Source organism: Pimephales promelas, chromosome 4 (assembly GCF_988280905.1).
Source record: "Pimephales promelas chromosome 4, fPimPro1.hap1.1, whole genome shotgun sequence".
NCBI classification, from domain to species: Eukaryota; Metazoa; Chordata; class Actinopteri; order Cypriniformes; family Leuciscidae; genus Pimephales; species Pimephales promelas.
Window position 1 is genome coordinate 29,462,847 of NC_142772.1, and position 52,252 is coordinate 29,515,098.

The 52,252-nt window shown below is 38.0% G+C and overlaps 4 protein-coding genes across 11 annotated transcripts; all 4 read right to left on the reverse strand.

The window, feature by feature from the left end:
- Positions 1 to 2,794: 2,794 nt before the first annotated feature.
- hnrnpl (heterogeneous nuclear ribonucleoprotein L) lies at positions 2,795 to 14,572 on the reverse strand. 2 transcript variants are annotated; one of them, XM_089130243.1, is made up of 14 exons: positions 14,416 to 14,572; positions 13,612 to 13,730; positions 11,701 to 11,938; positions 11,472 to 11,559; positions 11,223 to 11,317; positions 10,605 to 10,677; positions 6,772 to 6,807; positions 6,452 to 6,520; positions 6,005 to 6,276; positions 5,290 to 5,411; positions 4,651 to 4,852; positions 4,334 to 4,391; positions 4,096 to 4,191; positions 2,795 to 3,106 (listed from the first exon to the last, which is right to left on the reverse strand). In XM_089130243.1, exons 1-14 carry the CDS (start codon positions 14,497 to 14,499, stop codon positions 3,048 to 3,050), a joined length of 1,611 nt encoding a protein of 536 aa, XP_088986369.1. In that variant the 5' UTR covers positions 14,500 to 14,572; the 3' UTR covers positions 2,795 to 3,047. The 2 variants fall into 2 exon arrangements, with proteins under 2 accessions (XP_088986369.1, XP_088986367.1); XM_089130241.1 differs by having other exon boundaries at positions 4,096 to 4,200; positions 4,331 to 4,391.
- A 2,122-nt stretch (positions 14,573 to 16,694) lies between these two features.
- Positions 16,695 to 22,322, reverse strand: srsf7a (serine and arginine rich splicing factor 7a). Of its 2 annotated transcripts, XM_039650137.2 has the most exons (9): positions 22,213 to 22,322; positions 22,015 to 22,098; positions 20,605 to 20,829; positions 20,061 to 20,240; positions 19,919 to 19,987; positions 19,794 to 19,832; positions 17,481 to 17,600; positions 17,272 to 17,364; positions 16,695 to 17,184 (listed from the first exon to the last, which is right to left on the reverse strand). In XM_039650137.2, the coding sequence occupies exons 3-9, from the start codon at positions 20,820 to 20,822 to the stop codon at positions 17,133 to 17,135; spliced, it is 771 nt and encodes a 256-aa protein (XP_039506071.1). In that variant the 5' UTR covers positions 20,823 to 20,829; positions 22,015 to 22,098; positions 22,213 to 22,322; the 3' UTR covers positions 16,695 to 17,132. The 2 variants fall into 2 exon arrangements, with proteins under 2 accessions (XP_039506071.1, XP_039506072.1); XM_039650138.2 differs by lacking the exons at positions 22,015 to 22,098; positions 22,213 to 22,322 and adding an exon at positions 21,879 to 22,012.
- A 633-nt stretch (positions 22,323 to 22,955) lies between these two features.
- slc8a2a (solute carrier family 8 member 2a) lies at positions 22,956 to 42,887 on the reverse strand. 5 transcript variants are annotated; one of them, XM_089130245.1, is made up of 15 exons: positions 42,743 to 42,887; positions 38,728 to 38,887; positions 33,763 to 34,096; positions 33,083 to 33,220; positions 32,423 to 32,650; positions 32,035 to 32,286; positions 30,943 to 31,386; positions 30,103 to 30,452; positions 27,807 to 27,910; positions 27,255 to 27,272; positions 27,003 to 27,115; positions 26,877 to 26,915; positions 25,521 to 25,620; positions 25,114 to 25,383; positions 22,956 to 24,041 (listed from the first exon to the last, which is right to left on the reverse strand). In XM_089130245.1, exons 3-15 carry the CDS (start codon positions 34,066 to 34,068, stop codon positions 23,665 to 23,667), a joined length of 2,739 nt encoding a protein of 912 aa, XP_088986371.1. In that variant the 5' UTR covers positions 34,069 to 34,096; positions 38,728 to 38,887; positions 42,743 to 42,887; the 3' UTR covers positions 22,956 to 23,664. The 5 variants fall into 5 exon arrangements, with proteins under 5 accessions (XP_088986371.1, XP_039506048.2, XP_088986370.1 ...); XM_039650114.2 differs by having other exon boundaries at positions 26,850 to 26,915; XM_089130244.1 differs by lacking the exon at positions 27,255 to 27,272 and having other exon boundaries at positions 26,850 to 26,915.
- A 982-nt stretch (positions 42,888 to 43,869) lies between these two features.
- Positions 43,870 to 49,328, reverse strand: nccrp1 (P1, F-box associated domain containing). 2 transcript variants are annotated; one of them, XM_089130248.1, is made up of 7 exons: positions 49,299 to 49,320; positions 49,041 to 49,217; positions 48,189 to 48,275; positions 47,957 to 48,053; positions 45,031 to 45,126; positions 44,283 to 44,421; positions 43,870 to 44,198 (listed from the first exon to the last, which is right to left on the reverse strand). In XM_089130248.1, the coding sequence occupies exons 2-7, from the start codon at positions 49,183 to 49,185 to the stop codon at positions 44,049 to 44,051; spliced, it is 714 nt and encodes a 237-aa protein (XP_088986374.1). In that variant the 5' UTR covers positions 49,186 to 49,217; positions 49,299 to 49,320; the 3' UTR covers positions 43,870 to 44,048. The 2 variants fall into 2 exon arrangements, with proteins under 2 accessions (XP_088986374.1, XP_039506052.1); XM_039650118.2 differs by having other exon boundaries at positions 49,041 to 49,328.
- Between the last annotated feature and the right edge of the window lie 2,924 nt (positions 49,329 to 52,252).

The following is a 52,252-nucleotide window of genomic DNA, read 5'->3' on the forward strand; positions in this document are numbered from 1 at the left end:
GACTTACGTTTTTTGTTTTTTTTTGGGTGAAAAATTAAGTATCCCCAATCTTCTCAAAACTCTGGATTCTGATAGAGGGCCATGAGACTTAGACCTGAGTGCAACAATGGAGGCTCTAGACCCTTCCAGAGCTGAGATATCGAAAATCAAAATTTAGACCAGAAAAAAAAACGACAGTGTTACCCCTTACGTTTTTTTTTTTTTTTTGCGAAAAATTAAGTATCCCCAATCTTCTCAAAACTCTGGATGCTGATAGAGGGCCATGAGACTTAGATCTGAGTGCAACAATGGAGGCTCTAGACCCTTCCAGAGCTGAGATATCGAAAATCAAAATTTCGACCAGAAAAAAAAACGACAGTGTTACCCCTTACGTTTTTTTTTGGGGGGGCGAAAAATTAAGTATCCCCAATCTTCTCAAAACTCTGGATTCTGATAGAGGGCCATGAGACTTAGACCTGAGTGCAACAATGGAGGCTCTAGACCCTTCCAGAGCTGAGATATCGAAAATCAAAATTTCGACCAGAAAAAAAAAAAAACGACAGTGTTACCCCTTACGTTTTTTTTTTGGGTGAAAAATTAAGTTTCCCCAATCTTCTCAAAACTCTGGATTCTGATAGAGGGCCATGAGACTTAGACCTGAGTGCAACAATGGAGGCTCTAGACCCTTCCAGAGCTGAGATATCGAAAATCAAAATTTAGACCAGAAAAAAAAAAACGACAGTGTTACCCCTCACGTTTTTTTTTTTTTTTTTGGGTGAAAAATTAAGTTTCCCCAATCTTCTCAAAACTCTGGATTCTGATACAGGGCCATGAGACTTAGACCTGAGTGCAACAATGGAGGCTCTAGACCCTTCCAGAGCTGAGATATCGAAACTCAAAATTTCGACCAGAAAAAAAAACGACAGTGTTACCCCTTACGTTTTTTTTTTTTTTTGGCGAAAAATTAAGTATCCCCAATCTTCTCAAAACTCTGGATGCTGATAGAGGGCCATGAGACTTAGATCTGAGTGCAACAATGGAGGCTCTAGACCCTTCCAGAGCTGAGATATCGAAAATCAAAATTTCGACCAGAAAAAAAAACGACAGTGTTACCCCTTACGTTTTTTTTTTTTTTTGGCGAAAAATTAAGTTTCCCCAATCTTCTCAAAACTCTGGATTCTGATAAGAGGGCCACGAGACTTAGACCTGAGTGCAACAATGGAGGCTCTAGACCCTTCCAGAGCTGAGATATCGAAAATCAAAATTTCGACCAGAAAAAAAAAACGACAGTGTTACCCCTTACGTTTTTTTTTTTGGGTGAAAAATTAAGTTTCCCCAATCTTCTCAAAACTCTGGATTCTGATAGAGGGCCATGAGACTTAGACCTGAGTGCAACAATGGAGGCTCTAGGCCCTTCCAGAGCTGAGATATCGAAAATCAAAATTTCGACCAGAAAAAAAAACGACAGTGTTACCCCTTACGGTTTTTTTTTTTTTGGGTGAAAAATTAAGTTTCCCCAATCTTCTCAAAACTCTGGATTCTGATAGAGGGCCATGAGACTTAGACCTGAGTGCAACAATGGAGGCTCTAGGCCCTTCCAGAGCTGAGATATCGAAAATCAAAATTTCGACCAGAAAAAAAAACGACAGTGTTACCCCTTACGGTTTTTTTTTTTTTGGGTGAAAAATTAAGTTTCCCCAATCTTCTCAAAACTCTGGATTCTGATAGAGGGCCATGGGACTTAGACCTGAGTGCAAAAATAGAGGCTCTAGACCCTTCCAGAGCTGAGATATTGAGATTTTTATAATGGCATAAATGCTACTTGGTATCTCAATATCTCAGCTCTGGAAGGGTCTAGAGCCTCCATTTTTGCACTCGGGTCTAAGTCCCAACTTAGCCAGGAATGCCAGTCTGCCGCTGCATATAGGCCTGCAATATGCATTATTCTGTGTATCGAATCATGCTATCTTATTCCCCACCCCAGCCCCTGATGTTTTTGAAACCTAGAAACGCCCCTGCGGCTTACAATGATCGCGCACCGCTCGCGCTTGTGAATCCTAGGTGACCGATAAATGTACGCAGCAATAATTATAATGAATGTTCCTGGGAGACCCGTATATACAGACAGATAGATTAATAGATTCTGTAGACATCAATAATATATAATTTGTATATAGACAGATTAATAGAAAGAACAGCAGAGAAATTAATATTTTGAATAAAAATCTATAAGAAAGTGAGACATTGTGGCTTGATTTGTTTTATTAATATTGATTTTTTTCATGACCAAAATAACATTATGCAATGTGAAGAGACTACAGGTTACAAGCTTCATATATTAGAAAAATACAATAATAAAAAAAAACTAATTTTTTAATAGCTCGTTGTAAAGGTTGTTTCAGATCAATACCTCCAATTTATCACTAGGTGTCGCCATGGAGACGGGTGTCGGATTGATTCGTAGCCTCGAAACAATATGGCACATTTGCTTCTACTGTTTAATTGCTTCACGAAGCCTCGATCTGCCCATCACTAACTGGGGCTGGTTATACAAGTTTTTTGTGCTCATCAAGGCTGCATTTAAGTGATCGAAACCATAATAAACAGTAATTTTGTGAAACAACTTAAAATAACTTTCATTTTAAAAAGTATTTATTCCTTCGCCAATCTTCAGTGACACATTTACCACAAATGTGTATTGATCTCCGTTCTGTTTGGCTAAGTAAAGTTGGTATTCATTTTGCTTGGCTGGCGGTTTCCATAGCACACAAGCAATCCCACTATTTTGAGCCAAACCACACACACAAGACACAAATTGATTCACAATGATGTCTTTACTGATTTAATACATTTTCACACAAATTTACTGTTGTACAAGACTGGTCAAAAAAACAAAGTATATTAATATCAATTAAAAAAATGTATTAAAAAAAAAAAGAACAATAATACAAAACATTGAGTCCAGTCTTATTCTGGAAATAACAGTCCAATTTCTTTCCCTCCAGGTCAAGAATTAAGACATGCTATGGTGCTGGGATTACCAGGAAGGTTAGTGGGCATTATGAGTTTCAGTTGGCATGCTGTGCAGTTGAAAAACACAGTTTAAGAGTATATGGGTAAGGCCCACCTGAGGAAAAAACAAACAAACAGAAAGATAGATGAGATTTAAGGAACATTATGATTTACTGTGTTACAGCTTATAACTATAGTCACATTGAGGGCCGGCTTTGCCGACAGGCGACACAGGCGGCCGCCTGGGGCGCCATCTGCTGGACGGGGCGCAAATTGCAAAATTGAAAAAAAAAAGTTAATTAAATGCATGTATCGTATTATGAAAGCTGCACACACGCTGTACACTTTTACTGTGCATTGTCCACACACTGCTTGTATTTGTCCATTTCTTTTACAAGATTATACAATCCTAAAAACGACTGAGTGACTCGAGGCAGCTGTCAAACTCACGCGCGTTGCTCCGGGAGTGGCGCGAAAACATCTGACAGCTGGTTTTAGCGCTTCCTTGGTGTGATACGCACGGTTCCGTGCCTTCGGCTCAAAATAGTCCTCGTCGGCTTTGTTTCGACATGTTGACAAGGGGATGCCCGCGTATATTCAAAATGGTTGGCACACGCTGCTTTGTTTACGTACGTTATGTGTATCTGCAGCCGGCCGACAGCGTCGGTTTTCCTTTTTGAATGACGAATATAGACTAATATATCTGCAGAAATAGACAGTTGGCTCATTGCACGCAGGCGCAGAATGCACATTATAGCTGACAGTCGCCTGTAGTTCTCTCGGTGTGTTCAAGTCATGGTGCAAGTGCAGCTTTTTAACCCCGACGAGAGAGGACGAGAGGCGACAACACAGTCGGCTTTCATCAGCACTAGTTCGTCGGCGTTATATTAACCTTCAAATGGTCTTCGTTTCCTGTTTACACTTCTGGGCTTCGGGGTCTACGACCCCAACAATTGATTGAGTAATTCTACAAAAAATATAAATTTGTAAAAATTTAAAAAATTGAGGGCACTCTCGCCTTGGGCACCAAATAACCTAGAGCCGGCCCTGGTCACATTGCAGTAGTGTTAAAGTGTGGTGGCTGGATGTAAGCTGAGTACTTACTAGGGTTCTTCATCTGGAAGTGGTTTATCATCGCAAGAGCCTCCATAGCATCATTTACTGACTCCCATTCCAACAGACCAGATGAACTTCTCTCACCTGCAGTTCCACCAACACAAGAGCACACACACAAAAGTGTATTTATATAGAACCAAACATACACCACCTATACACACTTTCCAACATAATTCACACAATAAATTGACTATTTACAAACATATTAAACCAATTAGTAACTCACTCTTGCCAGTGAACAGTTTGACACTGGTTGGGCTCTTGATTCCCAACTCCTCACAAATCTGTAGATGAAGATACAGAAAAGACTGTTAAACTGAGGCCACACACAGACAGACCTTTAAAGCATAAAAATCTTTGCTCCAATTACTATTATGGCTTAAATTCGAGTAAAATGGAAAACAAATGAGAGAGTGGGGAAAAAAGTCAGAAGTTGTAGCGAGTTAGTTGTTAAAAGATTAAAAGTGCAATGTAAAAAAAAAAAAAAAAAAAAAAGAAAGCACAGATAATCACTCCAACCTTAAATGACATAAGATTTCTGACCTGACTGAAAACTTCAACCGTACTGTCTGGTTGACTGTTGAAAAAGTGCAGTACGTTGCTGGGCTGCTGGATGCGGTTCTTGGCTGCCTGTTCAGCAGTGGTGAAACGGTTGTTTCTGTTGCCATGAAAATCCTTAAAACTACAACTGCCATCTTCCAGCTGGTACGACTGACCCGGCATTATGGCCTGCTGTTTGGATACACTGCAGACCAATAGACAAAAGAAAAAAATAAATAAATAGTAGTACACAGACTAAAAACTAGATTTGTTTTATCGGTATCTGCTCAGACAGATATACACACAAATCAGATTAAAATAAGTAATAAAAATAAATACAACAACAACTAGATTAAATGATCATAATTCAAAAACTAAATATGCATTTATCAATTTCACTTGAATGTAAAACCAGTTTCAAAAGAACAATATGTATTGATTAACTGAATGAAAATTAAGCAGCCGGGTTCTAGATGTGTTTTATCTTTGCCTGTGAGGCCAAAATAAATGTTCTTCAATTAAATTACATCAGACATAATGCAAGAATCCGGACAAGAATGGACAAATAAGCTAAGAAAAATGCATTAAAGTAATTCTAATTCTATTGTAATTCTGAATCTGAAGACATTCTATTGTACACACCAGACATTGAGTTTTTGTCCAAACAGCATGTTGTTGTTAAGGTGTGAAATGGCTCTATCCACGGCATAGCAGTCTCCCATCTCCACCATTGCAGCACCTGGTTTACTCTTCATAAACTTTACCTGAGTACCAACACACAAATGTTCAAAACATAAGGAGACTATTGTTTAAAAGCTTGGAATCAGCAATAATTAAGAAATTAATATCTTATTTAGCAAGGACATGTTAAATTGATCAAGTGTGATAGTTGGTTGCGCCCGATTCGATTTTTTTTTATGATGGACAAAAGTTTCGAAGGCAGTGTGCAAGCCTGATTGACATAATGGTAGGTTGTATTTATTTTTTAACTTGCAGAAATTTCAGACACGAATTTCAGACTCGGTGCGCAAGGGCCTTAATAAGTCAATGTCGTGATATTAAAAATTGATCATGAAGATTTTGCAGTGGTGATGAAAATCCAGGGGAGTACATTGTAGGGAAAATACTGAACATTAGATGTTTTTGCTATTTTAAACAAATGCAGTTCCTGCAATAACTGCAGCCTTGGTGAGATTAAGATCCTTATGCAGTATACAGAAGCCTCTTGACTTAAGGTTTGGATGAGAAATGCTTTCAGCCATTACTTGGTTATAATTCTAAGGCACAGGTGAACCTAAAAGTTCTTCATCTGAGGATCATAAGTTCCACAACGCCACTTAAAGAATCACCCACTCACCCTTTCCACATTACCGTAGAGACAGAATATGTTAAACAATCTGTCTGCACTGATCTTGTTGGGGTCAAGACCGTACACCATGACCACAGGAGAGTCCGCATGAGCAGTGTAGTCTTGTGGAGGAGGTCCATGTCCGTACTGTGCCCCACCATACCGGGGTCCGCCACGGCCACGCCCTATTGGGGGCCCCATGCGCCTACCCTCATAGTGACTGGGTGGAGGAGGTGGTCCATAAGTGTCATCATAGTGACCATAGCCACCCTGAGGACCAGCTATATATATATATATATATATATATATATATATATATATATAAAAACACGTATATAATAATTAGAGAGAGGGGGGACTGAGAATGAAATATACACAATAAGCACCTATAAAAGCTAGAGGGACTGTTTCCGTGCCTCTATTTGGGCCATTTGTTAATGTGTGTATCAAACTGACCATATTCAGGTGGATGATCCCCCAGCAGTGCAGGCTGCCTTTGCCGCTTGTTTGTGTTAGCGTTGGGGTCTGAAAGAGAAAAAACAACAATACAGCATCACAGAACTGCTGTGAGCACATACAAAAAAGAGAAGGAAGGGCTGTGCAGTTCACAGTGAGTGACATGCAGTGAGAGTTAGGTGTTAAAACAACTAAAAATCACAATTACTGCAATACTAAAGAAAACCATAATGGAGATTTTGAATGAAGTCAGGTTATTCAAAGAGAAATTCAACCATTTACATGATCCAAGAAAATCTCTTACACAACCAAACACACACCTTGTGTATTGTTCCAATTGCCATCTGCATCGGTATCTGCACAGACAGGTATACACACAAATCAGATTAAAATAAGTAATAAAAAAATAAAAACAACAACAAGAACAGGGTTAAATCATACTATAATCAAAAACTAAATCTGCATTTATTAATTTCACTTGGGTCAGAATGTAAAACCACAGGTTCCGAGAGGGGTTAAAAAAAACAATATGTATTGATTAAATTAATGAAAAATAAGCACATAAGTACATAAGTTTCTAGATATGTTTTATCTTTGCCTGTGAGACCAAAATAAATGGTTTTCTCCAATTAAAGTACACCCAAATTACATCAGTCATAATACAAGAAACCACAGAAAAGGAGAGCAGAGACTACCAAAACAACACAGTGATGTTTATATTTACCAACATTTTAGACAGGGATTTCAATGAACACAGAATTAATGTTTCACTTAAATTGATTAAAAAAAAAACTTTAGGAAGGGGTTTAAAGCTTTTCTAAAAGGGTGGAGTTGAGCTGAAGTGGACATTAAACACTGTTTGCAACCAGTTTTACTTTCTTTAATCTGACTTATCCCAATGTTCTCATTGAACATCCTATTTCATGTGAAAAATAAATGTGTTAAAGCAGACTAAATGATTGGAGAGTCTGGAATACATCACCAGAAGCTTGAATAATAGTATTGAATCAAGCATACAAGGTCAAAAACAAGTGGTTACCGTGTTTTTGCCAAGATAGACACGTTTCTGGATCAACATTTTGTTAAACCCAGAACAACATTCCTGTCCGAAAATGTTGTCCTAACTCTAGCCATAATTTATCCCTAAAAACAGAGGGAAATAATAGGTAAACAGGGATGTAAAAGCACCTAAGCCTGGTTGTAAGCCTAAACTTGACAAAGTATAAACTTGTCCCTCAAATCTGATTGGTTGACTGGAATGTTGTTCCTGGATCAACTTCATGTTGTACTTAGTGAAATCACGGTCACCACACACATGATTCTCAAGATCAATAACATGCATTTAGAAAATTGAGAATGTGTAATTGAATATTTTCTGACTTAAAAACGCTTCAGGACTATAAGGAACACTCACTCCCACAGGAAATGTTACCTTCTAAAGACAACTCAATAAATGTCAGTCACTTGTGGGAAAACAACCATATGGTCCCAAAATAATAATAATAATAATAATAATAATATATTAGAGCTACATGTATCCACCACCAGGGCGGGGAGGAGGGGGTGAAATTATTCTTTATTTAGGCTTAAAAGGCCACATGAAAGGGTTATTCAAGGTCTTCCCTCCATGCCAGAAATGGCGTTAAATCTCTCACCAACAAAGTTCTAGCTGATCCAGATGAACAGTTTAAATGAGCAATGTGCTACATGCCCATTTATATGAATACATTAATAAATGCAGCAGGCACCACGGTGGAAGTGTGATATTCTTTACCAGTCGCTCTTTTCCTGATGATTTAGTTTTCATTCAGTTCTTTAGGATATTCCTCCCAGTCCACTGCATGTGCTTTCGGTGCATTCCAGGCACATAGGTGCTTACCGTAGAAGCAAAGGTGGATAGCAGACAGCAGACGGTGTTGAGTTTAGAAGAGACGCCACATCAGCAATCAGACTTATCCACACCTGCGTCACACAGGGGGCGTAACACAGGGATCAGAACACGGTCAGCCGTGCCCAATGAATAAAACAGATTTAACATAGAGAGGAAGAGGAGGAGGGATGAAGAAATGAGAGAGAGAAAGCACTTCAGTCCACAAAGAGACAGGGCTTGGGGAGGGAGAGCTGAGGATCTGTTTGTGTGATCGGTGGGCAGCTGCTCCTTCCTGTGTGTTACGGCGGTGTTTTGACGCTACTGTCACCCCATAGTGTCTTGTCTTGTGCATTTCACTATTGTTAGCAAGATGTCGAAAGGATGTGTTTGCAACAATCTCACATTGCTGTCAGAGCATGTGGCCTGTGATCATGCGGTTTTGGATGTGTCACGGTGTAAAGTTGATGTCATCTGTTCGTTATGTATAGACAAATGTCTGTTCTTGGCCGGGTGAGTAGTGACGATCTCAACTTGTAGTGCTGCGCGCAACGAGACCACCGCCGCTGTGTTGAAGCACTCTTGACTTGTGTCATGGTTGTAATGTCAACTTGCCGTGTTGTCATGATGATCTGCATAAATCTCAAACGATTTGTCTGATAGTATGTTGTCATGGCAATGTCAGCTTGGCATGATGTTTTGGCGATCTCTGACCAACCCAAATCTCTGACCATGGCACTTGTGTTGTAGCAAATCCTGATCTGGTGTTGTCACTTATGTCAGTGCGGCATGTTCGCATGATGTTCTCAGGAAAGAGGAGAAGCGAGAGCAAAAGTAGCCCAAACACCCAAGAAACATGACGGCATTAGGCAGGGAATGAGAAGAAAATATCTGTGTAATTCTTCTGTCGTTCTGTGTATCTGTACAACTTCCCTTCATGTGTCTGCTGCTTGATCAGTCGCTTGGTCGGTGTTGATGTGCGAAAGTCTTCGGTGATAGTCTGTAATGTGTTATCCAAAGAGATTAGACTCATGTCCCTAAAATGTGTCGATAATTCAGAGATGTCCACCACCTTTGTAGAGAATGGAATGGAAGGTTATCTTGAGTGTTTTGTATCCGTGCGACTTCGATATGAGTGAAACTGCAGACTCTGAAGTGTTTAAAGTTGCCATGAGTTCCGTTTGGCTGTTCCATGTGGCCTGCTGAAGTGCTGCGAGTGTGTCTTGCAGAGAAACTTAAGTACAAGGAAATGTTTTGTTGGATGTAAAATGTGTTCAGCAGCTAGTTCAAGCACAGTAGCTTAACGCATCACATCTCAGGAGTAAAAATGCTCGGCAGTTTTACCCTTTGAGACCTGATATTTTGCATAAGAGCAAATATATAAACGAAGACAAACAAGCTTTAGTCTTGAGGAAAAAAAAAATAGTATTCTGAATGCAAAAGTGTAGTATAAAACAACTTAATCTGGGTAAAGCTGAATGATCCATTAAATATTGCCAGGAACATTGTGAATCTTTACATTCACAAATCAACCTGTTATTTGCAGCCTGGCTCTACAGCCCTGTTCAGTGAAATTCTGTTCCTGGAAGGCCCACATCCTGAACAGGTCAGCTTCAACTCGCCCCAACACACCTGCCAGGAATTTTTTAGTGATCCTGAAGACCCTGATTAGCTGGTTCAGCAGTGGTTAATTTGGGGTTGGCGCTAAACTCTTCAGGGGAGTGGCCCACCTGGAGCAGGACTGAATACCCCATCTCTATTGCAAAGCAAAAATCAAATCTCCATCATGTAATATTTGCTATATGCAGTGTCATGCTCAGTGACTACAGGTGAAAGGAGTGCCTGCTTCTCAGGAATTGCTATATGAAAAACACTTGTGCTTTAACATGACAGGTGGCATGCGCAACAGACCAGTGCAAGTCAGTATGAGCTAAGAATGTGCGCTTCTGCAGTCAGGATGACAATCATGCTCTCAAGTGCATGTGTTTCCATTAAATACACGAATGTGCGTTTTTTATTCAAGGCGCATGTTCTTTTTGCGTATGTGCAAGATTGCGTGTCCATGTAAGAATGTCTATTTACAACTACAATGACGTAAATATTTTGTATTATAATCTAAAGAGAAGGAACACAAGAATGAAGCAGCATCACTGAAGTGATGTACTTGGGAAAAGATCCACTACTGAAGTTACTTCCCAAGGGCGTCACTTGAGGAGGCCTGTCTACACACCCATCCCCACAAAACATAAGGAGCAGCACAGACAGAGTGCAACGGCTGTACAGTACCTTGGCCACTGAGACTGGGGTTGGTGTAATCCCATGTATCCTGATCGTTTTTGAAGACGTTGAGACGGGTTGGCTGTACAATAAAAAGTGACATTTCATAAAGGAATCAATTTTTACAGGAGTAATAAGTAGTCACAATCCTTTGAATTGTGCCTGCTCATTAAAAGTGTGAGTGTGCTACAAATAAACCTGCAAATGTCAGAGCGCTCATTCTGAAATCTGAATTCAGATATGCGTTTATATGCATACATAACTTAATACAAATTGTAGCCTAGTTATTTGAATTTGTTATGGAATTGTTGCGTGTTAGATAATACAGATTTTTTTTTAGCACACTTACTTTAAAAGATTGACTGGCTAAACATCGCTTGCGTCTTACAATGAAATGAGTGTTCCATGTCTTTATTAAAATGAACAGTCCAAAATAGTCATGACTTTTCACTTTTCAACCTACCTTCGACTTTGTGTAAGATTTAGTTACTAGCTTAGTCGCTAGCCTTAGAAAAATAATAATAAATGCATCTATTACAGAATGACTTAATTTGCCATATTGACTCCAGGCCTGTAGAGGGCACTATACAGCACAAAGAGTTTGATGTCATTTTATGGGGTACTAACCTTGGCATACTCAATTTTAAGGGTGCAGCAGCCCGAGTAGATGTCAGCTCCGTTGAGAGAGGCTTTAGCTCTTTGCGCACTCTGGACTGAGTCAAATGTGACCAAGCGTCAAGGAGAACAATGTTTCTCTTCAATAATAGCATGCGGCCTAAATTACTTCTACAGGGTTTGATCTTTGTTCTAGTGAAAAGCCCCATACTCTAATCTTAAAACACATTAGTAAAGGTTAAAGTCGTTTTGTTCAAGGATATTCGATCATGGCTTGAACTCCATTTTTCCTGAAGATCACAATCCTTTGCACGGGTCCACAGTTATTACAGATGGTGTACAGAACATCCTATGGACAACAAATGACAATAAACAGAGGCACAAAAATCAAGACAAGTTTAGATGCAGTAGTACACAGATAGACTGTAGAGTCTACTCCGCTACACCATCATAATACATGACCATGATGATGAATATCTAAACAACTTACCGTGGTAATGGGGTAGATGGGGTTCATGATTGTGAGGAGTAGTACATTGTTGACGCTCCTTGTATCATCAGAGTCGCTGGGCCGAGAGATTTTTTGACTGGTAGAGTAATTGATGTAAGATGGCCGGCCAGCAATGTAGATTTGATTATTGTTCGCATACGTCACTGCGTTAGCAGAGCCGCCCATATCCTCAAACTCCACCAGTGCCTGACGCTTCTTTGGCATCAACACAACGTAACTAAAAGACAAACACATGCACACACAAACAATAACAACTTTGAATTCCTCCAACAATTTTCCGGAAATGGTGCAAAATGCAAATCAATTGATGGAAAAAAAAAAAAAAAGAACAACCACCTACCCCCTTCTTGAATAATGGATTATCGTCATGGGATTAGAAACACTTTTTGGTGTACTATTGTTGGTTAAAACAAGTTTTCTCTTAATACCAATGAAGACATTAGTACCCTTTCTTTTTTATTTAGTCAGATCAGATGTAAAAATTAGTTTAATTTAAAAACATTAGTTCACAACCGAGATAACTTTAATTAATTTTTAAAATATAATTAAATCATTTTATGAAAAAAAAAAAACAATTAAATAATTTATTTTTCCTTCAATAACTATAATTTTTATTAAAAAAATAATACTGAATTAAAATCTTGAATGAATATATCAAAACTCCCTTGTGGAAAAAGCAGCACTTTAATAATTACAGAAATACCTCTCCAAAAAGGGGCCTTTGAATATTATGTTTTGTTTCAAAAAGACTGAGAACGACTGAATTTTTCTTATACTGTAGGTGTTCTAAATTAATCTCAAAAACACCCTTTTGTAATCTCTATCAGCAAAGTAAGGACTAGAATGAGAACCACAAGGGCTAAGGATACCATTAGAAACTAGACAGTAAAAGAAATGGACACAGCGAACCTATAGACTTCAACAGAGTAACGTGAAGTCAATTAGAAGCACTCAGTTCGTACGGCACAGGTTCAAACCGAGCTTGACGACATAGATGTGACGTGAGCAACCTGTCTGACAGTTGTTAAGTCTTCTAGTAGCTGTGCCAAGAGGAATCTGAGGCCACGTTGACACAAAGCCGGGTATTTAGCGAAATGAATATTTTCCCCCTCTTCGTTTTCAAAAATAACATCGTTCACACACCCGCATAAATACGCCGTTGAGCGCCATCATAACTATGCCAAACCTATTGTCGGCAGTGTAGGGAGAAGGATAAAGCCTTGCAAGCCAATCAGAATCCTCAGAGTCGACAAGAGAGAATCTAAAACGCCGTTTCTCCCAGTTCACACGACAACACATAACCGGCGTTTTCAGAAATCTCCACTTTGGCCAGAGTTTTTAGAAATAATCGTTTTCTGTGATAAAAACAGGGTTTTCGTGTAAACGAGAGGCCAATCCGCAGGGAAGTATCTGTGTTTTCCCTTTGAGTAAACGGGGCCTGAATCATTCCCCTCCAAATCTTGCAGAGACGTAGAGCGTGAGTAAGAGCTGTCCATGAACTAGCAGCAAGAGCGACTTTATGACTCTCTGGGCTTCTCCATTGACTTTATGACTCGACATCCCCCCGATTGCCTGTGAGCTTCTCCTCCAGTCTATATGGGTAATGTCTCTACTGTTTGACACAGTCTCACGTGGTTATGACACATTGTTAGGCTATTTTTACAAAAACAGCTTCTACAAGGCCATAACGTAAGATACAAGGTAATGGAGCCTTGTATTCATTGTAGTGGTTTTTAGAAATAAATAATGGACAAATACGAGTCTTTAAACGCCTCAGATGTAAAGTTATTTGCTAGCCAATTAAATGCCCCCATGGAAGGTACGCTTTCCGGGAGCTGGATCACCCCCTTGTTTGGAACAGGGACAATTCTTTTTCACCATGAACGTTACCTTATAGTGCCAAACTCCTGCAGCGCCTCCACCAGGTCAGCCTCGGTAATGCCGTCAATAAGCCCCCTTATATGCACGACAAGCGAGGGCAAGGTCTTGTGCGGGTCATTGTAACCCTCCTGCACATACAAAAGGAAAGAGCAAAGGATTTCATTAAACAATCGTAGAAAACTAGAATGCTTAAAGCAAATATAAACTATTAATTAATTTGCTTCACTACGTTTGCCTCTAGGTAAAATCAGTGCTGTAAGACTGTAACGTTAGTGAATAAAGGTTCAAACCAGCATTCAGAGTAACGTTAACGCAAACGTTACAGATGCCAGGGTTAGTTTTTCGCGCAAAAACTGAAATTCTAACGTTAGCTGCTACTGCTTTTGAATCCGATATTTTCCATTGGCTAAATGAAAACAAGTCTGGTAACAAGCAGAGTGAATGGTTTATCAGAGGGTGATAGGACTGACCAGAACAATGAATGCGTAATGATGAAAGCAATCCTATCCGAACCACGGGGACCAATAGTTGTATTAGATGATGTAACATTATATTATATACAGCATATCAACTTATATGTAATGCTTAAATCCTCCACAATCGCATCATTATTTATTTCTCATAACTAAACAGACTAACAAACTGGTGTTTTAGCAACCCTTCAGCAAAAAGGATAGCTAGCCAACAAAGCTAGCCTTTTAGCATCACGTATTGAATGGAGAGAAAAAAAATCGTTTCCCAAGAAAAAATGCATATCTAGCACCACAAAGCTAACAAATGCAATAACGTGAATTAAATTAAAGTAACTGTTACCGTGGCCATTCCGTCGCCGTCGGTTTTCTGTCTTTTTGTTGCTCTGCCTCCGTCACCGTAATAATGGCCAGCCGCAGCAGCCATGTTGTCTCAAATGAAGTGTTATAAAATGGAACATACCACTGCCGGAGCTATACGGCAACCTGCAGGAAGAGGAAAAAACGCGAGAGGAAAAGGAATTTTGGGAAAGGTTGCTCTTCAAACCCTTTCCTAGCTGCCTATCTAAACAATATTTTAATGCTGCGTAGTCGCGTTTGAATGCGTCTGGTGCACCAAAATGAAGTTTGAATCAAAAAGAGCTATATTGCCAAGTTTGCTTGCTCACACAACTTCCAGTGCACACAACAATACGCATGATTAAAAATAAAGAAAAGTAAATAGGACTATTTACAGATATGAACATATTTACATTTAACAGTATGGATAATAAATAAAAGTGAACTAACAAGATATTGCATTAAACAGTATTGCACTACAATTGGCCTTGGAAGGAATTTAACTGGTCAGGAGGGGTCAGCCTGTGGGAAGAACCTGTTTTTGTGCCTAGAATCTGAATCGCCAGCAGCAGGAAGGCACCAGTTCAAATTGTTGAAGGTTGTGGCCAGGGGAGAGGAGTCTGTGATGATTTTACCTGCCCTCGCTCTTCCTCACTCTGAAAGAGAGTAGGCTACAGGTCCTTGAGTGTGGGCAGGGGAGTACCAACAATCCTTTCAGCAGTCCGGACTTTTTTTGTCTGTTGTAATGTCCGATTTGGAAGCTGAACCAAACCAGACAGTTCTAGAAGTGCATAGTGCAGACTCAGTTGGCGAAAGAAGAAGCTACAACCTCTGCTGAGCCTTTAAGTTTACAATAGAGTTAAAGTCCCACTTCAGGTCCAGAGAGATGGTGGTGCACCAGAACCTGAATGTCACTGTGCAGTTCATGATGGTAAGGGTGGGGAGTGCTGGGGTGTTCCTCCTGAAGTCCACTATCATCTTCACTCTTTGGAGTGTGTTCAGCTATGTTATAAAATATTGTAGTAAAAAAAAAAGAAAAAAGAACTGATTATACAGACAGACACACTGCACACTTTTTTGTAGTCATTAAAAAACATAGACTGTAAAAACCCATTGTTTCGAGGCAGACAATTCTTCAAACCAAAGGATATTTAATATTTGGTCTGTGCAAATTTACCATGTTTCCGTCCACTTTTAAATGTTTTGTTTCAGCTGTTTCAGTTTGCCTAGAATATCGATCTTATTTTCCCCCATAACAGTAATAAACTACAATCGGTTTAACAATCGGATAACTGCTTTGACTCAAAAATGGAGTGAATTAACCAAAACACGACTGAACAGCTTTATGTTTGAGCACTGCAAACACACAAACAAAACAAAAATCAAACCACCAGGAGATATCCAATTCATTCAGGACATGACCAAAAGCTGTACACAAAAGCAACTAAATGCCCAATAAAAAACCCCAATGCATTTTAATTTGCAGTAATATAATTATTTGTGCTCTAAATGAGGTCATTACAATTTACAATAACAAAACTATATAAGAACAGCAGAAATTCAAAATTCCTTGCCAGCAGCAGAAACTACGTAATACCAGGCTATAAGTAAATAGCAGCATGCAGCAACGTACAAACAATAAAACAAATTAATAAAAAAAAAACATTATGGTTGAAAATGTGCCATTTTTAACTTAAAACAGTATATCCCCTTTCCCTTGAAGATTAGAGTTGAATAAAGAATTCTTTTATTGTGTATGGGAGTGTGAAGAGATCTTAAAATTCCAGAAGTTAGAGCAGACTATAATAGATGAAATAATCAACGTTACTATTTCTCTTGAAAACAATTAAAAAAAAAAAAAAAAACTTATGTCCTAGTGATCTTAAATTGAGAAGAGGAGAATACATATTTGTCTATGGCCTGGTTTCAGACAGGGTTTAGGCCTTTGTTATGACAAAATATAGCAAATGATGCAAAAATCATAAGTTTATTGTTACCCTAACACAAATCTAAACAGAACTAACAATGGGAAGTGAGTGTCATATATTATTAAAAGCAGGTCTAAAGCTTTTTAAGATGCTTGGAACCCCTTTATGATTTTAAAAAAGGAGAAAATAACAGGGATATATTTTATGAGATATAAGATATGCAAGAAAAGTACTACTGTTGGATGCATCTTGTACTAGGAGGCCTAATTTATTTAGATTATCTGTATGTGAATATATGCAAATGTTCATAACATGTCTTTGTTATGTAATCTAAAAGAAAAAAGCACTGAAATCATTAGGTTTGTAAAGCTTTACTTTATTAAAAAGATTGTTGCCATTTTCAATGAAAAAAAACCCTTCTACAACAAACAAATCACAGCGTACTTTTCAATTCATATTATACACTGACTAAATCACAACATAGCTCATTCACCACCTTACCCACAAATCACAGGACACTGGCTCAACACTGAAATTAAAACAATGGAGCTCTTAAAAAAATGTTTAGAATAAAGGGGATTATGAAAAATGGGAGAGAAAATATTCATGAGCTGCTTGAGATGATAGTGATGTTTTCCAACGGTGGAGGAGCTTTGTCACTGAACTGTGGGGAGGAAAAAAAATAAAAGCTTTGTAGCTACAGTAGAACCAAAATTGAAATCATGGGGAAGATAAAATTTATTTTAGCCCTGAGGCAAAGGTGGGGAATAGGGGTGAAGCATTGGTATTCAGATCAGTCAGCACCCGGTGTTGTACTTCTCCTTGGGCTGGCAGACCTGGAATGACTAAGAACACGCACACAGTCAGCATCTACAGAGTTTCAACCTTGAATGACACAACTGAAATGTGCTAATGTGCAAATTGGCACTTACCCATCTTTCTTGTGACTGACCGAACGAGACCGAGAACGAGATCTGGACACACTACGTTCCCTCTGTCTGGAACCAGATCGTGAACGGGAGCGACTTTAAAAGAAACAAATAAGATTTAAACCGAGATGGAATGTACAACACGTATATCTTATTTTATACATTTGAAACTGAATTAACAAATTAGCATGTGTAAATTGTGCATGCAGTACCTGTCTCTACGGACAGGCGTTCTGGATCTGGACCTCCGGACAGGGCTTTTTGATCTGCGTACAGGTGAACGCGAGCGCCGCACAGGGGTTCTAGATCTGGAGCGAGCCGGGGAGCCGGACCTAAAACAAAGAGGTGAAGTTTATGAAAAATCAAAAGCCCAAAGATCAATGACCAAGTCCCCCTGTATTAAAAATCAAGTTTTTATATGATGTTTATAAGTCTGTGGGGTTTTTTTTATATGAATTTGCACACGGTTTGTCGCAAAGCAAAAGTCAACTCCATTGCTGAGTATTTTCTCCTTAAAAGCAGTGGGGGAAAAAAAAAGACAGTCTCAAAAACACGTTTCGAAAACTGGGAAGGGGCTAATTTGCATGTTCATAGAACCGATTTCCATTACACGAGAGTAGATGTTACAACTTCATGCTGATTTGTACTAGGCTTTCACCAAGATAAGCAAAACTAAGACGTAGCTTTGCAGTAGGGATGGGACGGTATGAAAATTTCATATCACGATTATAGTGTCCAAAATAATCGTGATTATCAATATTATCACGGTTTTGTTAAAAATTTATGAAAGTGCTCAAAAAGAACTGATTTTTTTATGAACAAGTTTTATAATTGAAAATCAACAAACAACAAATAAAACAAGCCTCTCTATGCAGTTTTTTAAGCAAGATTCTATTCTATGGCATTTGCTTCTTTATAATGCCCGTCGTCAATAGCAACGCATTATTACACAGCGGCGCACATCCATATCACAACGGACGCGCGCTCTTGTTTCATTCAAATACAACTTGCCGTCTTGCGTCTCCGGTTTTTGATTGTATTGCAAAAATGAAATCAGAGTTGATTTATTGCTTACAGAGTTTGATAATATTGGTGTGATATATCTTGTCTGGACGATTGTTTTACAAAATGAATTCATAAACAGGTAAGATTTAAAACATTAGCTAATCTCATTATCAATTCAATATGTTCCCGTAATTATGTGGTAAAAATAAAATCGGTTTAATACGTGATGTATCTATACTTTACTATCCCTTAAAATATCACTCTTAATAATAGTCTTGTTTGAAGTTGTTAGTTCGTCTTTGGCTCAAATCCACTTGCTACGAACTTTTCTTTGCGGAAGCTTCACGTCTATTTCAAGTGAGTGACATAAAATGTTTCAACTCAAAACAACATTTCATGCCCAATTGTTTCCCAGCCGTAGTTTTGGTATTAAGGTCAAAGTTAACTTGCCTTGAGTTCGGGTGATGATCACACAAGACGACTCGGCAGATTTGAAGTGTTTCTATTGCAGTGACTTTTTGTTCGGCAGACAGGGTGACCATCCTCGATCAAGTTTCCCTCAGGACTTTTGTAAAACCGAAAATATGACCACACCTCAGATTTGGTCCTCTTAAAAGGCTGAAAAATCTCCTGAGCACAGTCACTGCCTTCCACCATTCCTTCTCTAAGAGTAATTAAAAAAAATATTGCGTGCTGCGCGCCTGCGTCAGACTGGCCGACAGGATTCAGTGAGTTATTAAAATCGCGATAATCAAACACGGTTTTAATGATAATTAAATTTTAAACGATAATACCAACCGTCAGTGCATTTTATCACAGTTTATTGTGAAACCGGTTATCGTCCCATCCCTACTTTGCAGTAACCAATACACTTCTCCATCCATATGGTGGTGTGACTCCCCTTCTGTCCGGCGTTAACGGCTGCAGTTTACTTGGCGCGTCAGCACACACAACGGCTGCAACTACAGTGTGGTCTTCCAAGTGGACCAGCACCACAACCATCTGGATTGAGCCGAGTAGGGGACATCTCTAGGGTCTTCAAGTGGGCACCTTCCGTCCTCAGGGTTTCGTCGACTAGCCCATGACACCTCAAGAGGGCCCCCTCCGTCCCCCACTCAACTCATCCCAGCTTACTGACCTCTACATTCCTCCTGCTGCTGAGACCTAACAACAATCTCTCCGCAACCCAACCATATGCACCAACCCGTTTGACTAAGGCTGTTGAGCCCCACTGGTGCGTTAATGCAGTTTCAGGGGCAACAGTGACAACGCATTTAAATTAGGCAAGGGTGTAGTTACATTCAAGTTATTTTAAGGGTATTATTTTTTTCAAGGTAAACATTTTTTAAATGTCATTTTGTGATCAAAACTGAGTTAAGGGATAAAATAAACAGGGGGACTTTAAGAAAATCAAAACTTCCAATAGAAAGATTGCTTTTTCAACAGTGCTGTGGAAATTGGCAAATCAATGTTAAGTAGAATTATTGCAATTAAGACTGTGAAAAGATACCAAAGCTCACCTGCTTCTGCGTTTTGAGTATGAAGGTGAACGGTACTTTCTGAGAAAGGGAGGGCATGAAATCAGACTGATGCATATTGACAATAAATAAATAATAACAACAACTGGAACAGTGCGTTGTCTTACCTTTCATTACTACGGCTCCGAGAGCGGTAGCGGCGGCCTCGAGATCTGGACCGAGAGCGAGATGTTGATCTAAAAACAATATGAAAGTTTAACAACAGACTCAAGTAGAAAGGCAATAAAAATAAGACAATAATTCATATACCTGCTGCGTCGGGTTCGCCTCTTGCTGAAACGATAACAGTCATAGGCATAATGACCACTCTCCCCACACTGGTAACATCGGTCGTTGGGGTCAAATTGCCTGCGGCTGGGACGGCCATAACGGGACTTTCTTGACATACCGGTAGACAGCTCAACTCTGACACGGGCTCCACAAAGCACCCTGGGATATTATAGATCAGACGGTTACTTGTTTCCCCATGTCAAACAAAGGTGTGTACATATGTGATCCAACTGTTGGGACATCCTAGACTCCCCTGTTAGCCTTTTTATTTCTGAGCCATACATTTCACCTAGATGCAGATAAGGTTCAGAAATTAAAAACAACCGAACTCAACAAACAGGCTACAACAAATCTGCATCTAGGAAAATGCCACAAAAGTTGGGGCCTTTGTGAGCGGAAAGAAAACAGTGAAACCGCCGACACTCACCCCTGCGGGTCTGAGCTCCCTGAAGAGGTCAGGGGGTAAAATGTGCAGCAGTAGCATCATGGCAAATGTAGGCAGGTAGAACTCAAGTTGACTCACTTTCCATCCATCCCCTTTACGGCATCTTCTGCATCTCTGGCATCCTCATACTCTACGAAGGCGAAACCTGGAGGGTTCCGGGCGACCCATACACTCCGCAATGGTCCGTAGTAACTGAAGGCCCGTTCCAGCTCACCTTTGGCTGCACCATTGCCAAGGTCACCAACATAGACCTTACAGTCGGTGGCACGAGAGGAACTTCGGGATGAGTAAGACATCTTGCACCTGTAGTATTGACAAAGTAAAGAAATTAATTGATGCCTATTTGAGAGAGTAGAAATTGAATTCCCCAAATTCACTGACAGTCAAATGAATCTTTTCAACCAAGGGTTCGTGGACAACTGGGTGTCTCTGATGGTACTCAAAGTCTGTGGAGACTATAAAACATAGAACGCCACATTTAAAACTATCAAATATTGAACTCATTTTGTTAAAGGAACCGAACACCCATAATAAATTTACTTGCTTTCATACTAGTTCAAAATATGTATGACTTTCTTCTGCAAGACACACAACCAATGCATGTTTTTTTTTTTTTGTTTGTTTTCCCCCCCAAATACAACAAAGGTCAATGTCACCAAAACAGGAAATCATGGAAGTTTGGAATGACAATTTTAATTTTTGGGTGAATTTTTCCATTAAGCACTATATAATGTGGTAAAGTAGCGACGTTCCAAGGATTGTTGTAAATTGTTTCAAACAATTTCACTGTACACTACAAATCTCTGGTTCTGTAAAGATTGAAAACCTCTAGCTTTCTTCTAGAATAAAATACAGGTTCTAGTGTACATTGATCAACCAGTGCGCATGCAAGTGCGTTGGTCTAGAAGTAGTACAGCCATGCACTTGTTAAAAACATAGCAACTCGCGGTCAGCTGTTCCAGTATCACGTGGATGCACCTAAATTCGTTAAACTGAATATATGAGTGCTTAAGAGCTTTGTTGCTACACGATGTAAACGTACGAATTTCTCAAGGATAATGTTTTGGTTTCGTTTTCATCGCTCTGTAACACCAGTCACATAACGTTAATGAACTAACGTTACGGCCATGATAGACCGCTCAATCATGTTTATCAACATGATATCGGAACTAACAAGACTCAAACAGCCAAAAACAAACAGACAATAGTATAAGAGCTTAGAAGCATGAAACATTTGAGAATGTAGCAAGTGGTTTGATTGTTAGCCTATTAGGAAGATTAACGCCAATAAGTGCGCCAGAAACGCAGGCCGCTCTTTGTTTGGCACATTTTAAACGATAACGTACACCTACCGAATCCGAAAGATCCACCAGCTGGCAGCAACATTTAAATCACGAAGTCTCGTACAAAATATATAAACGCATGTGAAGAGAATGGCCTTTGAAATAATACCAAATAAACAACACCATCTACAGCACGCGGACTTACTGTGTGACTCGACGTCCTCGGTTCCGTCGTGTGAGGGCGCGTGGACGCTTCTTCTTCCGGTTGATGAAAGGCGCTCAACCAAACCTTGGCCGACAGGAGAAACCAGCTAATGAATACTACAAGTACAAAGTCGATACAAATCGAATTCATCTAATCAAATAAACAACGTGAGCATGCAAATCTAAACAGAGTCCTCACCAATTCTCTTATCTCATGCTCCTGACTCGCGCTCTTGGCCCGGCCGGAAGCGTCACCCCTCACCGGCTGAGCGCGGCCTTGACGACTTCTTTTCCAAGAAGGGGCGGTGTCTTTAATTCTTAAACATGATTGGCTCTCACTGATGTAACTCAAACTACAGGCGCGTTTCCAACTGTTTTTTACTGGCGGGGATTTTCATTCATTCCAGTAGTTTGAATTATGTTCACTAAAACGATTCATTCATTAAATTAAACGATCATTTCTGCTTCAATTGTAACTTAAGTCATTGAATCTTTTACTCAACCGATTCGTTAAGAAGACAGAATAGTAGATGTAACTAATAACTTATTTATAAACAAATCTACCAAGAGTGCATGCTTGGGTTGCCAAATTCAGCAAAGCAAAATATTAGCATGTTTGTTTTTAATAGGCCAACACAGTGTAAGGGACATTCAAAATAGTTTATAGTTAATTTGTGTACCACTATTGTTCAAATGATGGACATTGTTTTAAATTAACATTCATAATTCTAACATGTCCTTTGTCTCATTGTGATCACCTCTCTGTCTCTATGGATTCTATAAGCATTAAGCAACCAAATCATTTACAAGATTCGTCAAAGGAAGCAAAATATAATTAATTAGGCCTAGTGCAATCTGTTGATGTTTAATAAATAAAATAACAGTAATTCGACTTTTAATTTCTGAAAGCAGCATGTTCCAGTTAGAATACAGAACACAATAAAACAACCATTTCAATTTATTAAGGATTTTACTTGAATTTAAATACTGAAAATATACATTTGAGTGAATTCATGAAGAGACATATGACATAGACTCCTCAGTGTTTGTAAATATATGAATGTGAATTCTGATTATAATTGTCACATACATTATTTCCTTGACCAACTTCGCAAGGTACCTCCCATAATGTATAACATCCTAAAGTGAAACCAGCAGAAGTTGTTCAGTTTCACTTGTCAAAGATTTTTATTTTTTATTTTTTGTAATAATTTCTATGAAGAGTCATATGTGGCTTCTCTCAGAGAGAGAACTAGCATCTCTTCACAGGTGCATCAATTACTGTCATAAGTCAGCATATAAATCACATCACAGTTCTGTCATAAAAGTGCTACATCTTGCAGTGTTAATCTCCTCCATTTCTTTGAGGGTCTGGTGGTGTCAAAAGTTCATAATACCTCTAATGTGCTTTGAAACCAAAGCTGAACAACAGTCAGAGATGCCCCTGATAGCTGTGCAGTCATATCTTGTTCTCTCTAACTCACTCTCTTATTTTAGGTATGTTTGTTAATACAGAAATTGCAAACCTATACCTACTTCATGTACTTATTACCATGGAATAGACAGTACTTCGTACATTTCTCTCACAGTTTTCACAAAACTCATTTAACTTGAATGCTTGTTTATTGAGTTTTCTATGTCTTCTCTGTCCTCAGAAGCCCGTGATGTGACAGTAGGCCTCTAGGCTGGAGAATGTGATGTAGAGAAGCCACAAACCGATGAACAACGCTGAAGTCAGAACTTTTAGCACTTTGGGCCCACCTAGCTCTCCGCCCACCGATTTCCGCCGCCTTAACATCAGGACAGCAATGTTGATGAAGGCGAAGATGGTGAAGAGTGTAACAGAGAACGCAAGCGAACCAGGGTCTACATAAAACACCTGACCTTTGACCTCCCAGTAAATGGCTGAAATGGACCAAGCCACGCCAATCCCAAGAAAAACATTAACGGCGTTGCTACCGGTTACATTTCCAACTGAAGCATCTGCGTACTGATCCTGTTGAGCTGCGACCTTGCTTGCAAATGTATCTAAAAAAGGAAGGAAGGGAGGTGAGAAATGCCTGGTTGGTAAAATGATTTTCATTCACACACAGCAACAAAATAAAGTTGTCAGACACCATGCAATCACCTCTCTCCAACTTAAACATCACCTCCATTCAAAATGTTTAACAAACACTCTTGTTGTTTGGGCTACAATTTGCAAATGCTGGGAATATTCTCCACAACTGAGCGAATTGCATCCCGTATCTCCATATCCGCCGTCGTTTTCGTTTTCCCTAACCTAAAATACAATCTTAAACTCGGCGCTTAGCGTCTATGTCACGGCTCTCAGCCCGCCCTCAGTTCGTTGATTGGCCGGCTGTTTTCAGGCCGGAGGAAAACTGAGAGATGTCGATGTCTCACACACAGTTCCAGTACAGAAGCGAACTGAAATTGAGCGGAAGTACAAAGTCTGACGTAGTCAGGCTACCGGATCGAGCCAAAGGCTAAATTTCATCTGTATTGTCCTTTAATATGGTTACGTTCACACACAGTTCCAGTATTTTACGGGACTGACAACTTCTCAGAAAATGTATGCTGTATGAACGGAACTGGACTGGACAACTAGTTGTCTGTCATGTCATACTGTGTGAGAGAGCCGCTCTGCACTGCACAAATGCTTGTCTACCGTTTGTTGCGGGTTTTGGTGTGTGTGGTCTTACTTTCAGTAACTTACAGCGACGGAGATATGAGATCTGAAGGCTCAGTTTTATATTCTATGAGTGACTCTCCACCCAGATATAAAAGCTGCAGTCAGTTGATGAAGATTTGACGGATTTAACCTTGTGGCTTGATTGGACTTGTCTTCTCAAAAGTGATGAAACTTTTCAGCTTAATGGATATTGCCATAATGTCAGTGTGTCGCTATGGTTAATGGTAAGAGAATACAGGCTTGACTCCCGTTACACGTTCATACACGTTCATACAGACTACTACTGAAAGTTTCAGTGTGAACGGGACATTTCGAGACTCACACCTGTAAGTAAAAGCGGTTGTCAATCCCAAAAACTGGCAGTGTGAATGTAGCCTTTATTTCATACAGTCTACCATACATATTTACCTGGTATTGAGGTTCCTAAGGCGACAAATACTACAGCAGTGACAGTGTCACGAAGGCCCACTGTACACCCGAAATGAGATGCCAAATCTCCAATGACAGCAGTTAGCATCCCAATGACCACAATGCACACAATGAAGCAGGTCCAGCCGTTCCCATACTCTGTGGGTGGAACAAACGCAAACAGAATCTTCCAGAACACTGTAATCGCGTGCATGAAATAATCACAGCGCGAAGGCTGCTGAGGCTCCCCTCCTTCCTCATCACCTTCTCCTGAGAAAAAGAAAAAAGGTCGGAATAAATCATTATCATCACCTGAAAGAATATCTCGTGATATTTTTGTACACACAAAGACAGCATAATTCATGATTTAATATATATATACAAACACACAAATGATTTGATTTTACCTGCACTGACTGTTACAGCCTCAATGAACTGTTCCCTCCAGGAGTGTGTGCCAATTACTTCGGCAAGATTGGTATCCTTCAAAAGGCGGTCTACTGTATTCTAAACACATATGCACACCATAGTAGAGCTTAGTGATTGAGAAATACATCCGTTAAACAGCAATCAATTAGACTTCATCAGTTTTTTTTTAATTCCTGTTTGATTCATTAGCTAAAAGGACTGTTCTTGTGTAACGGAGGTCAGCAAGTGCAGGTAAACCGTCCACACCCCTGGCCCGTCCTTAGGGTGCTGGAGCCATGGACTGAGAAGGGACTTCGTCTTCGTCAACCTTGAGTGAAGACAATAGACGAACAAGCAACTGATGCCAGAAGCTGTGGTCTTTAGCGCCCTTGTTAGCTAGTCCCTCTTGAGGCCAGCGAATTGATGTTTACCTGCACAGCTCTTTACTAGCTGGCCTCCGTTACACTTTCTCAGCCAAATTAACATTTTGTTTCATTGATAAATCATGATTGGTTGTGTATAAAGCTTTAGGGTTAAAGGAGTAGTTCACCTTTAAAAAAAACTTTTGCTGATAATTTACTCACCCCCATGTCATCCAAGATGTCCATGTCTTTCTTTCTTCAGTCGAAAAGAAAAGGTTTTTGATGAAAACATTCCAGGATTTTCTCCATATAATGAACTTCAAACGGTTCAAGGTCCAAATGAGAGTTTTAGTGCAGCTTCAAAGCAGCTTTAAATGACACCAGACGACGAATAAGGGTCTTATCTAGCGAAAAGATCGGTCATTTCAAAAATAAATAAAAAAGTTTACGTTTTATAAGCACAAATGCTCGCCTTGCTCTGTTCTGTGATGAGCGTTCATGACTCTCCTGTTCTAACTCGTTCATCAAAATTAACAAATCTTTTTTCGAGTAATGACTCGAAGGGTCCTAGATAAGACCCTTATTCATCGTCTGGTGTCGTTTAAAGCCCTTTGAAGCTACACTGAAACTCTCATTTGGACCTTGAACCGTTTGGTTCCCAATAAAGTCCATTATATGGAGAAAATCCTGGAACGTTTTCATCAAAAACCTTAATTTCTTTTCGAATGAAGAAAGAAAGACATGGACATCTTGAATGACATGGGGGTGAGTAAATTTTTTTTTTAAAGTAAATTACTCCTTTAGTCTAGTTCTAAAGCTTTCAATTAGCAAACATACAGATTAAAACAGAAAGAGTAGATGAGAAAAATGTAATTTAATTGCATCACAATCTTCATGCATTTAAATTGGATTAATTCAGTCAGAGAGAGTTTAAAGGTTGAAGTTAAGGGCAATCCGAACACACACTTCACACTGAGGCAAGTGGTCTACTACCGCATCTAAAACTCCATTAGGAACCATTCCCTGTCGGACCTATATGAGAAGGAAGGAATCACAGCTTAAACAGTTTCTGCCTGCATGTGACAGAATACATTTTGCATAGTTTTATGTGTTTGTTACCTTGAAAGCTATGCTCTCCTCTATAATGACCTCTAGCCTGCTGTGTTCTCCCAGAATAGGCTTCCCCTTCTCTGCTATACGCCTGGCATCCTCCAGTTCTGGACCAGGAGTGGCTGAGGAAAATGAACAGGAGAGCAAAGGATAAATACTGAATGCTAAGATGTGAGGTGTAACAATTCTTTATGTGTAGACATACAAAATAGCATATATACTGCATAATATATGTAGAAAGAGTTTGTAAAATCATCTTACCCTGATTCAACAGCAAATCTACTTGCAGCATGTGAGTAGAGAATGAATGAATGAGTGATTAAGTAAATGATTGATTGATTCATTGTTTGATTGATTGTTTGAATCAATCAATAAACCATCCAATCAATCACTCTACACTACCATTCTACACTACTTTTTAAAAATGTTTTTCAAAGTAGTTTCTTATCCTCACTAAGGCTGCATTTATTTGATGAAAAATACAGTAAAAAACATTTTTATTTGCACACATCGGCTTATATTACGTACGTACGTACGTACACACACACACACACATACAAGCGTGAGGCTAAAATGTGTGCGTAGGTGAGTCGGATCTAGTTACTATGAGTGACGCATATCTAGTTTGTCCCCTGTTGTGCTGGTGTTATTGATCTGAAACTGGACACTGGTCATAGAAATGTGTGTGTCTGAGAGGCGAGTACGAGGCTATTGAGGCTATTAGCAAGCATTCATGGAAATCTCCCACAATTAGAAAATATGAAAATACTATAACATGTGTGATGATTAACAAGAGTAGGTACACACACAGACCTGAGATGCCTCTCTTGAGCCATTTGGGTTCTTCAAGTACAATGTAGAAATTTTCTCGCTTCTCATATTCCTGCATGTTAATGATGCGCACCTGTAGTGTCTTACTGTGGATACACGCAGACAAAGAGCAAAGGTCAAATAATCATTTCCTCTTGGTTTTACCTCTGAAATATTAAAGGAGACCTCAACATTTAAATCACATCAGAGTTGGGCCTGCATGAATACTTTAACACACAGTGCATAAATAATTAACCCACACACAGATGAATTGAGACATGCTGTCGGTTGTGTACATGCTCTCCTCTCCACAAACCACTGCTTCATTGAGGGTTTAAGATTTATATAATTTGTTTTAACAATAAAAGCTACATGAATTCAGTGTGTGTATGCGGCATAGTTTTGTTCTTTGCCATGTATTTGCTGAAGCTTCACTACAGACAGCACAGATTCCAACCTCATCAGATTTCACATTCACATGAATGAATAAAAACCTGTCAAAAGTGGCTTCTAATGCTGCGTTCCAGGCAACCTGTAACCCGTGTTTTTCCAACGTTATACCCGTGAAAGTGCACTGTAACGGCAGTCAAACCCGTGACTTCCCACCCGTGAACTTGTACTAGATCTACTGTATGTACTCCCAGTTACGAGATCTGACGTCACATAGCCTGCAAAACCATACAAAACTACAATGACAGCCCCTACGGATGCAGTGTTTCTGCAGGCGGTACACACAGTGAGAATACACTTTAGGACAATAACGTTAACTAATTTTCAGTCCATTGAGAGTAAGGATAAATTAATACCAAATACATTTTCCAAATGTACAAATAAAGTAAAATAAAAGGTATAACAGCTTATCTTGCCTTATGCGCTATTTTTCCTCCTCAGTTTCCCACAAACAAACAAGGAGTAAGCACCTTTGGCGTTAGAAATTATTACAAATGCGCATAAGCCCCGTAAGGTCCGCCATGCTGGTTTGTTTACATCTAGCTACCACAATTCCTTGCGCTCAGGTAGTTTGGCGTGAATGACCTGGAATGCAACAAAGTCATAAGTCTGGTTTGAAGTCGTGATTTACGTGCTCAAAAACCTGCCTGGAACGCAGCATAACTGCCAGAAAAAAATTGTGAATGTGAATTTGGAACACATTGTTCATCAAAATACTTGTACTTTCAAAATACAACCTAAACGCTCTACTTAAGCATATAACATTTATAATATAATTATTTAAATTATATTTATTTATACTATAATTATTTATATTATAATGTAATAAGTATGTATATTATAATGTAATAAAAAATAATATTTTAATTATAATATCACTTCTAGATATAGATCTAGATATAGAGATCTATGGATATGCTCTATGGAATCACCTTGTGTCAACCTTAAACCTTCTAGCCTAGGTTAAAAAATATTTTTGACACAAAAAAAACCCCACAAACATATTTTCTGCTCAGAATCCAGTATTAGCGTAACAGATTCAGTCTGGAAGCACACACAGGACAAAGTACTAGACAGGGATTATAGACTAAACAGCATTAAATGTTAGTACTGGGGAGAAAGAGACCTCAAGTGGCTCAAATGAGAAGTGAGGGGATAGTGACAAATAATAGAGGTTGTTTGTATGCTGATGGCGATGTAATACGAGGTTTAATATCATCAGTGCATTAGCTACACAACTACAGCTAAACTAGTGTTTCAGAATTTCAACTTAAATCTTTAATAATGCTTATGGTGTGTTTCAAAAAATTATAATTAAGTCATAGATAGTAAATGGATATGATATATAAATTGACATACACTACTGTTCAAAACTAAGATTTTTTTAAATAAATTAAATATTTTGTATGAATATTTTGCTTAAATATAGTAAAATAGAAAACAGTAGTTTTAAATTGTAATAATATTTCACAATATTACTGTTTTACTGAATTTTAAACTATTTAAAAAATCTTACCAACCCCAAACTTTTGATCAGTAGTGAATGTTCATTTATTATACCTTTATAATGCATTATAACTGCACAACATATATTAGTAAAATATATTAATGGGCTGTAATGGTCCATAATTAGAGATTTTTAAGTACTACTGCCAGACTGCTTACTGAGATACTTAAAATTCGTCACCAGCAATATAACACATTTATATGACAACACTAGTTTTTCACATAAATTCAAACTTTGTGTGAATGTGGCAGGGTTTGTGTGCATGTGAGAAGTAAATACTCAAACAGTGTAGGTAAAGTTAAAATAACAAGGTATTTGAATTTAAAACCTGTGGACATTTACCTAGTCTGCTCATTGGTAAACTCCAGCTCTCCTTGTGTGTGCTCATAGTCAACACCCTGTCGAGCAGAACCGTCCTCTGTGTGATACGGAATTGTTACGGTCCCACGCATACCTGATGTCCGGTTCACAGGCACCTCCACCACACCTGAACATTCACCCACGCAGAGCTCCCGCTGACCAAATGCGAAGACTCCCGCATGGTCATCGTCCAGAATGGTTACTGTGGTTACGAGGGGTTCGACCAGCCGGGCACCATCGGTGTTGGTCCCACCCTCTCCCTCTCGCAGGTTTGAGAGACGCACAAAGAAGTGTTCGTCTTCTTCAAACACATCATCATCAATAATGCCCACCTGTAAAAAGTATACATGCATCTAAAATACATACACTTTTTATAATATTATTGATATTATTACAATTTTAAATAACAATTTTCTATATGAATATATTTTAAATTAGGAATATATTCCAGTCTTCATTCAAATCATTCTGATTTGATTATACTTACAAACATTTCCTGTTATTATCATTGTTAAAAAAAAAACAACAGTTGTTCTGCTCAGTATTTTTGTGGAAAATGTAATTTGTTTCAGGATTCTTTTATGAATAGAAAGTTCAAAAGTACAACATTTATTTGAAAATATTTGACAATTATACATGTCATTCCTTTTATTTAACAAGGACACACAAAATGTATCCAAAATTACAGATAAAAAAAAAAATCGTTTGTGTTTTCACTTGCAATTTGAATCATTCACATCATTAAACTGATTTTTGTGACTGAATTACTTACAAGTCAAAGATTCTTTTTTGTTCATAAATCAGACATCACCACTTTCTCACCTTTATTTCCTTGCGTGTCTCTCCGGGCTGAAATGCGATCGTTCCCTCACAATACTCATAATCTGTCCCAGAACTGGCTGACCCATTCTCTGTCCTGTAATCGACGTGGAAGGTTCTGGTGCCGGTTCCTCCCTGTAAACAGACCCATAGACTCATGTTCCCACAGTTCTCACTGCACTGATACTGTGCCTGCTCAAAAGCTATCTGAGAACAGGTGGCCAGGTCACACTCAGTCGAATCTCCAGCAGCTCTCTTCGCCTGTTCGGCTGCGGCATGTTTCTTCAGTACATTCCCAGCACCAATCATCATGCGTGTTGCCTGTACTCGGTAAAAGGCCCGGCTCTTATGCTGTTTCTGCATGGTGGCATAGTTGGCCATCTCAATCAGCTGATCCAGGTCTTTGTCCGGATGCTTCTCTCTCAGTTCCTTCAGCATTCGGATCACCTACAACCATATACAGTCTTAGTAAAATCCAATACTGAGGCTCACTGCTCACTGAGGCTGCATGTTTCTAAATATGAAAAGAAAAAAACTGTAAAACAGCAATATTGTGAAATACAATTTAATTTTAAAAGAATTGTTTTCTAATTGACTATATTTATTTATGTAATGGCAAATCTGAATTTTAAGCATCATTACTTGTCACATGATCCTTCAGAAATCATTTTAATATGCTGATTTGCTGCTCAATAAGCACATCAATGTTGTTCAATATTTTTGTGGAAACGGTTTTACACTTTTTTTCAGGATTCACTGATAAATAGAAAGTTAAAAAAAGAGACAAATATTTGAAAAATATTATACAAATATTTAAATAAAATAATTTGAAATTAAAATCTTTTGTAGCATTATAAATGTCTTTACTATTATGTTTGAAATGTTGTATTTGTCAATTTATTGAGTTCTATTTAATGTGTCCTTGCTGACAGTATTTATTTATTCCAGAAAAACATAATCTTGACCAAACAGACCAACGTTTTGAACAGAAGTGTATTTGAGGAAATATTTAAAAAAAAATTGACAAATATACAAATTTGCAATCAATCTACAAAGATATTTGACCATAGAATCTGTTTTGTTTTGCCCTCTCACCTCCTCTCTCTCCTTTTCAGGTTCTTGATTTTTCTCCATATTGATGGTAGTGCTGTTCTGATATTTATCTGCCATGATGGCATCAATGCCTCTGGGTGCTAGCTCACCCTCCATCTCCACAATGATACCATGACGTTTATCAGCACGGTATCGTTTGTGCAAATACTTGTAAAAGAGCAGGCGCCGGTCAGCGATCCACGCCATTAAGACACACACAGGGAAGAAGAACAGAGTGACCAGAGCCTCCCAGACCTCACACCCACCCACACACACACACACACACACACAGAGTTAATCAAATTAGCCACAACATCCACATAAATATTAACATTCACATTATGCAAACAAGTTCTGCTTGTCTCAAACACACACACACACACACACACACCTGTACAACGCCAGGGCTTATGACTGCCAGGATGAGGTAGAGCCAGACGTAGGCAAAAATGCTCCAGGTTGCAGTAATGAAGAAGACTCTGAGGTGTTTAATCTTCCTCACCTCTCCATCAGGAATAACCCATACACACACTCCGATTATCACGAACATGTTAAATGCGGCACTGCCCACTATAGTGCCAGGACCCAGTTCTCCTGACTCAAAACCATGTCCACACACCTGTTGCACACATACAAAGCAGAGAACAATAATACCAATACAAATACTTTACTTTCAAAAGCAATTAGTAATGCACAATTTAGGGACTTTTTAAGACTATATTTTTTCAGAATTTAGGAGAGACAGAATTCTCGTACAAATTAGTCATTTCTGGAGAATAATTTCTTATATTTCCAGAATAATTTCTAGAGAAGTAACTGACAATTGACTGTCACTGTGTTAAACCACACTGAGTTAAATGATATGTCTTTACATGGATGAAAAGTGGCTGAAGTCATCACTTTAAACCGATAGGTGTGTGTGTGTGTGTGTGTAAGTGTGTGTCAGTCATTTAATAATTAAAAAAAAAACAAAAAAACTAGCCCTTCGTTTTCTTGTGATAAACCACTGAGCAATGCAAGTTGCTGGTTTGTTTTGACGTTGTGTGCGTACCTCTATTACAGACAGCAGGATCTCAGGGGCTGATGAACCCAAAGCCATGAGTGTGAGGTTGGAGACAGTTTCATTCCAGATTCTTACTGTCATTACTGTTTTCTCTCCATTAGCACCCGTCACAGTCACCTCCCTCTCCTAGGGAGAAGAGACACATTAAGTTTATAAAAACAGTTTATAATGACCAAAATCTTATTTCACACTAGTCCTTTTCTAAACAACAAAAGTATATCAGAAACAATGTAGTAAATTGTTTATATTTTAATAATCAAGTAGTATTGCCTATTTTTGGACAGGCAAGTGAGTGTACTTTATAAAAAAAGGCACTTCATCTCATTTGACTATTTTTTCTTTCTGTTTTGAAGTAGACTGACACAAACTACAACAGCAAAGACTTCAACCATATATTAAATCACCTAGTTCTTGAAAGCAGATCTACTCATTAATGTCTTTGCCAATATATCTACTGTGGAATAAAAGAATATCAAATTCTCTGCAGGATGACACACACCGTCATATCGTACCATCATAATGTCATACTGTCCAGCATAAGAGACTTCTAAGAGACAAACAAATCTTACATCTACATATATTCTTATCTCTCTCTCTCTCTCTAATATATATATATATACTCTAATATATATATTATATTTATATATATATTTTTTTTTTTGTCACACCTGTGAAGTGATGGTCTCGATGGCAGACATGAAACGGTCAGCAATGATAGACACACCCAGGAACATGTAGAGAAGACATGAAAAGTAGATCACTGCTCGCATTGCCTGCATCGCAAGTGAAGGGTTTTGTGGCAGCCACACAGGAAGTAGAATCCCTGGATGACATTTGACTTTTTCAGAACAGGATGCTTTGGGGCCATCTGCACTACTGTTGCTGTTCCTATGAGCACTGCCACCCAAACACACCACCTGTGGAGAGAGGAGGAGGAGAAGGAGGAGAAGGTGGAGGAGTAGAGGAGGAGCCATGACCACATATGGCGAACAGAAAGATTTTCTTGAGGTTGAGAGATTGAAAGGGAGAGAAAAAGAGAGTGGGGGTTATTCATACAAAGCATGATCAATCAATCATGATACATTTTTATTATATAATGCAACAATGTACATGAGAATGTTTTTACAAATGATTTACACAGTAATTCTCCTTGTGTTTTATGAATGAGGCCCAATCTCTGTATGTGCATGCAGTACATGCTTGTGAAGAACAGGGAATGTGTGTGAGGCCTAATATAAACCACAGGACTTATCAACGGTTCATTAATCATGCCTGGCCCACACTGGACACAGCCAGTCCAACCTAATGGATCCATGAGACTTAAGGTCCTTGCACACTGAGTCCCAAATTTTCGTATGCGTTTTTTCATATTCGTCATTCGTTGGCTCTGAATTGTCAAAACACCTCTCAAATGCGAAAAACGCAGAAAATCGAACCTGCTCCAAAAAAATTTATGACGGACGAAAGTTTCACAGGCAGTCTGTAAACGTGACTGACAAAACATGTGGTCATATTTTTTTTAACGTGCAAAATGGAATCGGTATGCAAGGACCTTAATACTACTTAAGTGGACTGGCAGCAGTGGCACCATAAAAATGAAAGAAAGACAGCATGCTTTCAGTTTGAATAAGTACTTGATTTATAAACTATTTACTTCTAAAGAAAATACCAATGGTTGTGAAGTAGCAAATGAGAGGTGTTTTAGGTTTAACATATGACACAGAAGACTGGAGTAATGATGATAAAAATAAAGCTTTGCCTCACAGAAGTAAAGGACATTTTTTTTCAGGTGGACCCAGGGTGAACCCCATAAAACTCCATTATATGACTGACAGACAAGAACGGTTCGACCTAAAAATATCAAAATTGAAAATACTGTGGAAACAAAGACACCATCTTGGATGCCCTTGAGGTAAGATAAAACATATCAAAAGTTCATTTCAAAGTGAATATCCCTTTAAGATTTAGTATGGAAATATTGCAACAGCATGATCATTGTTGGTTATATTTTAGTGCAAGAGATTTTATTCAATTTTAAGATAGAATACAAGCAATTTCAATAGAGTGATGCCATGCACCAAAAGCACTGACATAACACATCCATTTCTAGATTTTGAATCTTAATTTCTCTCCTTCTCCTCCTTATTTTCCTCTGATTGTTTCTCTGACCGTCACCTGTGTGGTAGAGATTGAGAGTGACGTGCTGGAATGAACCATGTATTCATATTTCACTTTCTAATCTGCGCTATGGTTACCTGGACATCAGCTTTGCTGTGTTACTCTACACCACTGTCCAAAAATAACCCATGACACACATGGCCCTAACAACTAAAACACACACATACTCATACGTACATGAAAGTGTCTTGTATGTTATTGTATATGTTGGGTGACAGTGTTTGTTTGTGTGTATTTAAATAAGTGAGTATGTGTTACTCTCATACAGTTATGTGAGTGTATGTTTGTGTACAGGTGTGTGCGTGTGCCTGAAACTGAAATGTCTCCGATTACCACGATGACACTGTTTCAGTCTGTCAGTGCCGCTGATAAGTGATTGGGCGGATTGGCTTACACACAGAGCTCTGACAGCTTAATAGGAGTTAGCACCTTTTAGTGGTTAAGATTACCACCACCAGAGAGAGAAAGTGACAGAGGGAGATAGAGGGAGAAAGGCAGAAGATCCGTTCTTGGAAACGTGAGAGTGACAAAGAAAAATTAAGAGGATGGTTAGATAAAAAGAGAAAGAAGAAAAACATCCACATTTTTAGGAAATGCCTAATTTTCAGTTGATCTGCTAAAATACACATTTATTTTATCAACTAATTAAAAGTGATAATTCAATATATATATATATATATTAACGTTTACACTACTCTTATTTGACCAAAAATTTTAAGGTAAAACAAACCATTTAATTGAACTTATTATTTAAAAAATATTTAGATTTTTTATATAAATTCCATGAATTAATTTTAAATTCTCAGCCACAATGTTTGTTCCATCACACTGACTACTACTAGCTGTTGCCCTGCGGAATGAGAGGCGTTTATGAGAGCGAGTGTGCTTTAACACCTCTCTCTCTCACACACACATGAGTGTGCTTTGACACCTCTCTCTCTCAGTATTTGCCATCCAATACTGATTACACACTCTCACACAGACTTGACTACATAATAGTGGATGGACAGCGTTGAACAATAATTGACCTGAACAATATACACAAATACTCACAGAATGCACAATATACCAAATAGCTTTAAAATAACAGCAATGCTCTTGTTTATGAACACTTACACAAACAAAACCAAACATGGAAATCCAAACACACAACTAATTAAATTAAATTAAAATGAATTTTAGGCACTGATACTTTTTATTTTTTGTTATATCTGAGATATTCTTAGGTACTGTTCAAAGGTATTATAGAGGTCTGTTACTATTCTTATTATATCTAATGTTATAGTTATTACTGAACCTTTATTCGGTCATAGAATTCTCATAAATTAATCACAATGACACTTAACCATAGCCAACAAACTTCACTTGAAGCTGTCCATGTGTGACCCACAAACAAAAAACATTTCAGTCAGCCTTTTAAAAGTGAGTATTATATTAAAGTCCTAGCATTCAGTGTCCCGCTGTCTTCAAGGAGCACTTGCCAATAAGACACACACACACACACACACACACACACACACACACACACACACATCTCCTTTCAGTATCTGTACACAATAATCTCAGTGCCTTCCCTCTCACTCTCTTCTGCTCTCTCTACTCACCAGGACAACACACACACACTTAATTATCAGCATCTTAGGTTCATTAAACACACTACAACCAACATGGTCACGCTTTGTATTAATAACATAATTTTTAAATACAAAAATATTGTTAAGTGCTTATGTTCATGTTGCATTGCAAAATACTTTTGATACTAATGAGGTGGGATTCAGGCAAGGTCAGGAACAGGTTTGTGGTATGGTTAGGGTTAAGGGAGGGTTAAGGGGTAAGAGAAGGGTCAACAGTGTATGCACAACAAACTTCCATATTCTGTAAAACAGGTCGCATCGCTTCCGGTTCAGGTCTTTTGTATGTGCTTTCTTAAATATAGAGCCGTTTTACTCATGATACCTTCAAAGAAGCGAGCAAAGATGAGCATATCCGATGTCCATCACATATTCAATTTGATATCTAAAAGTCTTATTTTATTTTTCTTCTCACTAACAGTGAGATATTTGAATCGAATAAAGGTTAGCGAATTAATTTAAAAGTCCATAGATATAAGCATCAGTACTGCTGTTAACACTTTCTTGGACAAGCGGATGCAATGGGACCAGTTTTTCTGTTTGTACATGTGGTGTCCGGTATAAAGCCTATTATAGATGCAAGTAATTATATAAATTAATTACAGCAGTAATTACATGCACAGTTTTTAAATACAAGTACAATGAAAAAACATGTATTTATTCAATAAATGCATTGTATCAAATGATTTATTTAAATGTTAGCATATCGTAAAGACACTTAATATAAAGTGAGATTTAGTTAAATTATGATACATAATGTTTGCTAAATATGACATCCGCTTGTTACATAGTCTTTAGAGATTAAGTTAATTTTTTTTTATATTAAAATAAAGATTTTTTTTAACAACGCTATTTTATAAAAATGGCTGCTCTTGGGTCTGTCTTGGTATTTTAAACACAAGCAGACACAGTCACGAGTACACGCTCACCAGGACACATGCACAAAGACGGTGCAAGTGACTGACACACTAACATGGGCGTTTGGATTGAGAAACTCTACTCTTGCTTTCATGGTCTCCATCCATGCATTAAATAATTAAACGATTGCAGATCGATCTAAGATCCGGTGGTTAACTAATGACAGGTTTAGATCAAGTGTTCGGAACGGAGACATGTGTGATCATTTGACCTGGAATCACATGATTAACCGGTTACAGTTTTGCATGTTACATATTACATGCTCCCCTATAAGTGGAATGTAAAATACACAGACAAACAAATCACCGGCTCACACACCTAAAATAAGACAAAGGCGAAGCAGATCAACAGACATGTGCAATGTGAGAGAGGCATACGTGCTCACACACACAGAGAGAGACAAATAAACCAGACTGCATGTGTACACACATACATACACACTCAGACTGCAGCAGGAAGGCTGAGAGCTCAGGTCTTGTGGTGTGTGTTACGGTGGCCCCTCATCCTGGCCAGCGTTACTCTAGAAGGATCCGCAGTCTCAACTTCACCCGCCACTCATCACGACACTGCCATTATGCAATATTTAGCACAGCACACACACCAGGTACACGTTCATTCTCAGACAAACGCTGTCTAAATCACATTTTGTCTGTCTGACACACATGAACATAAACTTCTGCGAGTCTGGGTTAGTTCAAATCATTCAAAATATTTGTGGTGGGATGACACTTTTTAGTGAATGTTGCCCATGGTTTTAGGCTGAGATTCATGTTCACCAGTACATGTATGTTGTTGAGTTTACTTGGATGACCGACGCCTTGATTTCTTCCCAAATTCTTCAAAGAAATACAAAATATGTAAATGCAGGTGAGGCAGCTCAAGCCAAAACAATCTCAAATGACTTACTAGTGCCTCATGGGGTAGTATTTTGAGGTGGGTCGACTCGGGTAACCTCAGGAGGTAGATTCAGGTAGAGCTCTGTGTGAGAGCCAAAGCAATGGCAAGACTTCAGCAGCAGCTGCAGAGCTTCAGCTCAGAACCTGCAGAGTTTCATTATCATCCCACACTGAAACAGAGCAATTGGAAGTCAAGAGTGAGTCTGTGTAAGAAGCTGTAGTAGAAGCACACATATATATATAAAAAAACAATTTAATAAATAACAACCTGCATGTCACATACACATTAAATTAGTTAATCAGAAATATAGAATGATGAAATGTAGAGTACAGACTGAATATCGTTCAAATGTTTGAAGTTTGAAAATTAATACTTTCATTCAACAAGGACTAAAACATAAGCTATTTTAAATTGTAATAATATTTCACAATATAAATACAGCCTTGTAAAGTATAAGAGACTTAACAAACATCTATCACTAAGAACTTTTCTAAACCATGAGTAGCATAATTATTTGCAAGTGCTTTTGAAAGAGAATTTTTGTTGGTTATTGCTTGACATTTAAAGCACTTATATTGCAAAAACATAAAACTATGAACAGAAGGGTGCTAGCATTCTGGCCAACTTATAAGTCTAATAAATCTATACTATATTGTATACTATACTATATACAAAGTGAGTTATAAATCAACATATATATATATATATATATATATATGAATTGTGAACTGCAAATATCAAAGTAGTGTCAAGAAATGTACTTTTTTTATAGCTCTGTTATCACTACATGCCCACAGCATTTTTTATTTTTTTTTGCCACAATCTATCACCATCTCTTTATTTTTTAGATGATGTTCTATATCTTAAAATACAAAAAGGCAGAAATAATTGAAAGTCCAATATCAGGTGATAGATTTAATTATCATTAAATACTCTTCCTGTCAATCAAATCTACAGGAGGAGCACAAATCCACAGTAAAGAGAAAAGCATCCCTCACTTACTCTCACAAACACACTTCTTCCACAATACCAAACAGAGTGACTCACAGTGCAAATACACATTCTATCACAGAACATCATATTTTTTCATGAATATTTATTATGTATTTGAGTGTTTTATGCAAACCGAACCACCATCTAATACTCATTTATTCACAACCTTTCACTCATCCCTTCTGTCCATATTCCTTCAGTGTAGATGAACTCTCTAGAGCACCATTTCAGTCTTACCTCACTCCTAGAGTATCACATTCTGCAGGCAATGCATTACCTGTCCAAAGAGCAGAAAACACACCCGTCTGGCTGTGTGCTCACAACAAACCAAATCCTACTGTACAGCCCTGAACAGAGAGCAAGGGGGAGTGTGTGTGTGAGTGCGTTAGAGAGAGAGAGAGAGAGAGAGAGAGAGAGAGAGAGAGAGAGAGAGAGAGAGAGAGAGAGAGAGAGAGAGAGAGAGAGAGAGAGAGAGAGAGAGAATGGTTTTGTAGAAACTTGCTACTTCCATGCACCTTATGAAGTTGTACAAACACTTGTAGAGAGGGTAAACTAGTTATACTTTCTTCAAATGTATTTATTAATCTCAAACCTGGGGAGCTTTGGCACACACGTTTTCATCAGAAAACTTAACAGTGGGTAAAATAAATCATTTACATTGACCAAGGAGGTAAAAACCATTTAATAGAAAAGAAAATACTTTTCTTCTGGGTTTTCTGTTCTTAAAGGTTTATTAACACCTGTGTGGTGCTACCTCCACTGGCTCCCTGTTAGATACAGGGTTGATTTTGAAATTTTACTTTTAACTTTCAAATGCTTAGCTTCTTCATGTTCATACTCCAGCAAGAGTGCTGAGATCCGCCAATCTACTCCTCCTGGATGTACCTAGAAGCAGACTAAACAACCAGAGGTGATCGAACTTTTAGCGGCCCCTAACCTGTGGAACAACCTGCCAATCCATATCAGAACCTGCCCAACCCTTGAATGTTTCAAATCATTGTTAATGATCTGATGTTCATTGTCTGTTATTTTCCTGGTACTTTTAATATCTATCTATCTATCTATCTATCTATCTATCTATCTATCTATCTATCTATCTATCTATCTATCTATCTATCTATCTATCTATCTATCTATCTATCTATCTATCTATCTATCTATATGTGTGTGTATGTGTGTATATATATATATATATATATATATATACAGACCTATATATATATATATATATATATATATATATATAGGTCTGTGCACCAAAATGCATTAGTTTATAAATAAATAAAAATAAAGTGTTGTTGGTTTACTTGGAAGGAAAGAATGGAAAGAGATATTAAGTTTTTTCATCATCAGTCTCACATACACACTACCGTTCAATTTTCAGCATCATTACTCAAGTCCTTAGTCAGTGTCACATGATCCTTCAGAAGTCATATACTGATTTGCTGCTCAAGAATCATCATTGCACATTTTTGGCTCAGTTTGTTCTACTGTATGTATGCTGCTAAAAAGGTGGTCTGTCATACTGTACACATGCCGAGTCTCATGTTTCTGTCTCTTACAAAACTTCATGGATACTTTACTGTTTAGAATTGCCCCTCCATCCCAGGGAGTTTAACCACTAACGTGTTTGTGTGTGTGAGTGTGTCAATGTGGGAGATGCTGCTATTGAATAGTGTCTGCTTTGCTTGTATTTCCATGTGAGTGCTTTGAAGGATTTTCTCAAAAACAAAACAAGAAAATGGAAGACATTTGGGACAGATTCTGGGACTAGAGAATGTTAAAATTAACTAGAGTAAGTAAGTGCAAGTATAAGTGATTAAGATAACTGAACTCCAGTATTGACCTGAACCCACACTTTCTCTGTAAAGACACTTCTACTCAACCTTCATAATCATCATCCTCACCACAACTCATTCATGTGTCCGGTCTACTTGCAGTCACGTTTATCCACGTTACTGACTGACCGCACATTGTAACTGAATATTCTGTTTCTTTTTTCCATTTCGAAAGACAACACCTTTTCTGAGCTAGACGGGTTACCAGTTAATCAGTTCCACTTTGACCGCGCAAACTTCCACCAGACAAATGTGACTTTCATGTAATCCAAGACTTTAAGTATTACTCTGCTGCAGGAATTTTTACCAGACCACTTTATCAGTGAGACACAAGGTCCTCTAACTGAGAGGACAAAAAAGTAATTAAAAAAAAAAAAAAAAACATAAATCCACACTATACTCAAACTCACATCATCACAAAAGTTGTTTTCATTGTATTTTCAGTAAGCCTAAATTGAGTTAAATGTTAGATCACATATAGCTTTTCTAAAATATGCAATCAAGTGAATGGATTAAAAAGATACTTCAATCTATCTCTGTTTTCTATCTGTGAATTTTTAATAGATTAAAAGGCATGCAGTGAGCTGACAGGGGGTATCTCAGGTCATCCCTGGGTTTGAGGTAGGCTATAGGGGGGCTGCATGTATACCCACTGCATGTTGTCACGTAACCTATGTGGTAACATCTAAATGAACTGGATTTATTATGATTTAATCAAACAAAATTCGTTTATACCAACAATAGTAATTTTAGGGGTCAGTGCCAAAATAATTAACTCTTTCAAGGTAACTGCCCTTTTGCTCTTTTTCCTGTGTAGGGTGAAAACGACTCTCGTTTTTTAGCTTTCATCGACTCCTAAATAATACAAAAGAAACCTAGCGGTTTGAGCGGCTCATGAATAACTTGTGTAAAACAGCCACAGACTGAGGTACATGCGACTGCTATCAGATGCGACTCTGTCTGTGAGGCAACAGTATAAAATTCAGCTAAACACTAGCAAACATATAAAGAGTTTTCATTCATCGGTTTATGATGCCAAACGCAAAGAAGCTGCCAAGAGCGTATTCGGTTCTGACAGATGTAGTGGTGGCAATCAAACCGATGTGCATGCCTGAACACTAGTAATAAAGTAAGTTAGGCTACTGTGTAGCCCACGTGAGTGTGGTTTATTAAAGTTATTCAACAAAACTTACCTTAATATCTATGGTAGACCTGGAATGGTTAGGGCTGACATGACCGGAGGCAGTGGAGGATGCTTTTCGAGTGCTCAGGAGAATCGCGCCATTAGTTTGCGTGGTGTATCTGTTTCTGTCCTGAAGTGTGCCAGCAGCATCCCAAACAAGCGCGCATCTTTCACGCGCACAGCACGCGATGCTATTCAACAGCTCAACGCGACGCTCTGATTGGTGCGTCAAAGCGTTTCTCAAAATATCCAAACACTGGCCTTTGCCTGAATCACTTCAATTCGAAGCAAATATACAACTTTATAAAGTTGCGCTAATATACCAGATAGCAAACTGACATTGAATCAACGTGGAAATATGACATCGAAACAACGTTGATATGACATTGTTTTGCTAATCGAATTAACGTTGAACCAACGTCAGACGCGTCATTCTTTCAAAACTAACGGAAAATCAACTTGAAATCAACGCGTTGTTTCAACGTTATGAAAGCAAACCAATTTTCGATTTTCATTTAGCTTTGAAGAATGCCGCATCTGACGTTGGTTCAACGTTAATTCGATGAGCAAAATCAACGTTGTTTCAATGTCATGAGAGACGTCGTTTCCACGTTGATTCAATGACAGTTTGCTGTCTTTTATTCATTAAAAGGGTTAGCTATTCTTACAGTAGGCTAATTGTTATAAAAAGTAAAAAGTTATTCAAATGTTAGTTATTATATATAAGTTATATAATAGCCTGTATAGCAATGTATTTATAGTTATTTAAAAAAGTTTGTATTTATTTATTGCATTTATAAAAAAATAGTTAATAAACATATTTTGTTAACTCCCCTTACAAAAAATTGCCATTTCTACTGTCACTAAAAAATAAATAGGCTACAGCCATTATCATGAAAAACAGAAATACAAGATTCTAAATTAGAGAGATGATTCCATATTCATTTATAATTTTACCGTAGTAAAAATAACTAGCAATTGTTTCTATTTTCATTGAAATCACTTGGTCATGTACAGATCAAATTCACAGTGTCTTATTTGCAATGAGTGAGCGCCATCTGCTGGCCTTCCTAAAATTTAGCACTATCTGTGCATCTACTGCTATTGTGAATACAAGAAAGAAATAGTGTCACAAAATGAATGAGGAATGTTTTATTACATTAATAAGCTGCTGGATACATCTTATTAAAGTGCAATTTATAAAGCATTTGAGACAATTAGTGCTTTGTTCTAAATAGTCTACATCTCAAAGTCTACAATACATCAACTGGCAGGGGTGCATCGAGAACTACCACTTTATTTATTTTTGTGTTGCATTATTTCACACTGGATTTGCTGGTTTTGACAATAATCGAGCTGCCTGTGACTTTGGTATTAAAGAATTCAACCATGAACTGGTTCTTCAGTCTGTGGAGGAAGTGAATGTGCCTCACTCCCGGCCCATACTTGGAGAATACATGGGAGACCTATACACATTAAAATGTTATGTGGACACATGTATATATATAAAAAAATTAATATAAAAGTATGAATATGCATGTGTGTGCTACCTTTTTCCAGGTGTGTGAGTATTGCTCCAGGTTCTCTTCGGGGTTAAATGAATGCTGCTTGATGACTGTCTTAGCATCAGCACCCAAGAGCTTCACATCGAGCTGATAGATAGATTTATGAAGCTGGCTCTCCTCATACCTACACATGAAGGGAAACACCCACATATTAAAAGTGAAAGGGCATATTAAAGCTGCCATTTAGGCTGAAACGACAATCTCTAAAGCACTATGACCACCACAGACATGACATTTGTAGCAATTGCAACTGTTTCTAAAATACAAAATATAGTTATGTCGCAGATTAAATTGTTCCAATATCGCAGAAATTCATGTGATTTCAATGTGATTTTCAATTCAAATTTCAAATTTCAATGTGACTCCCGGACGAAGGCTTGTATGCCGAAACGCGACAGAGTGTTTTAATAGTGTTGATTATGACCAAGCCATAGAAATAAAAGCTTTTTAAGTTTTGTAAAGAGAGTGCCTTGGATGTCCCTGTTGATTTCTTTATGTCAGAAATTCATTCAAATTCTTTTTGTCCATTTTTGCCCATGTCCATTTTATTTTTTTTAGTTGTAAAACACTTGAATGTGTGGACACCAATAGATTGCATAACAGCTAACTTTGTTAGCTTAACTGATATCCAGATACATTTTTTAACTCTTCTTTGCAGCTCAGTTTGCAATTACTGTTACTGAAGATTGCTTAAACTGCAAATACCTAAGTGTATAACTAGTTCATAACTCACCAGTCCTCAATGACTATCTCAGGCTGAAACTCATCCAGCAGTTGGTCCCACAGACCCTCTGCCTTCAGGTCCACATGCTGCTCTAGAGAAAACCACCTGAGGTAAAGATACACAAAGGCCATATTAGACAGAAAATATGATCTTCTGCTTACCCTGACAAACTGACAAGCCAATTTCTTTCTAATATCTTATTCAAATACAAAGACCAATATAGCAACATTTAATATTTATTGCAATTCTGGGGTCCTACTGCATTTACTTAAAGGGGTCATCGGATGCCACAAGTTGGTGTGATTCTTTAGGGTCTTCATGTAAAGTTTGTAACATACTTTGATTAAAATTCCTCAATAGTTATTTAAAATTAGAAAAAAAAAAGACGCGATAGTGGAATACATCTCAATTCTCCAGCTGAAGTCATCTTTGAGGGAAACAAACCAGTTCAACCCAAGCGCTCTTTGATAACGCTATGATTATGTAACTGCAGATAATCTGTCCATCATCGTATAAAGCCCGCCCTGACAATTTGATTGGCCCGCCTAATTCTTAACCGATCATAACTGCTCCTCAATAGATCAAATCCAGAACAAACTTCCCGAACAAAAAATGTTGTGGGCGGGGTTCGTGGCTGACATCCAGGCTAAAAAAACATCCTTTTTCAGTGCCTGTCTCTTTAAATGATATTGAGCTACTCACCCCACCCCTCTCTTCTATGGGGGGTGTCGCACAAGACATATAAAATTCTGCCAACCTGACTGAAATGCAAAATGGCTTAGGGCGGAAATATGCTAATATGGGTCGGGACAGTCCGTCAGTGGTCGTAGGCGAGGAGTATACGCAATATGACATCATATTGCTCAGAAAACCAAATAACTTTATTATTGAGAGTATTTAGGCCTTTTGAGGATAAAAAATTTTCTTTCATTTTTTTTTTCATTTTATGGTGGTTGAGTCCACACACTGCAAAGACACATTTATATGCAAACACCGTATAAAAGTGAATTTTGCATTTGATTAGACTTCCCAGATAGCACACGTAGGACGTTTCCTGTCAGATGTCAAATAGACATTTAGAAGATGTCTTTAAGATGTAGGGGAGAGAGGGGCACAACGTAACGCTTTTTGACTTTCTCCATTTGTGTAAATCGTTTCCCACTTTAATTTCCCACATGTCTAGAACAATTACGTGGTTTTGTTTTGTTAATACATTGTATACTTTTTTCTTGATTTAACCTGAAAGAATGGAAGTGAAATGTGACAACATGCCCCATAGGTGGGGTACATTGTAACATGTGAGGGCTACATTGTAACATCGCCATATGACAGCTTAAATGCTTTCTGATCTAATAAAAAAAAAATAAACAAGTCAAACCAAAATATTTTCTTAATAAAGTACAATTATGAATTTTGACAGCAAATAACTTTACATCTGAGGCGCCCAAAGACTTAATTTGTCCATTATTTATTTCTAAAGAAACACAACAATGTATAAAAGGCTCCATTACCTTGTATCTTATGGTCCCGTAGAAACAGTTTTTGTAAAAATAGGCTAACGATTGCGTCATAACGAATCGACTCTCCGTCGCACAGCAGAGAAATTACCGTATAGACAGGACGAGAAGCTCGCAGGGAATCGCGGGGATAAAGTTGAGGGAGAAGCCCATAGAGAGTGTGATGGGAATTCTTTTTAAACATATATATTATATATGCTTGTGTGCTCTCACATAGATAGATGTGTTCTTTAAACACAGAGGTGTTCTTATCTTATATAGATGTGATTTTACACAAAAGTAGAGTGTGTCAAGGAAAATTACAAGATGTATTATCTGCTTTGCAAATAGCTAAATAAGTACCCTCTTTGCTGCCTGGTCAAAAGGACAGAACGTTTCTGCTTTTCTTAGCAATAGATAACTTTGAGTGCAGTAGAAGTCAGCCATTGTCTGGTTAGGTTTTCTTTAAATGACACATGTGTTTGCTGAGGAGATGCATTGATGAGGGGTGATAAAATAAGAGGAACTGAAAAAGTGTGTACATGCAGAGCCTTAGTCCAAAGATAAGAAGGGGAGGGAGTACATTTTGGAGGATGATCTTTTTTGTATATAAGCTCTGTAAAGTGAGAAGACTTTTGTCCTTCGTATATCATTCTGTCTGAGTGTGAACTGCCTTTCTTGCAAGAAATAAACATGTATACTTATGACTTCCGAGATATTCATTGTTCTTTAATTATTATTTAAGAGATAGGTACAAAATTTCCACAACAAGAGCCTTAAAGTTGATCCTGCTGCTAGCTCATGGACAGCTAATACTCACTCTCTCCGTCTCTGTGAGATTCGGACGGGAATTATTCAGATTTCACTGGGTACAGCTAAGAGAAGACATACAGGTTGCTCACGTGATAGGCTCAGTTTGAGCCTCTGCAGTACGCCTGGCTGTCAGCTTTTAACGGGCTTCAATTTTCTCTGTTGAAATCAATGGGATCGCTGTTGTAAATACACCAAGTTTCGTCATGCTAGCGTGTGAGGAAGTATTTGAAAACAAGTGTGTTACAACTAACCCCGCATTACGTTGTACCCCGCACTCCCCTAATGATTAGAATGTATGTTAAATTGACATCTTAAAGATGTCTATCAGATGTTAGTAAACAGCAGATGTTTTTTTCAGATGAAGTGATCTTTAACAGACATCTTGCAGACGTATGTGTGCTATCTGTTCAAGATCGGTCTTGAGATCACTAAATCCGATGACCCCTTTAAGCTACAGAAAAGTTATTGGAACAGTTATTTTGTTTGTTTGTTTTTTTTCTTGCATTTTTTTTTTTTTTTGCTAAATGACAAGTGACTAGATAAAATTACCTTTTGTATTGGAACATGACAATTGTTTTTATAAGTTTTTGAGACAAGGTAATTTCTCTCACAGAACTGGGCTTCACCTGTACTGAGGCAGCTGGCAGACCACAACCCCGGAGGGTATTCCACTAGTGTCGTATGGCAAAACTTCTGTACTAGTTTTCCAGCCAGAGAAATTGCCTACAATTAACATCCAGATACAAGATTAAATTCTCAATTATCTTTTTTTTTTAAATTAATATTAGAAACCAAAGATATTAAGGCAAATATTTAGGCTACAAATAGGCTAAATTACTGTGTTGATTGCTGACTCACCATCGGGCTCTAACTGAGGTGGCCGGTCTGGGGGAGGAGGCATTCCCGAACGATCGGGTTCAGGTGGTGGCACGGTGTGGTTTACACCTAGTTGTTGAGCAAGAAAAAAAATGAGTTCAAAAGATTTGCATGAACATATTACATTTCTATTACAGTAAAATGTAATTGCAAATACTGTCTTTCAAAGTTATGTAAAATATCCTTGTAGACAAAATACATAAATCGATATATAATCCATAGGCTATTAAGCTAATTTAAGGGCAACATTTGCAGTACCAAATATTAAATATTTTGAAAGCAGCTTCTTTTTTCTTTTATATAGCCTATACAACATTATAAATATCATCCCCATCTATATTTTTTAAATTGCCTTCTTCATATGACTTTGTTACTACGAAGATAATGACAGCAATCCATTTGGAAAAATTAAGCAGGGCTACGTAAAATTATGGGTTTAATTAACAATAACAACAAATACATAATACAATACATTAAGGATGTCTCATTTTAGAAAAGTAACCATTATATAATTGACTGGTATTATTCATTATGCCGTAAATCACTAGCCTAATGTCTTTCCTTACTTTGGAATGTAATGGTGACTTTTAAGGGCGCAACCTGCGCAATGAGACACAGCAACAGTGTAAGCTATGTTTATAGGGTGGTGGTGTGTCCATGCATGATTCGCCGCTAGTTTAACTAACAGTGTAACAACTACATGATCGTTCCCCTCCACTCCATCTCAACATAACAGTGTCACGTTCTAAAATTACAAAGATCAAGTAGAGATTTCATCAACACTGTGAACCTGCAGCGCCAGCGTTATAGGCTACGTCTGTGTGAAGTCATTACCGTAAGGCGAGGGGTTCTTCAGTAAGTTGCGCTTTAACGGCTTCTTCTCGAACACCAATTTCCAGTTCACGCTGTCGGGCATGGGGACACCGTGAGCCTTCAGCTGCCACTGCGAATCGCACTTCTTTTTCCAGTCTGCCGCCATTTCCCACTGTTTCCCTCGCAGTTAGACACGCACTGCAAAACATGGGGAAGTGTTTTATTATGGTCTGCCCCACCCAGAAAACTGGTCCAGAAGAGCCTTGTGCAAGAACCTACTTTACTGCACAGTGCACACTCAGAAGTGAGTCACACCAACGACAGACCAGCTCTCTGTTTCACAACGTGAATGGGTGTGTCAAGATATTTGATCAATTTAACCAATACACACAGCAAAGAGCTGGACAAATGCCATGCTATAAGTTACAAAACGCAATTACTTGATTGAAGAGTATTTCAATCACTTCTTTCGTTATTGATGGCCTTGTTTTACACAAAGACTAATAGGTTGAAGTGAACTGGAGTGATATAATATTACTGAGCAGCACACAAGTGGACAGGCAAACTACATAGGCCGCCTACCACACCCATAAGGACAACATCAAGAGCTTATCATGTCAGCAAAGATTTAATGTTCAGTCCAAGGCTGCCTGAACAGGCAGGGTTCAATGCATCTGCCCAATCCATCAGTAAATCTTTCAAATAAATGTAACCAGTGTCTTGGAATTCACATTTATAAACTATTAATATTAAAATTACTATTAATAATAAAACTATTAATATTAATATTAAAAATATTTTAATGAAACAAATCTATAGTGAAATTATCTACTTAAAATAAAGATTTATTTGTTAAAATTTATTTTTTCAACGTTACACTTGCACTCTCAATTATTCATTTATATCATACATGAACAATCTATAAGTCTCACAGAGGATATTTGCCATTTGCTTATCTCTTGATACACATAGGCATATATTTGCAGCAGTAGTTTACTAAATACATGTAAGGGGTGCACAAGTCTATAAATGTATAAGATATAATTTAATGGCCATTGCATTTGACTAGTTTTCCTGATTCTGATTCAGTGCTTATACAGCATTGTTTTAACTTATTTTGTGTATTTTCAGTAACTTATTGTGAAATTATACTTTCTCCATAAAATTACCAATTATTCCCATGAGAATGGAATGCATTTCATTTTGAATATTTCGTAAAACATTCAATTTGATGCAACAATGCATTTTTATCAAAGTTACTCTTCTTCTGCGTGTGTGTGGCATAAATGAGCCACCATGAATCATCACAAATCTGTTGTATTTTCTAACTCCATTATCCTTAGCTAACATCTGAAAAAAAAAAAAAAAAAACACTTTTGGATGACCCTCTCAACCACAGCATGTCAGTTGCTGTGGTTCATTTCAAATGGCTTACATAACTTAACTACTCTAATCTAACTTCCTGTCAGCTCAAATCCTGAGCTCTGCCAAACAAACAAAGGCCTGGAGTACTTTTTAAATAATCTGAAGAAAAACACCAAACCAGCTGTCATTCACAGACATCCACCCATACCTCAAATCATCTATTAAACAAGCATTTCAGAAAATTGAACATTTTCACATCTCCACTGTTACATTGTTAAGTCAGTTTACTGTTGCTTACTGATGTCACAACTCACTCAGCAGAGTCGAGGTTAGTTCTGCAGGCTGTATTTTAATGAAGTGTGTTGGTGCATTTTCCAGAGCCAAAGCGTATTAGAGAGATTCTATAGAGATCAAAAGTGACCTAAATCAGAACCACAGACATGTGTCTTTTGACCATACGTCAATATTCGCCTTTTTAGGGCCCCCTTAAACGTCGGTAGATGAGGTTATGGGATCCTAACTCTACCCCATACCTAAACTTAACCCTAAACCTAACCCGTCACCTAACTGACGTTAAAGGTAAAGCGTCAGTTGTATGACGGCCCGGGATCGCCATCTACCGACGTTTAAGGGGGCCCTAAAAAGGCGGATATTGACGTATGGTCAAAATACGTCCCAAAACGTCAGTTATATGACGATTTGGGATGAGACTGTGTTATTTGTAGTGATATCTAGCCTCAGAACACAAAAGGAAACAAAATAATACTACTCTCTGAGCAATTACTCACACAAAAGCCAATTAAAAGCCAGTTATAGCTGGTATTGTTGGAGTAAAATACAAATATAGCTTATATAAACATTGAATAAATGAATGTACATGGCTTAAATAGGCTAGGACTAATCAATGACTGGATGCATGAGTCCGGGAAGTGAGTTGGGAAATATAGTTTTTGAGGGAATGACAATAGTCTGATGTGGAGTGCCCTCTGGTGGCTCTCATATACATTTCAAACAAATTAATTTAATATAACTTTCAATTTGGGATAGCCCATAGCTTAAAATATTTATAATGTTTTTACCAATTATACTTTCAATATTTTTACCAAGCAACAACCCATTTCAGATATATTCAATCTTTTAAAGTACATTTTTAACTAAGCTTAATAAATACATATATAAAGCTGATAGTTTGTTTCAAATCTACAAAAAAAAAAATGATAGTATTTATATAGAGAGTAAAATCCTGCGTGATTATGTAAATAATTTTGAGTTAGTCAGGCACACTGTGTATTGGCCTCACTGAGTTGCATATTAATACACAGTCATATTGCATTTCATAGAACACATGGCAAATGTACACATGATACACTACTTATGTAAGTGGCTAGACAGTCACACACTTGTGAATGTGAATCTTTATGAACCATGGTGTTAGAATAATTATCTGTGGGTCCATTAGCAGACTCGCACTAAAGGGGAATATCTCACTCTCTGTATGTGTTTGAGTAGTGTATTCTTGTAATGGATGAGGCATTTTTAGCCCGGCTTTGCTGTCCGCAAGTTTATGTTCTTATTTTCACATCACCTGTATATGTGTTTAAAGAAATCTTCACTCAAAATATAATGTGATACAGTTATTTGAAACTTATACAGTTATATAAACTTATAGTTATTTTAATAGTCTGCAATCAATTTGCAAAAAATACTAGTTTACTTAAACTGTATTCATATGTATTATACGTTCTGCCATTATTAATAAGCATCAAATAGTAATTTATATCAATTTCACTGATTGAGTTCTTTGCTGAGTCAATGCAATACAACCCAGAGACAGAGACACGAAGGATGGAAGTTGGTTGAAAGAGAGA

Bases quoted from the DNA above. Each gene is read 5' to 3' on its own strand.
- srsf7a (XM_039650137.2), bottom strand. From the start codon at position 20,822: ATGTCTTACTCATCCCGAAGTTCCTCTCGTGCCACCGACTGTAAGGTC. The intron at 17,601-19,793 runs GTGAGCTTTGGT...TCTTTGTTTTAG, and splicing joins TACTCAAAACGCAGAAGCAG to GTCCGGCTCCCCGGCTCGCT. The intron at 17,365-17,480 runs GTACTGCATGCA...TTTCTTTTAAAG, and splicing joins ACGCCTGTCCGTAGAGACAG to TCGCTCCCGTTCACGATCTG.
- nccrp1 (XM_039650118.2), bottom strand. From the start codon at position 49,185: ATGGCGGCAGACTGGAAAAAGAAGTGCGATTCGCAGTGGCAGCTGAAG. The intron at 48,276-49,040 runs GTAATGACTTCA...CTCAACAACTAG, and splicing joins GAAGAACCCCTCGCCTTACG to GTGTAAACCACACCGTGCCA. The intron at 45,127-47,956 runs GTGAAGCCCAGT...TCTTTACCTCAG, and splicing joins TGCCAGCTGCCTCAGTACAG to GTGGTTTTCTCTAGAGCAGC.
- slc8a2a (XM_039650114.2), bottom strand. From the start codon at position 34,068: ATGGCTCCTCCTCTACTCCTCCACCTTCTCCTCCTTCTCCTCCTCCTC. The intron at 27,911-30,102 runs GTAAATGTCCAC...GTGTATCCACAG, and splicing joins TTTACCAATGAGCAGACTAG to TAAGACACTACAGGTGCGCA. The intron at 24,042-25,113 runs GTAAATATGTAT...TTCCTTTTTTAG, and splicing joins CTTAGGAACCTCAATACCAG to ATACATTTGCAAGCAAGGTC.
- hnrnpl (XM_089130241.1), bottom strand. From the start codon at position 14,499: ATGGCTGCTGCGGCTGGCCATTATTACGGTGACGGAGGCAGAGCAACA. The intron at 10,678-11,222 runs GTTAGTACCCCA...TTTATTGTACAG, and splicing joins TTAAAATTGAGTATGCCAAG to CCAACCCGTCTCAACGTCTT. The intron at 4,853-5,289 runs GTGTGTACAATA...ATTGGTCTGCAG, and splicing joins GGACAAAAACTCAATGTCTG to TGTATCCAAACAGCAGGCCA.